The 72,089-nt window shown below is 38.1% G+C and overlaps 3 long non-coding RNA genes across 3 annotated transcripts; 2 read left to right on the forward strand and 1 right to left on the reverse strand.

Annotated features, from left to right (window-relative positions):
• Nucleotides 1-17,974: 17,974 nt before the first annotated feature.
• Nucleotides 17,975-19,374, forward strand: LOC131228637 (uncharacterized). Its single transcript, XR_009163035.1, has 2 exons — nucleotides 17,975-18,930; nucleotides 19,041-19,374. It is a non-coding gene; the product is annotated as an uncharacterized LOC131228637 (long non-coding RNA).
• A 28,444-nt stretch (nucleotides 19,375-47,818) lies between these two features.
• Nucleotides 47,819-51,710, forward strand: LOC131228640 (uncharacterized). Its single transcript, XR_009163038.1, has 5 exons — nucleotides 47,819-47,932; nucleotides 48,044-48,253; nucleotides 48,789-48,917; nucleotides 51,236-51,513; nucleotides 51,567-51,710. It is a non-coding gene; the product is annotated as an uncharacterized LOC131228640 (long non-coding RNA).
• Nucleotides 51,711-68,658: 16,948 nt separating this feature from the next.
• Nucleotides 68,659-71,016, reverse strand: LOC131228642 (uncharacterized). Its single transcript, XR_009163042.1, has 3 exons — nucleotides 70,663-71,016; nucleotides 70,339-70,414; nucleotides 68,659-68,912 (listed from the first exon to the last, which is right to left on the reverse strand). It is a non-coding gene; the product is annotated as an uncharacterized LOC131228642 (long non-coding RNA).
• Nucleotides 71,017-72,089: the final 1,073 nt, after the last annotated feature.

Below are 72,089 nucleotides of genomic sequence, written 5' to 3' on the forward strand. Positions count from 1 at the left end.
CTGATATCTGGCTCTCTTTGACTCTTCATTTGTATAGTTGATCTGTATTACATGTTTTGATATTGTTTGACTCATGGACTTGTCAGTATTTTCGCTTACTCTGATAACGTATGAATCATGACCTTACGCTTATTTCGATACTGTATGATTATGTCATTGCATTGTATACTTGGCACTTACCTTGTGCACATACTTTCACCACCCTCTAAGCTTTCTATAAGCTTATGCACGATAGATGCGTGCAGGTGTTATTAGGTTGCAGCAGCATTGAGCTTGGAGCGTGCAGTTGTCTTCTGGAGCTTTGATTTCGATATATGTATTTCCCTGTCAGCATTGTACTCAAATGATTATATTAGTGGATATGTGATGATGATGTTGCCTTTGTGAATTGGGTAATCTTGTGGTTATGCTTATTACGAGTTAAATGTACACTAAAAAAAGAAATCCTCCTTGTAGGATCCCAGGATCAGAATCTGGCGTATGGACGCTAGGAGCCGAGAATGGGGTACTACGGAGGCTGTCGGCACCGGATTCGGTGATCGGGATTCCTGCGAATCCGATTTCTGGGTTTGGGGCGTGACACCCCCTAGTCCCTTGCAGCCGTTGAGCGTTCTAGTGTGAAAGTGGGCCGGGAGCATGTGTTGACGGATTTCATCTAAGGATTGCAGAGGACTTAGTGCGATCACGATACCATCTGGGTTATCATTGATCATCTGATGAAGTCGGCTCATTTCATTCTGGTACGTGCTTCCTGGTCTATGGACCGGCTTACAAAGGTATTTATTGAGGAGATAGTGAGACTGCACGACATCCCAATTTCGATCGTTTTAGATCGAGACTCTAGATTCATGTCTCAGTTTTAGAGGAGTTTCCAACAAGTGATGGGGGTCACCTTGTGTCTCAGCTCCGTTTATCATCCGTATACAAATGGGCAGAATGAAAAGGTCAACCAGATCCTTGAGGACATGCGTAGAGCTTATGTGACTGACTTTGCGGGTAGTTGGGATGAGCATTTGCGCAGTGCTGAATTTGCGTACAACAATAGCTTTCAAGTGACTATCGGCATGACTCCTTTTGAGGCACTTTATGGTAGACCGTGTAGATCTCCTAACTGTTGGACCGAGGTTGGAGAGCATCGTCTCATAGGTCCCGAGCTTGTGTAGTAGACGTCGGAGGCTATTGATGTTGTTAGGCAGAAGATGCGAACAACTCAAAGCCGGCAGAAGAGTTTTGTTGATCATCGGCGTTGACCCCTCGAGTTTGCAGTTGAGGACATGGTATATCTCAAGGTCTTGCATATGAAAGGCGTGGTGCGATTTGGAGTGAAGGGCAAGCTTGCCCCGAGATTCATTGGGTCTTTTAAGATTATTAAGTGCGTGGGCGTTGTGGCCTATAGGCTTGCCTTACCTCCTGAGTTGTCCGTGATCCACGACGTGTTCCATGTTTTTATATTGCGGAAGTGTGGGTCGGACACTATCCCTGTGATTGATTGGCAGCCACCTAAGGTCCATGAGGATGCTTCCTACATCAAGCAGCCGATTCGTATTCTTGATCGGAAGTAGCAGGTCCTCAGGACCAAGGTCATTCCCTTAGTGAAGGTGCAATGAGGTCATCATTCGGAGGTCGAGGCATCTTGGGAGAACAAGGCCGAGATTAAAGAGCGTTATTCCCATTTTTTTGATGATTGATTGATATATGATTATTTGTATTGCCTTCCTTATAAGATGATTGTGATATGATGGTAGTGTTTTGCCTTTTATTTTGTCCTAGATTGGTCAATTTTGAGGATGAAATTTTTTATTGGTGGGGAGAATTGTAAGACCCGACCTGAGTTCCTGCATGTGTTTGTGTGTGAGTAGGTATTTCATTTCTTGTGGCCTCGCAGTCCTACCAGTCGAATCCCGGCCACCCGCGACCCTTAGATAGCATTTGTGGTCTTCCTCGAGTTCGATCACTTTGACCCAACTTAGATTGGCTCGAGACCCATACCATCTTGTCCGTATCGACGCCGCGGTTCCAACGCCGTGTCCCGTGCGTTAATCCGATATGTACATCTCAAGTTATGAGCATCAATCGATGTGGGCCATTGATTGCATGATTGGTGGACCCCACCATGGTTTACACATTTTTCTATGCACATGATGTCACCCTAAGCTAAAATTTCTAAAAGGCTACTACCCTACAATCTTGTTTGTATCTCCCTACTACAATCATCACTTTCTCTACCCTAGGTATGAGAGGTAATGATTACTTCCTTTGAAAGTCTTTTTTCCTCTTTTTCCCTCTCATCTCTCTCTCTCTCTCCCTCTCTTCTCTTCTTCCCTAGAAACTTCTCTCCATTGTTCTATCCCACTTTTACTCATAAATTCCTCCATCTAACCCTTGAAGAAAGATCTCAACCTTAGATCTATGCACCTTGGAGCCTAAGGAGTCTAGTGGTAGAAGATTCTTGGTGTTCTTGTGAGGTGGGTGCTCTTCTTGGCTTCATCTCTCCTTCTTCTTCTCCCCTTCTTCATTTCCCTTTTTCTACATGCATGGAAGCATGTAGGTCCCACCAATCCATGGTGGAGGCCCTATATTGTTCCTAAGATGAAGGCTAAGGGACTAGATCCCTCACAATCCATTCCATGGAGGGCCATTTTCCATGGACCCACTATGATGATCTCCTCTTATTTCTTGCATCTCATGGGCCACCTAGGCCTTTTCATGTGTGTAGGGAAGGGATCCTTACCATCCAGCAACTTATTTTTGTGTATCTTGACTTACATGTAAGAGTATGATATAGTGATGGTGTGGATTTATGCATGGGTGGTCCATTAGTGGCGGGACCTCCCACCTATGGCCGATCTTACTCCTTCTCCCGTACCTTTCTGTTATCTTCTTATGTACATTCTCTGATGATGTGTGGCCCACCAAAGTATGTCAGCAACATCCAAGGCCCTTAGCAAGATGGGACGTTCAAGCCCACCTTGATTGGACGTCCAGGCCCAATCATGCATGCATGGTTTGGATAGCCTCTAAAATGGCTTTTTATGGAGGCTTGAGAGTTCTGATGGGTCTGAAATTTTGTGAACCTATCAAGGTGGACCCCACATGAGGAATCAAGGTTATAGACCCATTGATTTATTTGCATGGGCTGAAATATGGACAACCTATGTTGTTGTCCAGATTTCAGGCCCAGTTGAAGCATGTGTTTTGAGCTACTGTTTAGACCTATTTGTAGGCCTTTTATCCCAAATTTATTTAGGCGTTTTATAGTGTGTGGACCCTACTTTGATGTGGTATGGGGCCTACACCCTACCTCCCATGATTGAGGCCCATGGGTTGGACATTCAACAATGTAGTATAACAGAAATCATCTTGTTCACCTAAATTTTTGGAGAAATGGGTCCCTCCAATGGACCCCATTTGCTTACTAGATATAGGAGCCCCTTTTCCCCATATTTCCAAGGGTTTGGGCGGGTCTAGGCCCACTCCATGTGGTCCCAAACATAGGGACAGTTATAATTCCAACAACATTTCACCCTGCATATATTATAATTCCAAATTTAATTAAAATACTTGTGAGTATCTAAAAATCATGAAAATTTATACAAAGGTGGAATACCCATTGTAAGACTCACCTACCAATTTTTGGGGCCAACAGACTCCTATACACACCGTGGCAAGGGCTAGAGCGGCCCACCACGTTGGGACGTCCAGGTCAGACAGATTTTCTAGAGAGACTAATTTCTTTAAATTAATTAAAACACTTCTCATTATCCAAAAATCATAAAATTTTGTGGAGATGTGGCCCACCCATGGAAGTACCACCCTGTTAATGTTTAGTGCTAACAGGCCCCTGTACTGACCGTGGTACGGCCTGGAGTGGCCCACCACGTTAGGACGCCTAGGCTGGGGCATCCAGCCTTGGCTAGCCGTCCTGGCCACTTTGTGGGCCCATCTTAGTGTATTTTATATCCCACCATTCATCCATGTGGGGTCCATAGGGAACTTGATCATCTTCCCCTTCAGTAGCATCCAATTGGGGCCCATTTGGGTGAGTTTTTGGGCTAGAGCAGCCTACACATGGGATGCCTAGCCCATTGGGCTGCTGTTGGACGTCTAGTCCAGCAGCATGACCCATCTGATTTATGTGTTTAATCTACTCCCTTCATTTGGTGGATCCCCCTGTGACATGTATGGTCACCAGGAACTAAAATAAATATATAAATTAATTAATTTCTGAATTTCCAGCAATGTCAGATTGTGGGTGGGCTGAAATTTCAGCAATAGGCTCATGGTTGTTGCCCATAAATGAATGTTTTGGGGCAGCATGGTCAACCAAATTTGGGGATACTATTACTCATATCTTGTCATATTTTGAATCAGATTTTGGGCTTAATTAGTGCATATTTGAGTCCCATTCCAATTGGATTTTTATTAGACTAGTCTTCTTAGTTAATTGTTGGGCTTTTCCCAGGCCCATTGTCATGGAACTTTTGATAGGCCCATTGGACCTTTGGGGCCTATATTATCATGCCATTGTAATGGATTTTATGGGCCAAATACTCAAGTAGTTGGGCCCTTGCTTGCCCATTGAAATAAACCCATACTTGGGCCGAGATGTGAGGCCCAACTTACTTGTTTTAAATATAAGAATCACCCATATGTTGAAATATTGGGCTGCCCATTAGGCCCACCAAAATGAGTAGACTCATGATCTTTATGGTTGGGCCCAAACCTTTTTTAAAGGCCCACCATGATACTAAAGTATTGGGCCTAACACATGGCCCACCAGGTCATGGATTGCTTAGGCCTTGGACTTTACTTTATATGTATAGCGGGTTACCTTTTGGGGCCTTGTTGAGGTTAGATGTCCTCCTTGGTGGCCCTAAGGTAGGCCCATAAGGTCCTCATAGGTGGTTGAAGGCCCACCTTGAACCTTGTTAGGACCGTTTCCTCCTTAAGACTTTATGACTCTCTTAGCTTGTGGGTCATCCCAAAGTATTGGGCCACCATTAGTGGACTTCACTTCTCTTTAAAGTATCTGTCTATGTCTCTAGACATTGTCCCTCCTTGGGAAGGAGGAATATATTCTACCGGTAGCGCACTTACATCATTGTGACCCATATACATCATCTGTGTGAATTGATTGCATTGTGTGGCGGTCATAGAGGGATGGAGTTTCTCCCCTTGTGCACATTGAGTGTCTGAAGCTTGTGCATGATCTGTAAGTATGACTCATGCATTGACATCGCATTTTATGATGATATTGCCCTTGCTTCACCAGGGCCTTGCCTCTATAGGGACGTTCGTGGATGGCCGTATGTGTGGACACTGAAAATATTACTTGAGCATATCGGGTGCATATGATGCTCATGGGTGAAATTTCTAAAACTTTTATGGTACCAAGGATCTGCCCCAACACCGTGACCGAGTAAAAACTATGAGCGCACGTGGGCCTTATACTATTAGGCCGCGGCTCCCACTGTCATGTAGTCGGTTGGATAAGGTTGTGGCCTTACTCGCCTGGTGTAAGAAGGCATTAGTAGGCTGAGTCTGACCAGCTTGTAAATGGGCCCGCTACCTTCAGGCCTTGCTGGTGATTGGATGTCTGCAGGAAGGGTAGTGAGGTCTCTTATGCTCGTTTGACTATGCGAGTCTATAGAGCGGCAGTCATCCACCAATGTACTGGACCCCGGTGATTTTCTTATGACTGAAAATGTACTTGATATGCGGATTGGATATGAGCACTAGCATCACTTCGCATTGCATTCGCATCGGCTATATAACACCCCCCCCCCCTTATGCATCGCCTTGGTAAGGCGCCCAATACTCATTGCATTATATTTATAAGCTTTGGTAAGGTTAGTGATATTATCATTGAGCATGTTTCCCTTCCTGTACCTCCTAGTATCCTTCTGCACACTATTGTCACACACTTTCACCACCCTTTAAGCTTCTATAAGCTGGTGCACGATTGATGCGTGCAGGTGATCCTAGGTCAGCATTGTAGTGGCGGAGCTTGGAGTAGAGTTGAGCCGAGGACCCCCCCTCCCAATGTTACAGATCTTCTTCCTCCTTCCCTTGCTATCAGATGTATTTCCATTCTACTATGTATTTGTAAAAGTTCAAATTTATAGTGGATTTTGTGATGTGTGCCCTTGTTATTCTAGATATACTTACTGTGATCTTGGGTATGCTCGTATTGGAAATGGTTATACTATTATGAAATCCTCCTTGTAGGATCCCAGGATTGAAACCTGTCTCAGGAGCTGAAAATTGGGTACTACGAAGGTTGTTGCGGCCAGAACTGGCTATCAGGTTCCATGTGAGTCCGGTTACCGAGTCTGGGGCGTGACACGAACCCTCCCCCCTCTCTCTCTTTAATCGATCTACCTCTCCCTCTCCCTCTCTCTCCCTCTTTTATTTCTTCTTTTCTTTGGTCCAGCAGATTAAGGATTATTATGCAATATCAGGTCTCTCTCTCTCTCTCTCTCTCTCCCCTTATCTATTCATATCAATTTGGGCAATTTTTTTGGCATTTTTTAATCCTTAAAGTAACATTGTGTAATGATTTGTGTTTTAGGAATTTTTGAGTTTCGAATCCCTAATTAGGGATTTTGTAGCGTTGATTCCCTAATTGTGGATTATAGATTTTTAAAAAAAAAATGAAAATCCCTAATTAGTGGAATTTTCTTTAGAACTATGAAACGCTTTGTTTCTCTCGAGGGTAGCTAGATTGGGAAAATGCTGAAACCATTAGCTTCTATGCGATCTGCAAAAGTTGGGATTAAAGATCGAGCATCATGAGGACAACCTGAAAGTTCTGAAGACTCAAACAAACAACCTATGATGAATCCATTTTTGATAATGTAAGGTTAGCTTAATGATTTTCTTTAGTGTGGTGTCCTTGTTTCATCTTGTCTATGATCCATCTTGAATTATGTAAGGCGTTGAAACTAGCTAAAAGCAGAATCAGAAATGGAGTCCATAGGCTATCTGTTATTCTTTTCTGTTTTCAAAGACTATGTGGCTTTCGATCTAATGCACTAGGAAAGTTGGGTCATTTAGATGCTACCCTAGGATTGCATCTCTGTAAGTGCAACACGATATAACTAGTTACTACTTCATTTCCTTTCTTTTTCTTCTTTTAGTATCTATTTCCTATTTCATTGTTAAGGGTGTGAACGGTCAGGCCCACTCGGGCTTGGGTCCAGACTCCAAACTCCTCGGTTTGTTGTTCTGGATCTAATGGACATTTACGCCTAATTACTAATTGAGCCAGAAATTGGTTGAGGATCTTCTGCCTGTCAAGTTGGGTTGGATCCAGTTAGGTCTGGAATATATCTTGATCATATATTTTCTTTATGATTAACATATATATAACTAAAAATACATATCATGTTGGGTAGTTGCGTGCTTAATTTCTATTTGGTTTGCTGGGTCATCCCAAATTGAGCTCAGGCCAAGATCTTGTTCTATTGGCTTGGGCTTGGGTGACCCTGACCCAGTTATGGATGCTGCTACTTTCACACCACAGTGGGATTTCACCACAGTGGGCACCCGAACCCATGACCTTATGTTGAAACTCTTGTGAGTCTACCACTGAGGAATGAGTAAAGACCCAGCTACTTGCTACTTGTTTTCTCTCCATATATGTTTAGAAAACTGCTGTCATTGATATATGACCTGCATGTAAGGCCCGTATCCTAGTCCATATTATTCCGTAGACTCCGGCGATCCTCCCGGTCGAATTCCGGCAACCCGCGATCTGTAATCGACATTTACGCGCGACCCTAAGTCGTATCCAGTAAATTTGAGTCGGCTTAATCTAAGATTTGTACTATTACGACCACACCGTCGCCGCAATTCCAACGCCGTGTCTTGCATACCGATCTAATACCCTGGCAGGGAGATGTGGACCCGCGTTTATTTCGAGAAAACACCATGTGTTTACAATCCTTAGAGAATCTCTACAACATGTTTCATCAATCAAGTAATCAATCAATCACCTCATGTCAAGTACAAGAGCAACCCCAAAGTCAACTCTCTCCCTCTCTCTCTCTCTTACACACCCATACATGTCAAGTATACCTATCACCTCACATCCATCACCTCTCTTACAACCACCCTCTCTCTCTCTCTCTCTCTCTCTCTCTCTCTTTCTCTTCACATTTTCCAAGCAACAAAGGAGACAAAAATGGTAGACGTCCAAGCATTTCCAAAGAATGAAAAGTGAGATGTTGTGTGAGGCCCACTTTTCACCCCAAGATCTATCATCCTGGCCCTTCATTTCTCATCACCCTCCATCAAATTGAGACACAAGGAAATCGGCATTCCATCAGACCAAGAAGATCAAACGGTGGGTGTTTCTATAGGCCTAGATTTCATGTTTTTATGATGGGCCAAGTGGGGCCTACCGATTGATGGTATGGATCTCACTTTGGACCCTAGATGTGGCCGATGCTTCACCTTGATTCTTATGATCATTCCATAATGGGGCCATTCTCCATGGACCCCATCATGATGTTTATTTTCCTTACATGGATAGGGTCATTTAGACCTTGCATTTCAATGGAGAAAGGATCTCCACCGTTGATTTTGATCGGTGAGCCCATATGTAATGGGACCCACTTGATGTATGTTGTAAATCATGGAGGGGAGGGCCCATAGTGCCGGGGTCCCTCCATCATCATGTCTCTCTCTCTCTCTCTCTCTCTCTCTCTCTCCTTCCTTTATTTTGTGGCCCACTTAATGAGTGTATGTGATGTCCAAACCGTCCATCAAATGGACCCCATGGTCGTCTAAGCCATGTGGGCCCTACCCTCTGGATGATGGGAAAACATAAATATTAGATTGATACAAATCAAGTGGGCCATGTCCACGTGGGACCCACCTTGATAAATACGTCCACGCCTAGCATCCCTAGACGCTGGACGTTGTGAAGAGTGAACAGACAGTGAGGTGTACTCACTGCAAATAAGGCAGTTTGATTTTAAGGCTTTTGGGTGGGCCACTCATATAGGCCCCACCTTGATGTATGAACCCTATCCACGCCATCCATTCCATTCCTCAGCTCAATTTAGACGTTGAGCCGAAAAATGGAGCCAATCTGATTATCTGGCGAGCCATAGCATAGAAAACAATGATCTTTACTGTTAAAATTCACCTTAATGTTTTTACATGCCAAAACATGCCGAATATTGGGCTTGTTCGATCCATCTTGAGTCCTAGAATCTAATGGGTGGAGTGGATCCACCTGATGCGGGCCCTACCATGGAAAAACCTTGTAAAAACTGAAAAAAATAAAAATAAAAATAAAAATACAAGCAGCAGGTGCTGCTGCTGACATCCAGAGGACGCGCAACAGCGTCCTGCTGCGCTTGACGTGAAGAGGCAGGGACTGTTAAGTCCCAGCTGTGGGCCCCACCATGATGTGTGCTGCACATCAACATCGTGCATTTGATGGGTCCCCTTTATATATGAAGTGCCCCCAAATATCAGCCGTATACATAACTCAGGTGGCCCACGTCACAGGAACAGTGGGATTGAGCGTCTGCCATTGAAACCCTTTTGGGTTGTCACAGAAGTTTTGGATCCGTATGAAATTTGTTTTTCCTCCTCATCCAGGTCTGTGTGACCTTATTAACAGATTGGATGGTAGATAAACATTATGGTGGGACCCACATGGGACCCACTGATGTATGCATTGTATTCACACCTTTCCACCCTGCGCCCCTGGACGGAAAGGCCAGGGACCCGCGGTCCTTGCACGATGTATGCGCTTTATCTATGCCGTCCATCCCTATGGGACCTACCATAATGCATGTGTTGTATCTATGCCGTCCAGCCATTTTGCTGGGTTGATGGATGGCCAGTGGACCCACTCTTGATGTATGTGTTACGTCCAAACCGTCCATCCAATTGGCAAGCTGCCTTAAGGCTTGAGACAAAATGAGGCAGATCTGCCTATTAGGTGGACTACACTGCAAAGATCAGTGGATAGTGACATCCACCGTTCAAATTTCTTAGGGGCCACAGAAGTTGCTGATCAAGCTTATATTTTTATTTTCACTTCATCATCTCTATGTTAACTTATGAATAGGTTGGATCTCAAATACATCATGGTGGGCCACACCTTGATGTGTCTAGCCCTTTGATTAGGTGGACCACACCGCAAAGAAATAGTGGGATTTAAACATCTACCATTGAAACCCTTTGGGGTCATGGAAGTTTTGGATCAATATGGGGTTTGTTTTCCCTCTTAATCTAGGTCTTTAAAACCTTATGATTGGATTGGGAGGAAAATAAACTTTATGGTGGGTCCTGTGATTTATTTAACAGTGAAAATTATTATCTCCACTGCTATTGTGGTATGGTCCAAATGATCCTTCAATATGACTCATTTTTTAGAATTTATGAGGCCCATCTTGATGTATTTGTGGCCCATCCGTTAAGGCTCACCTTGTATATATGAGGCCCATATGATACGACCCATTTGATATATTGGAGGCCCATGGGTTGAGGCCCAATGGGATGTATATAAGGTCCATTGTAATGTGCGATTCCACCATGGTTTATGTAATGATGTTTATGACAGGCTGTGCCTTGGGAGCAATGATGGTTTGACGTCCACATTGCAAGAATAATGTTGGTTAAATGTCCGCATTATAACTCTCCCTAGGGCCCATTGATAGGCCCATATTTGTTGTGTGTAGGCTATCTAGGCCCATCTTCATTATGAGGATAGTTCATCACCTTATAACATGCTTAGTGTAACTCTATGATTCATGCCCATATGCATCATATGTATGCTTGATATGGTAGTGACTAATCATAGCATATGTCATTAGGTAGACTATTCATGGGACTCACTAATAGGAGTTACCCACATGAGCGTGTGGTACGTGCAAGATTGTTGCATGACTGGACAGTGTGACTTATGCATCTTGTATTGTGTGACTGTAATTACTGTACACCCTAGCGACATCAAGGCTGTGACCTTCACAGGCATGTCGTGGATGGCCAGATGGGACACCAAAAATGTTTGGTTCGAGCATTTGGGTACTTTGGATGTCTGTGGGTGAAATTTCCTAAACCTCCGAAGCCAGGTGACGCCCTAACGTCTAGACCGAGTGGATACATGAGCGCCCGAATGCCGAATACCAGTAAGCCACGTCTCCCACTGTGTCGTGGTCAGTTAGGAGGGGGTGTAGCCTTATCCGCCGGAGTGAGGGGGCTGTAACCTAGGGTGAGTTTGACCAGCTCGCAAATGAGTCCACTATCGACGAGCCAAGTAGATATTGGCAGACTACTAGTCATGCGGATAATGTGGTCTCTTCCACTTGTTGGGCTGTGCGGCTAGGGAGGCGGCATTCAGTGTGGAGTGTAATAGACCCCAGTGATTCCCCGGAGAGGAACCGTACTGATATGTGGACTTGATATGAGGACTGACATGATATTATAACACCCCATCACTGTTGCACATGTGGGCGGGCGCACGTGGGCGGACGCTGATGTGGGCGGGTGTGATGTGGGCGTGGCTGAGGCCTGGGTGAGCTACCACACTGGGCGAGTTACCAATGGTTGGCAGGCTACTAAGTAGGAGTTGCATACTCATTCATTCATCTATTCACTATCCACTCGGGATGGTGGTGCGCAACTATTACCTTTGCAATGGCTAGGATTTCGGTTGGGCCACGCGACTAATCTGAGATCAGGAGTTTACCACATTGTGTTTGACTATCCAAATTTAAGTATGAGACTGGTTTGGATAGAATTCCCTTGTGATGGACCCCATAGCCTGCGATACTACGTACTATCATCCCGACTTCACTCCAGCTTGGTCATTTCATTCGCATCACATATTGTATTTCACCCACGGCATATGACATTTTAGATTGCTACGTTTCTGCACTTATATGGATTAGACGGACTTGGCAGAATCTGCATATTGCATTGACATCCGCAATATATGATATTTCGCTCATTATGATCTCCATTGCGTACTCTGATATTATATGACTCATGGACTTACCTGTATATTTCCGCTTACTTTGATATCGTATGATTTATTATCTTGTTAGCATTTCCGCTTATTCCGATGATGTATGATTTATGAGCTTTATTGTATACTTGACACTTACCTTACACACACTTTCACTGCCCTCTACACTTTTTTATAAGCTTATGCATGACAAATGCATGCAGGTGGCGTTAGGTTGCAGCAGCATTGAGTATGGAGTGTGCAGCGGTCTTTTGGAGCTTTGATTTTGATATATGTATTTCCCTTTTAGCAGTGTATTCAAGTGTTTATATTAGTGGATATGTGATGATGATATTGCCTTTGTGATTTGGGTAAACTTGTAGTTATGCTTATTACGAGACAAATGTATGTTGGAAAATCCTCATTGTAGGATCCTAGGATCGGAATCTGGTGTATGCACACTGGGAGCTGAGAATAGGGTATTATGAAGGTTGTCGGCACCGGATTCAGCAATCGGAAATTTTGTGAGCCCGATTTCTGGGTTTGGGGCGTGACACTGCATGCATCATGTCTTTTATTTACTACTAACACAACTTGTTCACTCAGTTAGTCTTGGAAAGTACCACTCGTCTACTGTAGTTGACACTGGAAGTCAGAATCTTAACCATCTACTGTACCACTCATGTCTTTGATATAATAACAAATTTTTGATGAATGAATGGGGTTTGGGTCTGTTTGGATGCTTGGAATTTGTTGTTCATCTCATCAATGTTAATTTGAATGGGGGCTAATAATCACGCAGAGAGGATTTGCATGACCATTGATTTGTTCAGTTGAAACGTGAGCCACTAAGGACTTTTTGGGGCTGAGGGGCATTTTCCGTGCGGGTGTTGGAACCTGAGGTTTGTTGACTTCCCACCAAGCATTTGATGAAAATCCATAATGGTCTCTTACCATGTTGATAAATAATGGGATGCTGCAATTGGATATGTTGCATAATGCATTACTTGACCTCTGTATTCTTGAAAATGTGACTGATTTATAGGTTGTTTAGAGCTTCTAGAATTTTTTTATCCATTACAGCTCTAGTCCTCCTGATTGAGAACTTGATTTTCATGCAGGAAAAGGCCAATGACAACTGTTGTTTTTTCATCTGATTCCCTTTTTGCCTTCCATATACTGGGAATTGATGCACTTGTGGGCAATCAAAGTTCCATCTATAATCTGTCTGCTATATAGAAAAGCTCCCTGCACCTTGGAGAGATATTTCCTAGCACCTTTTGTAAGTGGATGGTAGTATTTTAGCATGGATTTTGTAGGGACTTTTAATCAATCTGATTGGCCTGAAATCCCTCAAGGACCCACTCCTTTTTTCTTTGGAATGAGAGTAATAAGTGATGTTCCCAACTCCAATGAAAATACAACTACTTTCAGAAGCTAACATTTCAACCTTTGTAGTATGTAGTATGTAGTACGGATGCAAGATAAAGGATCAAACTTTCACTCTTTTATGGTGTGCAGCTGACAGAGAGCACAGCCTGCAACCTTTCATGTAAAGCTGCACCTTCCAACTTGTACATGCACTTGGACTCTCTCATCTGTTCTTTGAATATTTGGTATTGCTCGTCTTCTCAATTGGGTCTTATTTTGAAATTCTACATGCACTTGGATACTCTCATATCTGGCTTTTTGGAAATTAGGTATTGCTGGTATTCTCAACTGGGTCTTGCATTTTGAATGTCTACACGCACTTGAACTCTCCCATATATGGTTTTTCGGGTATTGCTGGTTTTTTCAACCGGTTTTTCGAGTGTTTTTCTTGTTCATTCTGGTTTTGATGAAGTCATGGTTTGTTTAATTATAGTTAAAGTGGTTTGTTCATTCTGGAGTTGTAGATTAGGACAATTCCTTATTTCTTAAATTATATTTGTTAAAATCTTTTACAAATCTCACACCTAGTATATATGTTCTCTTCATCCTCAATGGAATAGATATAAGAAAGTTTCCAGCGTGTAGTCTCTGAATTATAGTATATTTGAGCATGAGAGTGTGTGTGTGTGTGTGTGTGTGTGTGTGTAGTGTCTCTTTTCTGATTTTATTTAATTTTATGAGTTATCTAGATTTGAGAATTGAATATTCTAACACAATGGATCACCTATTTGATGTAACGAGCCATGGCTGGTCTATTAAGCATTACAGGAACTCAGAAAAGGCTCTCCCTTTGAGGCTGCTGAAGCTGCTTTTTTCTTCTTCTTTTTTTCCTTCTGCTTCTTACCACATGATGATGTAGACCCTTCATCTTCAAGGTCCCACCATACATGGGCCACATGAAAAATGTCCTCATTGATTTTAGATCCTTAAACATCCATACCAAATCTAGGAATTACTTTTTTGAGCCATTATTTGCAACTTCCTCTGTATGAGTGGTAATAGGCCTGACCGGTGAGATTCTCGGCCTGTTTTGTCTAGGATGCAGTGGCGCACTCGGAATAAATGCAACCCCAGTACATGCTGTTTGTACTAAGTAAGAAAGGTTGCATTTGATATTGATTAAAATGTGTGCTCCAATGCTACCAGACCATAGTTTATGATGGTACCAGGCAGTTGTGGCGCCCTTCTTCCAGGCCAAATGGAGGGTCTGAACGTCCTAGATTCATGTACTTTTCACAGGGAAACAGCATGACAAAAGTTTTCATCTTCCAATGAAGATGAGTGGGAGCACACATTGGCCATTCCATCAGAAAATTCATTGTCTATGTGCTATGTGAGGCCATTGTGATGCTAGTGCAACATCCACTCCGTCCATCATTTGAGAAAAATCATGTTAGGATTTAAGCCAAATGGTATATTTGCTATGGATTTTTCAGATGAGGAACCTGTTATTTACATTTATAAAAATTTATATTACATTTATATACCATTAGACTTAACCCAAAAACCCCAAAAACATCCTGATGCTTTTCCCATATACACGCCTAATGGAACATGCTATGCATAGCTAATATTTCTTCTTTAGAAGTTCACATTTGCTAGAACATTTCCCAAATTACTTTATCAATAGATCTAATTAAAAGCTTGTTAAACTAATTAGAATGCCAATCAATCTCATCTCTTTACAGGGTTCTCATCATTGATAGATACTTTGCTACTGCACATGTTACCTTTGTAAATATTGATTGATCTCTAACTGGTTTTGGGCCTTCTTTCCAACATGCAGATATTGGACCTTGTTGATGTTCAGTGTCATTCTGGAAGTCTACTTGTTAATTCATGTTGTCTCACATAAAAGCTAGTTTTAAGTGACAGTTTTTCTATTGACAGGCTGAGAACCCAACTTCAGTACCTCAATGCTTCACCATGGCGCCTGAGCATCCTCCTGTGTGGACTGGTCTCTATCCTGGTTTCTTTCCCAACTTTGAGGTAATCTCCTGCCTATTTTATTTCTTCTTATTGTAATTTCTTTGCTGATGTGGATTTCCTCGAGCATTGGGTGAACCAAGATGGATATTACTGCTGCTAGAAAATCGACTGAACCTCACCTTGAGTTGTTCCAGTTGTTATCATTAGCACACCACATAGATTACACTTCTAAGGGATATATCCATCATCATTGGCATTTGTGTCTTGTCTTTACTTTCAAAATCTAGTTTTAAGTGACAGTTTTTCTATTGACAGGCTGAGAACCCAACTTCAGTACCTCAATGCTTCACCATGGCGCCTGAGCATCCTCCTGTGTGGACTGGTCTCTATCCTGGTTTCTTTCCCAACTTTGAGGTAATCTCCTGCCTATTTTATTTCTTCTTATTGTAATTTCTTTGCTGATGTGGATTTCCTCGAGCATTGGGTGAACCAAGATGGACATTACTGCTGCTAGAAAATCGACTGAACCTCACCTTGAGTTATTCCAGTTGTTATCATTAGCACACCACATAGATTACACTTCTAAGGGATATATCCATCATCATTGGCATTTGTGTCTTGTCTTTACTTTCAAAATCTCGGACGCCTTTCCCAGTACTCTACTCCTTTTTTTTTTTTGGGGGTTAGCTTGTTTGTACACACCCATGCATGTCAGTACACACACTCCATGTTAGCCCAGTCTGCCAGTGTTGAAACGAGGTATCTCCACCCAGTCTGCCAGTTGAGCTATGGATCTGGGTGTAGTACAGTACTCTACTCCTTGTGACTACTGGTGGTTTACCAAAGAAATTGCAGTTTTGGAAAACCTTATTCATGTGATTTAGCTTATTAAGAAATCTTATACCATCCACATATGCACTGCTACAAGCAGATATGTGCTAACCTTGCACGTGCAGGACATCTGAGCCATGTGTCAGGGATGTTTGCTGGCTCCACATGCACTTCCGCAAGCGGATACGTGCTAACCTGGAAAATGTGCAGGACATCTGAGCCATGTATCAGGTGTGCTCTACCATGTACATAACTGTGAGGATGGTTAAATAATCAGTTAGGCCACATAGATGAAAACGGTGGATGGTTTAAACAAGCTTGGCAATTTTTTCTAGTCTGTCCATGGTTTTAGCACATGCATTTGTTTACATGCTGATTTGTCCAGCTCTGATGTCAGGGCTGAGCCATCTACATGATGGGGCCTACCTAATACTTGGATGGGATGTCTACAAAATTTGAGCCCACATGCTGACTTATCATAGGCCTGTGGTTCCAGTCCCGACCTGAACGGCTTAGGCTTGGGCCTATGATAATGACCCAATAACGGGCTTAGCCCTGATTTAATTAAAATTTCTACTCTGAGCTTGGACCATCATTTATCTCTCTAAATTGTATCTCGTTTTGAATAGCCACTAACAACCTGCTCTCTTTTTTATTTTTCAGTGTTTTTTCCTTTTCATATTTGATAGAGTGGATTGTTTTTCAAAGATGTGACCAACATCTTTCTAATGGGGTAGCAGTCCCTGGAAATGCCTACAGCAATGGTAAATGTCCCAACCAGTATCATTTCCAACTCCCATTTGACAACCAAGGATCATGTTTAAATTAGGTACACAGTTTAGATATGGCCAATCATTTTTCCTTTGTCATGATAAAATTAATCGGGCTTCTTTCTTAACCCTTTTTTATCAGGCTTGCCATGCAAGTTGTGTAGATTGTCATCACATAGAAACCATTGCATGAGGGCCCTAGAAATACAAAATAAAATTTAAAAAAAAAGAAAAAAAATCAGGGTAAAGTGGACTAAGAGCTTTCATACCTAGGAATTATACCATACTTTAGTTGGGATTTGAGAATCCCATTTGCACTGGAACGTCATTCCAGAACATTTGAATCAAAGGCCCATCATGGATACATGAAATTTGCAGATTGGTCCTAAAGATCCTATTTTTCCCAGTGAAATTTGGACCTAGCTGCTCACAGAAACAGGTTGGGGTCCTGTGGGGATTGTTAGACATTGAATTTTAGGTATTTCGGATATTATACAGATAGGTTTATTGTAGTTTAAACATTTCCTTGTTTGGCTCATTGTTTATATTTGTCTAGACTCTAGTCACATTAACTCATTATCAGCCAAGTTGATGTTCTTTTCACAGTGATGCAGAGAAGCTGTATAAATAACTTGCGCATTTAAAATCAAGACCTAGGCAAAAATTTCAACGTAATGGTTTCCTGGGACTTTTCGGACAGAAGGTTGATGTTGTAGATCACACTGAGAAGAGGTTACAAGATTTGGAATAGAATGCTAGAATGCAACAATCAGATGTTTCATTGATAGGTGTAATGTTCTGCTTTCCTTTACTTATGAGCCCAATTTCATGTGTATAGTGGTTCTATGTTGGATATATTGCTCAGGTTGCAGTTGGTATCCTCATTGCATGATCCATCCCTTCTTTATCCTTCTAACCTTGATTCAAGACTGATGCTTGTCCGGAATTGAATATTCTTGTTTTATAGTTTTGTAAGTCCCTAAAACCCATTTCACCCTCTTTCCCTTGCCAAACAGGTCTTAATACGAACGATGTTTGCTGATGAACATATTTATTCCAATTATATGGACTCAAAGCAGTGGTTACAAGATATGGATGTGCTTGAGATGATTCTGAATAAGTTCAGCTCCTCAGTAAGTGTATCATGACTTATGAGCAACAATCTTTGATCTGATTAAAGTTTAACCTCCTGGAATTGAATATATATATTTTTTAAAGTCTGCTACTTCTGCAAAAGTCTAGGGCGTACATCATACGAGTCCTATGATGTCATAATCTGACGTGTGAGATTTGAGCTTCCTATAATGTGACTGTTTAGATCTTATTAAATAAAACATCATGCTATTCAACATCTCATGAAGAAAATCATTAACGGCCAATCTATACTTTATACGCTATACCCACATGAAGAGAGAAATCATCTTATCTTTTAGGCAAAATATCCATTTCTAACCTTATAGAAAGCTCAGATTTCACACATGTTTTGTATGCTCGTGTGTGGATATTTAGGGCCCTTAAGCATGTGGAGTTAGCAAACCTCCAATATAAAAATATAAAATTACAATATATGAAATGACATGGGTCATGGCCACTGTCTCCCATACACAAAAACTTGTAGAAACTGCAACAGTGATGGGCTATAAAAATCACAAAGCGAAATTGGATTTCCCACACTAATCTTGCTTTTCCTAATCTCAGATCAGTTTGAGAAAAGCCAAAGAAATCAAGGGATTTTCTTATCTCTCTTTTTTTTTCATCATTTTCATTGATTTCTCTAGCCATAGTTGTAATGGGGAGGTCTCCTTGTTGTGAAGAACATGGTGTGAAGAAGGATCCATGGACCTCAGAAGAAGATCAAAGGCTTGTGGACTACATTGAGAAGCATGATCATGGAAGTTGGAGAGCTCTCCCGAAGCTCACGGACCTGAAGAGGTGTGGAAAATTCTCCAGTGAAGAAGAGCGGATCATTGTCAACCTTCATTCGGTTCTTGGAAATAAGTAAGTTTTCGATTGCTTTAATATGTATTTTGATGCAATATTGAGTTGAATTCCAATATTGCTTTTAACTCTGATACCAATTAATTTCTTGTCGCTATTTTGTTTTGCAGTTTTTAGGCATGGATGAATGGGAGCTATAGATTAATGGATTTTATTTATTTATTTATTTATTTTTTGAAACTAAATTCGATTTATTATTGTAAATATTATTCGCAGCAGCTCGATGCATGTGAAAGGGCCACATAGGCATGTATTTTATTTTACTTTTTATAGGAAAACAATCACTAGGCACTATCGACTTCCTGAGAGGAATGTGAAATCAAGTGGGCCTTGACCAAAAGTCATCAGGTGGGCCTTGACCAAAAGGGTCAATGATAAGGTCCATCAATTTATGAGTTGGAGAGGCAGAACTCAAAAAATGGGACTCACTATGAGTCGGGCATCTATTTTGTGCCATTTCCTCTTTTATATATATATATATATATATATATATATATATATATATATCATAAACTAAATGTTTGCAATCTAATGAGCCTGTACATCCGAAACTGCAGGCAACATGAAGGTGCCATAGGCAATGGAAAAGAGACCTTAACCAGTAAGGCATAGGGGAAAAAATAAAAACCAAATCACAAATATAGATGCATTTACAAATGCATACGCATTATGGAATTAGGAACCTAAATGCTAATTGAAGTGTTAGTAAAGTTAAATCAGTCCCACATGGATAAGAGCCAAAAATTCAAATACCACAACCTATCGTACAAACTGTTGGTAAATCCCACATGAAGCGGCGGCCAGGACAATCGTAAATAAATCCCACATGCAGCGGTAGCCAGCACAACCGCCAATAAAGGGAACATGACTGCCGGTAAAGCCTTTACCGGCTATTAGCAAACTGCAGGCAAAGGCTTTGCTGGCGGTTTTCTAGGCCTTTACCGGTGGTTTTGACCGCCGGTAAAGGCCAGTTTTCTTGTAGTGAGCCCCTATTAAGGAATTCCTAATTAATTTGAGCTCAGGGAGTTATTATAAGATGCTTCACTGCATTAGATGGTGAAACGGCCTATAGGTTCAATTGTGGAGGTCTTGTTGTCTCCTAAAAACAATGAAAACTATGGAAACATGAAACATATTGGGAGCTCACAATTTTAGTCGACTCACTCAAGGTATGGTTTTCTTTAGGTCATTCGAACCACTCGTCGGTCGTTTGATTGCACTTTGTTCTCCCGGATGAGCCCTATAATGTTGTCCCAACCAAGTAGCTATTGCGAGCTTGGTGGACTCTCTTAGTTGGGGTGTTTAGGCGGTTATTCAGGGTTTAGGGCCTGTGCTGCATGAGGAATGACCATTGGATAAGGTGTGTTCATGAACCCCAAGTGCATGGTTGTGAAGTAGTAATTACTCGGTGAGACCAAGGTCAAATCCACAGGGAATGGGAAACATTGTCTAGAACTAATCTAAGTCTAATGTGTTGGTTTGAGTTTTTAATCCAACAATTTAAGAAAGAGTTTTAAAACAATTAAATAAAAGTCTAAGGATCCAAGAATCCACTCATAGCAATCTCAAATTTGATTTACTGATTCAATAGATAACTCAATTGGAATCGAAGTCATATCTTATCCAATCAGAATATGATTTAGTTAAACCATTCATAAACGTTAATAAGAACATTATTTCAATAGATTGATTCTCTCATAAAGTATTCGGATATCAATCACAAGGAGCCAAAAGTATCTAAAAGCACTCATAAGCAATAATAGATCAATCAATTATAGAGATTGATTCCTTCTCTAATTTAACCTAAACAATTGTTAAATCAAAGTATTTATTATACCTAGAGTGCACAACAAATCTAGACATAAACAACTCAAATACTTCAAAGTAAAATAAAATAAAATCAATCTAATATCATTGATTAAAATAATGTAATTGAATCTAATAAAGTAAATACTGAAATTAATTACAGGCTTCATCCCTTAACCTTAACTAAGAGATTAACTACTTATAGCTAACTCAAAAATAAAAGAAAAACTAAAACATCAACTAAAACCTATAAAGAAATCAAAGCGGAAGAACGTTGTCGGCACTCCACCCAAGCATTCTCTTCATTTGTAAACCCTATAAGATGATTTGGAATATCCTAGGCACCCCTTTACATAGTTTTAAAATGCAATCTTTCACACTGCTTTAAAAAAGTTTGCAAACTGAATTTGAATTATATAGTCGCACGCACCTTCAATGGCACCTTCAATTACATCAAAGCTCCCTAAATGACATCGAAAAAAGTGTCCACTAACTAATTTGAAAAATTCATGATTTTCTTAATGGGATTAAAGTTACCTTCGACGGCATCAAACATGTCCTCGATGGCACTGAAGGGTTGTTTCTGCAATTCTTTAGGATTTTGTCTTTTTGGCCCTGAAATTTCATAATACAAATTTTCTAGCCCTAAATTTTCAGGATTCCTTTTCCTTAGTGCCTTCACTTTAAATCTTCGATTTTCTTCTTTCTTTACTTGATTTCCTTGTATCTTTGGTACTTCAATTCTTCAATATTGTCCTCCATAGATCTAATTCTTTATTATCTTCTTTTGATATATGAATCCATCATTTTAAGCACATATTCATCATATGCTTCTGAATCACATCGCATGACGAAAATGTATACAATTAAATCAAATTAACACTTAAATGCTAGGAGAACTAATGTAATTGAAGGGTAAAATATGCAATATTTAAGTCTCAACACATCCCCCAACCACCATTTTGCTAGTCCCGAGGAAAACATGTGAAAGATATTTTTTTTTAAATGAATAATTTTCATAAGCTCAAGTGGTTCTAAAAACAATCTAGATTATAGAAATATAATATACATTAATGTTGAGTACTACTTTCTCCTAAACTTTAACACCTTCTAAATGTCCTAATCAAGTTCAAAGCATCAATCCTATAATTAGAAAAATTCTAAATATTAAGTTTCATGAGTGCATAGTGAATTCTAGACTTATCCCAATGAAAGGTTCAGTTATCTACTTTTATCATAACATTGATGACCCAAAGAACATTTAGGATAACCAAAACCTAAACAAAAACTTGTCTCATGGCTCAACCTATACTATACAGCTTTTGATTTTTCTATCGATGACTTTCACACTATTTCGACAAGAAACGAATGTATTTTGATAGAAAAATTATCATTCAATAATAACAAAGAAAAATAGAAGAAGATTCATCATCATAGAATTTATTAATTCTGAGTTTCAATTAGATCCTCGTGTTTCCCTTGATTCTAAAAGAAGGTACATTAAAAGAAAAGAAAAACAAGTTAATAGCAAGTTTGGCAGCATTTCGGCTTAAAAAACGTCTGTCATAGTGACAATAGGGTTGTGCAGACTTGAAATCTCTTGTTTCTACATCAATATGTATATAATGTATACACATAAAGAGAAGTCACGAACAAGTCCTGCTAAGCCATGCAATAACACTACTAAAAAAAATTCATTATTGTAATTGTGGAAGGCCACCAACATAGAGGGGAACCCATTACACGGGCAGACTAGTTACATGGTAGGTTTGGTTGTGCGGATGGTTTGGTTGCGCGAGTGACTTGGTTCCCTGCTTCTCCACTTCGGAAGCTCCTAAACTTCTGATGCTTTTCTAATGAGGAGAGGGGATTATTTATAGACCTTACGCACGTGTGACACCCACTTCCGTGCAATAGGGGAATTCCATGCAACAGGTCTTCCAAGATAGAGAGTTGGGCACGTAACAGCTAAGGCAGGCTGGGAAAGTAAGGCAACGCAATAAGGAGGCCACTAGATCCATGCAACAAGGAGGACACTGGATCCGCGCAATGAGAGATCAAGAGAAAGAGGGGGCAGGGTGCTCAATGAGAGATCCAGAGAGAGAGAGAGAGAGCGCCACGCAATGAGAGATCCAGAGAGAGGGGGGGCATACGCAATGAGAGATCTAGAGAGAGGGGGCCGCGCAATGGGACTTCCAGGAGAGAGATTTAGAGTATTTTTTGTATCCTAACAGATGACCCTTTGATCCTTCTTTGATTGGTTTATGAAAATCAAATGAAGGATCAATCTTCTTCTGCATAGAATTCCTTTCACGATAGATAATACTTCATGAAGGTAGATCTGATCGCATACCGAAGAAGTGCCGCTTGAATAGAGAACTTAAGAGTCGAGCTCGAATGGAAGACTGAGGAATCACGCTTAGACGAAGGATCGTACTCGAATGGACTGTTGTCAAATAAATCATGGTCGAAGGACTCGAGCTTGAATGAATCACGGTTGAAGGATTACTGGATGGTCACCTCCAAATAGAGAATCATGCTAGAAGGAATTATACTTGAATGATGACTAGATGATCGTGCTTAAATGGAAAATTGCATGCCCCAGTTAAAAGCACTGAGTGAATGCTTCGATAGGGAGGATAACGGCGGCAATGAAAGAATTTTATCTTCATAACAATTAATCAGGTAGAACGCTTTTCTATGAATAGGGGCGCAATTGCATCCTCCACAGTTTTGATTCCCTTATTCGTGCAATTCCCTTTTCATCGAAACTTGCCTCTGTAACAACTGTGGTGACTCGATCTTTGAGCAACTTGATTAGAAAACTGTCTTTTAATGCTACTCTTGCTGCAACAATCTCCTCGATCAGCTCTAACAACTCCTTCTTTGAGCTCTTTGGTTAGGGAATTGTTCTTTAATGATATTCCAGCTACAACAATCTCTGAGAATGTCTCATTTATTCATGGTCTGTATAATATAGGATTTCGGGTGATAATCTTTCCTACTAAATTAATTAGAATTAATATCTCAAGATATCACAACTTTCCAATCCAATTTCATGAAGTATTGATAAATTCAAAATATATTAATAGTTCAGAATAATTGTTGACAATTCTGAAATAATCATTGTATTGATGACTTTAAAGTAATTATAATGTATAATGATTTGAACTGCACGTTCCCTTTCTTTGCGATATGTAATATGACAATGATTTAGTCATTTCATTTTCCATGCTTATTAGTGTACTTTGCATTACATTTGTTGTATTCATTGTTTTAGAATTTAGTTATGTCAACTTTGTGCCATAGTTTAAGCTCTTAAGGTTTTATAGCGAATATAACTTTGACTGGACATACTTTGACTAGACCTGACTTTGACTGAACTTGACTTTGACTGGACTTGACTTTGACTAGGCTCAAGGAGCAATTATAGTTTACCACCAATTAAGGGTTGGGCTCAAGGAGAAATTATAGTTTAGGCTCTTAAGTTGTTAGAGCATTCACAGTTTAAGCTTTCAAGTTGTTAGAGCATTCATAGTTTAAGCTCTTAAGTTGTTAGAGAATTTATAGTTTAAGCCCTTAAGTTGTTGGAGCATTATATACAGGTCTCATGCGTGGTTGGCCGTTTGGGTGCACACCATTACCATAAATGATAATGAGGAGTTTAATAATACACTACAAGAAAGAGGGTTTTTAGTGACGAAATAAATTTTTGTCGCCAAAAGTTTAAACTTTTAGCTACGAATATTTTCGTAGCTAAAAATCATGGATGAGACTTTTAGCGACGAAAATTTTCGTCGCTAAAGGGTAAAAACAATTTTTTCCAAAATTCAAATAGATTACTTTTAGCTACGAATATTTCCGTAGCTAAAAACCCTGGAAGAGACTTTTAGCGATGAAAATTTTCATCGCCAAAGGCAACAAACAAATTTTTAAAAAATTGGAATGGATTACTTTTAGCTCCGAAAATTCTCGTAGTTAAAAATCAGGGATGAGACTTTTGGCGACGAAAATTTTCATCGCCAAAGGCAACTTTTAACGACGTATATTTTTGTCACCAAAGGCTGCAAACAAAATTTCAAAATATTGGTATGGATTACTTTTAGCTACGAAAAATCATGGATGAGACTTTTAGCGATGAGTATTTTCGTCGCTAAAGGCTGCAAATAAATTTTCAAAAAATTGGAATGGATTGCTTTTAGCTACGAAAATTTTCGTAGCTAAAAGTCCTGGATGAGACTTTTAGCAACGAATATTTTCGTCGCTAATGGCTTTAGAAATCTAATGGATTACTTTTAGCTACGAAAATGTTCGTAGCTAAAAACCTGGATAGGACTTTTAGCGACGAAAATATGCGTCGCTAAAAAACACTTTTACCTACGAAATATTTTGCAGGTAAGTCTCTTTTTTTAAAAAAAATTATTCCATCTCAAATTTCCTGATATACACCTGTTAGAATATAATTCATCATATTCTTCCTAATATACACCTATTATATAATATATTTCATCACATTCACATTCACATCCATCTAAACCCAAACTACGTAAATTCATCCAGACATAAACTACATTCATCCAAACATATTCTGCATCCATCCAAACACAAACAATCTTATGGAAAAAAACAAATGAAAAGAGAAAGAACATATGAGAGGTGATCTAGACAAATGAAAAGAAAAACAACCTTAACCTAAACCTAAACCTATAACCTACACTTATAGGTTTAGGTTATAGGTTTAGGTTTAGGTTTTGGGTTTAGATTAAGGTTAGGTTTTATATTATAAGTTTAGGTTATAGGTTATGGGTTATAAGTTATAGGTTAAGGTTTAGGTTATAGGTTTTGGTTTAAGTTAAGGTTATAGGTTTAGGTTTAGGTTAAGGTTTAGGTTTAGATTTAGGTTTATGTTTAGGTTTAGGTTATAGGTTATAGCTTTAGGGAATTGAGAATAGGTTAAGGTTTAGGTTTAAGAAATCAGGTTTTGGTTCGGGTTCGGTATCGGGTTTAGGTTTCAGTTTTCAAGTTTAGGTTTAGGTTTAGGTTTAGGTTAGGGAGTTGAGGTTAGGATTAGGTGTAGGTTTAGGTTTAGGGATTTGAGATTACATTTAGGTTTTATGTTCAGGTTTAGGGATTTGAGATTACATTTAGGTTTTAGGTTTAGGTTATAAGTTTAGATTTAGGTTTAAGTTAGGTTATAGGTTAAGGTTTATGTTTAGGAAATCGGGTTCGGGTTCGGGTTCAGGTTTAGGTTTGGGATTTCAAGTTTAGGTTTAGGTTAAGGAATTAAGATTAGGATTAGGTGTAGGTGTAGGTTTAGGGATTTGAGAATACATTTAGGTTATAGGTTTAGGTTTAGGTTATAAGTGTCAATTATAGGTTTAGGTTTAAATTAGGTTATAGGTTATAGCTTTGGGGAATTGAGAATAGGTTAAGATCTAGGTTTAGGGATTCGGGTTCGGGTTCAGGATTGGGTTTAGGTTTGGGTTTTCAAGTTTAGGTTTAGGTTAAGGAGTTGAAATTAGGATTAGATGTAGGTTTAGGTTTAGGAATTTGAGAATACATTTAGGTTTTAGGTTATAAGTGTAGGTTATAGGTTTAGGTTTAAGTTAGGTTATAGGTTAAGGTTTAGGGAATTGAGAACAGGTTAAGGTTTAGGTTTAGGGATTTGAGAATACATTTAGGTTTTAGGTTTAAGTTTAGGTTAAGATTATAGGTTATAGGTAATAGCTTTAGGGAATTGAGAATAGGTTAAGGTTTAGGTTTAGGTTAAGGTTATAGGTTTTGGTTTTGGTTTAGGTTTAGGTTATAGGTTATAGGTTTTGGTTTAGGTTAAGGTTATAAGTTTTGTTTTAGGTTTAGGTTTAGGTTAAAGTTATAGGTTTAGGTTATAGGTTTTGGTTTTGGTTTAGGTTTAGGTTTAGGTCTTAGGTTTAGGTTAAGGTCATAGGTTTAAGTTATAGATTTAGGTTAGGTTTAGGTTTAGGTTATAGGTTATAGGTTATAGGTTGTAGCTTTAGGGAATTGAGAATAGGTTAAGGTTTAGGTTTAGGACATCAGGTTGGGGTTCGGGATCGGGTTTAGGTTTGGGTTTTCAAGTTTAGGTTTAGGTTTAAGTTAGGGAGCTGAGATTAGGATTAGGTGTAGGTTTACGTTTAGGGATTTTAGAATACATTTAGGTTTTAAGTTTTGGTTCAGGTTTTAGTTTATAGGTTTAGGTTATAGGTTTAGGTTAAGGTTAGGTTATAGGTTATAAGTTTAGGTTACAGGTTATAGGTTTTAGGTTAAGGTTTAGGTTATAGGTTTTGGTTTAGCTTAAGGTTATAGGTTTTGCTTTAGGTTTAGGTTTAGGTTTTAGGTTTAGGTTAAGGTTATATGTTTAGGTTAGGTTTAGGTTTAGGTTTAGGTTATAGGTTATAGCTTTAGGGAATTGAAAATTGGTCAAGGTTTAGGTTTAGGAAATCGGGTTCGGGTCCGGGATCGGGTTTAGGTTTGGGTTTTCAAGTTTAGGTTTAGGGTAGGGAGTTGAGATTAGGATTAGGTGTAGATTTAAGTTTAGGGATTTAAGAATACATTTAGGTTTTAGGTTTTAGTTTATAGGTTTAGGTTATAGGTTTAAGTTTAGGTTTTAAGTTTTAGGTTTAGGTTTTAGGTTTAGGTTTAGGTTTTAGGTTATAGGTTTAGGTTTAGGTTAAGGTTATAGGTTATAGGTTAAGGTTTAGGTTATAGGTAAATGTTTAGGTGATAGGTTTTGGTTAAGGTTTATGTTTAGGTTTAGGTTATAGGTTATAGGTTATAGCTTTAGGGAATTGAGAATAGGTTAAGGTTTAGGTTTAGGAAATTGGGTTCGGGTTCAGGATCGGGTTTAGGTTAGGGTTTTCAAGTTTAGGTTTAGGTTTAGGTTAGGGAGTTGAGATTAGGATTAGGTGTAGGTTTAGGTTTAGGGATTTGAGAATACGTTTAGGTTTTATGTTTAGGTTTAGGTTTATGTTTAGGTTTTAGTTTATAGGTTTAGGTTATAGGTTTAGGTTTTGGTTTTAGGTTTAGGTTATGGGTTATAGGTTATGGGTTTAGGTTTAGGTTATAGGTTTTGGTTTAGGTTAAGGTTATAGGTTTTGGTTTAGGTTTAGGTTTAGGTTTTAGGTTTAGGTTAAGGTTATAGATTTAGGTTATAGGATTTCGTTAGGTTTAGGTTTAGGTTTAGGTTATAGGTTATAGTTATTGGCTATAGCTTTAAGGAATTGAGAACAGGTTAAAGTTTAGGTTAGGAAATTGGGTTCGGGTTCGGGATCGGGTTTAGGTTTGGGTTTTCAAGTTTAAGTGTAGGTTAAGTAGTTGAGATTAGGATTAGGTGTAGGTTTAGGTTTAGGGATTTGAGAATAGATTTAGGTTTTAGGTTATAAGTGTAGGTTATAGGTTTAGGTTTTAAGTTAGGTTATAGGTTAAGGTTTAGGGAATTGAGAATAGGTTAAGGTTTAGGTTTAGGATTGGGTTCGGGTTCGGGTTTAGGTTTGGGTTTTCAAATTTATGTTTAAACTAAGGAGTTGATATTAGGATTAGGTGTAGGTTTAGGTTTAAGGATTTAAGAATACATTTAGGTTTTAGGTTTAGGTTTAGGTTTTAGTTTATATGTTTAGTTTATAAGTTTAGGTTTAGGTTAAGGTTAGGTTATAGGTTATAAGTTAAGGTTTAGGTTATAGGTTTAGGTTATAGGTTTAGGTCATGTTTAGGTTATACGTTATAGGTTATAGCTTTAGGGAATTGAGAATAGGTCAAGGTTTAGGTTTATGAAATCGGGTTCGGGTTCGGGATTGGGTTTAGGTTTGGGTTTTCAAGTTTAGGTTTAGGTTTAGGTTAGGGAGTTGAGATTAGGATTAGGTGTAGGTTTAAGTTTAGGGATTTGACCATACATTTAGGTTTTAGGTTTAGGTTTAGGTTTTAGGTTATAGGTTTAGGTTTAGGTTAAGGTTAAGTTATAGGTTATAGGTAAAGGTTTAGGTTATAGGTTAACGTTTAGGTTATAGGTTTTGGTTAAGGTTTATGTTTAGGTTTAGGTTAAGTTATAGGTTATAGGTAAAGGTTTAGGTTATAGGTTAACGTTTAGGTTATAGGTTTTGGTTAAGGTTTATGTTTAGGTTTAGGTTATAAGTTATAGGTTATAGCTTTAGGGAATTGAGAATAGGTTAAGGTTTAGGTTTAGGAAATTGGGTTTGGGTTTAGGATCGGGTTTAGGTTATAGGAATCCTGATTGCCGAATCTGGTGCCGACAGCCTCCGTAGTACCCCATCCTCGGATCCTAGCGTTCATACGCTAGATTCCGATCCTGGGATCCTACAAGGAGGATTTTTTTTTTTTTTTGGCAATGTACATTTATCTCGTAATAAGCATAACCACAAGTATACCCAAATCATAAAGGCAACATCATCATCACATATCCACTAATATAATCATTTGAATACAATGCTGAAAGGAAATACATATATCGAAATCAAAGCTCCAGAATACAACTGCACGCTCCAAGCTCAACGCTGCTGCAACCTAACACTACCTGCACGCATTTGTCGTGCATAAGCTTATAGAAAGCTTAGAGGGCGGTGTAAGTGTGTGCACAAGGTAAGTACCAAGTATTCAATACAATGCCATTATCATACAAACTGAAAGTACTAGTAATCCATAAATCGTACAATATCGGAATAAGCAAAGATACTAGCAAGATCATGAATTATTTGAGTAAACAGAAATACTCACAAGATCATAGATCATACGATAACAGAGTAAGCGGAAATACGAACAAGTCCATGAGCCAATCAATATATACGCAATATATAACAGCTACGCAAATGAGGAGTCATAAAGAGCCAAATATCAAATGTAGAGGATGCAATACAATATACATTTCTGATGAGTAACACAAATAGCATCAGTCGTACCTAAACCACATAACCATATAAATGCAATTGGGTATATAATTCCTTATGTGTTCACAAATACGTCAGCCATATCTAGACCATATAAATGCAGAAACACAGAATCCCAAGATGTCGTATGCCGCGGATGAAATGCAATATGCGGTGCGGATGGAATGACCATGCTGGAGCGTGAAGTCGGGATGGTAGTACGTAGTATCGTAGGCTATGGGGTCCATCACAAGAGACTTCTATCCAAACCAGTCCCATACCTAAATTTGGATAGTCAGACTCAATGTGGTAGACTCCTGATCTCAGGTTAGTCGCGCGCCCCAACCGAAATCCTGACCATTGCGAAGGCACACGTATCAACTAGTTGCTTACCACCAACCCGAGTAGATAGTGAATGAATGAATGCATGAATGAGTATGCAACTCCTGCTCACTAAATCCACATATCAAGACGGTTCATCTATGGGATCATCAGGGGTTTAATACACTCCAAATGGCACTGCTCCTCTCCCGCCGCACAACCCAAGTGAGCGTAAGAAACCTCACTATCCGCCTTACCAATAGTCTGTCAATACCTATCTGGTATGTCGATAGCGGACCCATTCACGAGCTGGTCAAACTCAGCCTAGTATTGCCCCCTACCCTCTGGCGGGTAAGGCCACACCCCCTCCCAACCGACCACGACACAGTGGGAGACGCGGCCTCCTGGTATTCGGCACTCGGCGCTCATGCATCCACTCGGTCTCGACGTTGGGGCGTCTCCGGCCACGGAGGTTTAGGGATTTTCACCCGGGACATCTATGGCGCCCGTATGCTAGAACCAAACATTTCCTGTCCCATTTGGCCATCCACGATATACCCGTGGAGGCTATCGGCCCGATGTCGCTAGGGCATACAGAATCATAATGCGAGATGCATGAGTCATACATACCAATCATGCATCCTGCGCATGCCGCATGCTCATGTGTGATAACCTCCGCCAATCAGGGAGTCTCATAACGACCGGCACTATGGCATATGAAATGGTCAATCATGTCTCATAACAAACATGCAGATGATGCGTATGGGAAGATATCATAATGCTATGCTGTCAACTACTCATACTCGGTAATAATACCTGGCATCAACAATCAGCCTTCACAATTTGGACATCTAACCAACATTGCCCTAAGGAATGGCCCACATTGAGCTAAATACATAACGGGGCCACGGCATCACTCAAAGGCCTAATATACAATACAGTGGGTCTTGCCCAAGGACCACGTATGCTATGGCCCGCCAGATAGTCGTATTGACTTCATTTTTCGGCTCAACGCCTAAAATGATATGGGTAATATAATGGACGGCGTGGATTGGATTGATACATCAATTTGGGGCCTACAGGAGTGGTCCATCCAAGTCCATCCAAAGTTGAAAAAAATCAACTGACACCTTTTATTTTCTTGTCAGTACACAACACTGTCAGTTCACGCTTCACCTCGTGGACGCTGGACGGTGGATCACACGTATATTTAAGGTGGGCCCCACCACATGTATGATATCAGGGTGGACCACCAATGGTTGGATGGTGTGGTTAATACACACATGACTGGTGGGTCCCACGTCCAGCACCAAAAGAGAAAGAGAGGGAGAAATAGAGAAAAGAAAAAAAGGATTGGTGGAAATAGGAGGGACCCCACTACTATGGGCCCCTCCATACAACACATATATCAAGATGGGTCCCACATATGTGGCCCTCAAAACACAAACCAAGTAATAAAATCACCCACCTCGAGATTTCTTCTTCCTTCTTCCATCAACGCGTTCTAAAGCTCCAAAGAACGTTATTCATCGGTTGAGATGAGGCTTTGATGGTAGAGATGAGAGGTAGAAAGGTGGGCCACACATGACATCCTCTCATGGGAGCCATGGACGTGGGTTGCTCCATGGAGGGATTGCTTGGAATGGAGAGAAGTGAAAGAGAGAATGATGTAAGGGAGTGATGGGAGAGAGGGATGGTGAGGTAATGGGAGTTAATGGGTTTGACTTATGGGGAAAAGGGAAGGTAAGGTGATATGGTAGGGTGATGTCACCCCTAGGGTGACATCATAGTAATTAATGTTTCTAGGAAAGTACAACAATAGGGATAGGTGGGTCCCACAATCAATGGATCAACGGCCTAGATAATGCACGGGCCGGATCTTATAATCTGAGCGTCGTATTGACGCACAAGACGCATCGTCGGAACCGCGGCGACGGCGCGGTCAAAATGACTAGGTCTCATTTTGAGTCGGCTCGGGTTTACAGGATGTGACTCAAGAGCATGCGCCAATGCTATCTACTCGTCCCGGGTCGCCGAAATTCGACTAGAGGGAACCGTGGAAGTTATGGAATGGTATGGGCTAGGATACGGGTCTTACTTGGGTTTAGGATCGGGTTTAGGTTAGGGTTTTCAAGTTTTTAGGTTTAGGTTAAAGAGTTGAGATTAGGATTAGGTGTAAGTTTAGGTTTAGGGATTTGAGAATACATTTAGGTTTTAGGTTTAGGTTTTAGTTTATTGGTTTAGTTTATAGGTTTAGGTTATAGGTTTAGGTTTTGGTTTAGGTTTTAAGTTTAGGTTATAGGTTTTGGTTTAGGTTATAGGTTATAAGTTATAGGTTATAGGCTTAGGTTTTAGGTTTAGGTTATAGGTTTTGGTTTAGGTTAAGGTTATATGTTTTTGTTTAGGTTTAGGTTATAAGTTTTAGGTTTAGGTTAAGGATATAGGTTTAAGTTATAGGTTTAGGTTATAGGTTATAGGTTATAGCTTTAGGGAATTGAGAATAGGTTAAGGTTTAGGTTTAGGTTATAGGTTATAGGTTTAGGGATTTGAGAATACATTTAGGTTATAGGTTTATGTTGAGGTTATAGGTTTAGGTTAAGGTTAGGTTATAGGTTATAAGTTTGGGTTATAGGTTATAAGTTAAGGTTTAGGTTATAGGTTTTGGTTTAGGCTAAGGTTATAAGTTTAGGTTTAGGTTTAGGTTTAGGTTATAGGTTATAGTTTATAGCTTTAGGGAATTGAGAATAGGTTTAGGTTATAGGTTTAGGGTGTGGTTTAGGTTAAAGGTGTGGTCCCTGCAAATACAGATTTAAACGCGACCTGCTCTAATTGGCCAGGCCCCTCCAATGCTGTCCATAGGAAATGGACAGCTTCATCATAGTCATAACAATGGTTCCCACCTTTCAGGGACCCCCGCTCATCCAGATAGCTTTGACGCACATCCGGGTCTGCTCCATTAATTTCAAGAAAATACATAAACACGGTCTGTCCAAATGGCCAGGCCCCTCCAATGTTGTCTATAGGAAATGGACAGCTTCATCATGGTCATAACAGTGGTTCCCACCTTCCAGGGACCCCCGCTTATCTGGATAGCTTCGATGCACATCTAGGTCTGCTCCATTAATTTCAAACAAATACATAAACACGGCCTATCCAAATGGTCAGGCCCCTCCAATGCTGTCCATAAGAAATGGACAGCTTCATCATGGTCATAACAGCGGTTCCCACCTTCCAGGGACCCCTGCTCATCCGAATAGCTCCGACGCACATCCGGGTCTGCTCCATTAATTTCAAGCAAATACATAAACATGGTCTGTCCAGATGGCCAGGCCCCTCCAATGTTGTCCATAGGAAATTGACAGTTTCATCATGGTCGTATTTATTTCCAAGTGGATAAAATAAAAAATTTGATGTCCTGGTTTGTGTCCTTTATATATGCGGACATACTAGTGCATCTTTCCCACATGGTAGTGAAGCAACCATTTATGGAAAAATTGAAATCCCTCATAATTTGAAAAAAAAAAAAAAAAATTTAGACCAAAAAAGATTGAAAATTAAATAATTCTGACATTCTTGTGTCGTTTGTACTATTTAGGTACCAATTCTCTTGGAGGCTTATATTAGGGTTTTTGCCCAAATGTATCTTTGGTTCACATTTTACTACAAGTCATCCAATTTTTTATTTTTTATTTTTGAATAAGAATTTTAGGCTGAAGGTCAGTTTGATAGATATCTACATGAGTATTTTAATTGCTTGAGATATAATTAGGAGATTTGCCTTCCATCTAGGTGGGCCACAACTCTATAAGTCACATTGGAGAATCTCCTTCTGATCAACTGGAGGAAGATAGATAATTCCATCCAATACAACGAACTTCCCATCATTTGTATTGGATGATAGGTTGCAGATGCTGGTAATGATAGACAGGGTGTTGCTGATCATGCAAATAATCTAGCTTAAAAAATTCGTAGTAACTTTACCAATTCAATGGTCTGCCACGGAATGTATCATTGGCAAAATGAAGGTGGGAAATCTAAAAATCTGCATGCTCCACCATCAAATTTCGACTGTTGTTTCGACTTTTTCATTTTTGTCTATTTTCAGACCATCAGTTAAGAAAACAGTTAAGAAAAAGATGCAAGAACAGTCCATGGTTTGGTGAGCTAGGCTGTTGATCCAAGCCTGCTATGGATGTGCTGCAAACAAATCATTAAGAAAATGTTGCAACAATATTCCATGTATGCAACAATAAGACTTTCTACAAACTAGTAGAAGTCTAATGCCAAAGAAATCTGTGTAAGTGTCATTTGGTTCTGTAATTGCCATTTCTTTATTTCACCTAATGTTCTGTCTTAAAATCACAATGTTTCTAGGAAAAAACTCCTTTGTTAGCTACATTGTACTTAGTGCTCTTTGCCTCCCGATATAAAGCAATCGTTGTAATTTCTCCATTTCTCTGTGTGCCGTCTTCACCGTGACTTTACTGCACTGGTCCTTTGCAATGCTATTGTTTGGTTTTTGGCTTTTTGCTAATCCTTTTCTTTTTGAGATGACTCAACATTGGGGAGATAAATAGACCCTCCTTGAAACCATAATGATAATTTTGTTTAAAAATCTTAACCATTTATTTTTATAAGCTGGTTTATTGTCATTTGGTCATGTTTCTATTCTTAATAACTTCTCTGAACTCTGATCAAGTACACGAATCCTTGACTTCAGGTCCTTCTTATGCTATTGACATAACAAGGGAGGTACACATTTTCCTTGAAAGTATGATACATGAGCCTAGTTCATTTTTGTCAAATTCCATGTATGATAGTGATGTTAATTTTTTGTTTTTGTGTTACCATTTTACATTTGAACCATGACCATATGCAATCTGAGGTGTGGGGAGGCTCATGAGGTTCCTTGGAGATCTTTCTCAGTTGTCTCTAGCATCCCTAGATTAAGCTGAGAAAATGACCTTGTATGCAAGGTTGGTCATCTTGTGCATAATGTATGAGGACGGAGATGACATTTGTATACAAGGTTGGTCATCTTGTGCACAATGTGTATTAATCATTTACTTTGTGCTTCCACAAAAATTGGACACATGCCATGATGGTTTGTGATCTGAATTTTTGGTGAGGAAAATTGTTTGACAGTCATGTTGAAGGTGATACTTTTGTCCTTCTGTATCATATGTATGCAACTGATGCTTGATGTAGAAATCTGGCCCTTTTGAACCTTCTCAAATTGCATAAGTGGCTGAACCAGCTCTGTATGTTACATATAATTTGTCATCCACTAGTTTCTGTAAATGAAGATAAGAGGATTGATCTTAACAGTATGGTCGTCATGCACATAGACAGAAAATGCTTGCAATGAATTTTTATGAGTACTAGGTAGCCTATTAATGAAAAGAATGTCTCCGTCCATAATACGTCTGTTTATGATTTGACCAACTTTCAAATATGTATGTCCTTTTGAACCTTCCCTAATTGCATAAGTGGCTGAACCATCTCTGTATGTTACACATAATTTGTCATCCACTAGTTTCTGTAAATGAAAATAAGAGGATTGATCTCAACAGTATGGTTGTCGTGCACATAGACAGAAAATGCTTGCAATGAATGTTTATGAGTACTTCGTAATTTTGGAGTCCTTGGTTATGGTTTGGGCTGAAAGTACGAGTGCCGGAGCCGACGCTTTTGGAGTCCGAACTCATTCTTTTGAAAAATAGAAAAAATGAGAATATTAGTAAATATGGATTTTCTTGTTAAGAAGAAAATGGAAGATGGATTGAAAAAACATAAAAGAGATTTTTACCGCGGTAAGTTGTTCCAGGCTCTCACTGCACACTTACCCACCGATGCCCCACCACTTCCGCCTTCATCTTTGTTATTTTTTGTATTTTTGATTATGATGTTAAACTTATATGTATTTATGCATGAATGAGTATGATGTGGATAAGATTGTTTGTGTTTGGATGAATGTACTTTTATGTTTGGATGGATTTACTAGTTTGGGTTTCTATGGATGCGAATGTGAATGTGAATATGATGAAATATATTATATAACAGGTGTATATCAAGAAGAATATGATGAAATATATTATAACAGGTGTATATATTGTAACAGGTGTATATCAGGAAAAATATTCCAGCAATTTTCTGTTGGAATAAAATTTTTAAAAAAGAGACTTTTAGCTACGAAAATTTTCGTAGGTAAAAGTTTTGTAAATATTTTCCCCAATTAAAAATTTTGTTGCTAAACGTCTAACAACTTATTTTTAGTGACAAACATTTTTGTTGCTAAAGTTTTGTAATTATTTTTAGCGACGAATATTTTCGTTGCTAAAAGTTGAACGGATATTTTTTAGCAGCTAATATTTTCGCTGCTAAAAGTCTTGTAAAGGTTTTTTAGTGACGAAAATTTCCGTCGCTAATAGTGGAATGAATATTTTTAGCAGCGAAAAGTCTTGTAAAGTTTTTTTTAGCGACGGAAATTTTCGTCGCTAAAAGTGGAACTTATATTTTTGGCAGCGAAAATTTTCGCTGCTAAAAAGTCTTGTAAAGTTTATTTAGCAATGAAAATTTTCGTCGCTAAAAGTAGAACATATATTTTTGGCAGCGAAAATTTTCGCTACTAAAAGTCTTGTAAATTTTTTTAGCGACGAAAAGTTTCGTCATTAAAAGTGGAACGTATATTTTGAGCAGCGAAAATCTTCGCTGCTAAAAGTCTTAGGATGTTTTTTTAGCGACGAAAATTTTCGTCGCTAAAAGGATTGCCTTTGGCGACGATTTGAATTTTTCGCTGATAAAACCTTTTTTCATCGGTCTTTTAGCGACGAATTTAGCGACGAAAATTTTTGTCGCTAAAACTCTTTAGCTACCAAATTTTGGCTTTTAGTGACGAAAATTTTCGTCGCTAAAAGTGGGATTTCTTGTAGTGATAGGTTTAAAACAACGATTACTTTGCTCAACAATAGTATCAAGATGGCTTTGCTCTCGTGGTATCAAGGTGACTTTGCCTGGCAGTGGTATCAAGGCGGCTTTGCCTTCGTGGATTTGCCTGGCAATGGTATCAAGGTGGCTTTGCCAAGCGATGGTCTCAAGGTGGCTTTGCCTGGCGATGGTATCAAGGTGGCTTTGCCTCATCATCGTCATTATCAAATATCTTTTTGATCATTGTTGGGCTTTCGTGTTAGAGCTTTAGATGGAGCTTTATGCTAGGGCTTAAGATGAATTAATAAACAAATCGATCACAATATTAATATATTGATAATGAGTAATAATATCCATTCAGCAGCACTTGACACTAATAATAGCTCAATAATGATTCCTCCAAGAGAGTAAGATACACACCTTTGATCTGTATGGGAATTCTAATGGGTAGTCTTCGCTTTTAAAGATGTCCAAAAATCGTGGTTTGACTTCCAATTTCTTGTTGATGGATAAGACCACTCTAACAACAAGACCTTCGGCACCTTGTACCTGACAATCAAATGAAAGTGAACTTATATACTATCATCAAGTTGTAGTAGTTGTTGAGGCAAGAAACAGGACTCATGAAATGAGGGACACATAAAGATTGTGTGTGAGTGAAAGCCGAATGTGAGGAAGTGTGGCATCCAAATAGGTAAATAAGAAATATAGAAATCGAATATGCAAAAGCATCTCACTATTGACATAGAGGGCCTATGACTTGGACATTTGTGATATGAAGAAGTTACCCATGAAAAGTGAGACATTAATACACCACTAGACCAAGATAACATGAATCCCCTTAGATTGGGAAATGAAAAGGCTACTCTGAAGAGTGGGATGTTAAATCCTAGGGGAGTGCATAAGGTGGGAGCCAATGGATGTTCCGTGGACTAAAAATCAGGACACTACACTATTTAGGTTCATAGAGTGGAAATAGTCAAATTGGAAAAATAGATCAGTAGTAGGATTCAACATCCGACTCCCTTGAGGAACCTTGTGAGTTTTTTTTTTTTTTAATTATAATATTAAAAATTAGTGAATTTGTAGACTTATATCCTCAAACAACCAATGATGGTGATTTGATATGACTGCAGTCTGCAAGCCCCATTGAGAGAGTAGCTTATTCTATTATGAGCTCATCATTCATCTGTAAAATGTGAACAGCAAAACCAAATGATGCATTTTACGGGTGTTTACTGCAACATAAAATATTTTTCCACTAGTGTCAGGACTTAGGGTGTGATGCATTAGGCTTGTGTGGAGTAAGCCCAAGACGTTATCCTTTCTTTTGTGATTATCCATGACTCTAGATCTGACACATAAAACTTCAGGTTCCAGCGATTACCTTCTTTCAACTCTAGTTGCATCGGCCTACTTGGCTCAACTCCCATTCAGTTCTTATTATTCAAGAACAAAGTTGAATGGTGATTTCAAACTGGTTTGGCGGATAGAAAAAAATACATCAGGCGAACTGTTCATTGCGCATTGTCTTTTTCAAATAGTTGCAACCCTCAACCTCAATTAGGCATGGTGGAAACAGCGCCGAACATCAATTTTGGAGCTTTCCAAACACAAACTAATTATTGCAACTCAATTCAGTAGTGCATCCAAAAGCAGCCTGAAACTTTTATGTTCAAATAGAGATTTATCAATGAGAATATAACTCAGCTCTAGGTGCCTCCTTCACTACAAGTTTCCCCTTGTGCCGGTCTATCTCTTCCGTGCAAGCTTTAATTGCATCATTTAGAACTGATATGCCTTGTTCCTACCAAAATGGAAAAAACAAATTTAAAAATGGCAAATTTTGAAGAACAATAGACATCGGGAAACAATAAAATTGATCCACAACCAAAATATAGCATTTTTCTTTTATTGGCAGCATACAAAAAAGGAGTCCCCATCCATCAGCTAAAACATTGGTGATTGTGTTGGCCATTAGTATGAATACTAATAGGTTGCTTCTCTAGAATATGTGAGATATCTAGAGAATAATGAAGAATTACAATAGATGACAACAGAGGAATCCAATAATATGATAAACACTACAGATAAGCAGTGCAACTCCGCCTACTAGTGACACTCCAGCTGGTCCCAAGCCCAAGCAAAGGAGAGTTGATGTTAGGTGGACAGCCAGTGGTAAAACCTTTGCCAAACAAATCATGAGAAACTGACCTCGAATAGTTGGGACAAGGTTATGATAAGGATGATGACGATGATGGCACCATAGATAAGTAAATGGTTAGAAGGTTTTATGTTCGAAGGAATATATTTCTAAATGGAAAACAGATGCAGGAAAGGAAACACAATCCATTAAGATCATGAATAAATGAATCCGGTAATCAAAAGAGGTCTAAGTTCCATCCCTTAGCTAACACATAAATGAGTATGTTGCCCTCTTATAGAGAACATCTGAGGGGTTAGTTCTCCAAAGCATACAAGATTCTAGAGATCATAGAAGAATTACAAAATAAAATATTAGAGGAATCCAAATGGTATGATAGACATTAGTTAAGCATTGTAATTCCACATGGTAGCAACAGGCCAACCATTCCCAAGACAGGGTAAAGTGGGGTTGATGCTAGATTGGCAGCAAATAATCAAACTCGGTCAAACAAATCAAGGTAATGCAACAAACCTTGATTTTATGGAGAAGTTGTAGAGATTCTCATATTTTTCTATCACAGTCCTCTCTATATTGCTAACATAATTAGGAAGAAGAAATTCAGACTCTCTATTTGTAATTAGAGAACTGGGTATACCCGATTAGGACTACAACTTGGGTTTGAGACAACCTGAGTTTGGGTCATTTTCGCTGAGGCTGTCAAGGTCCTTGAGTTGGTTCGGTTTAGAAAACAACAATCCAATTTGAATTCAGGTTGTGTTTGGGTTGAGCAAATGCAGGTTGAGTAAGGTCAGGTTCGGAATAATCCATGGAACTCAGGGCATTCAAACACTGGAAATCTCAAGTTCCATGGAATTCAATAGAGGATTCAACACATCCCAACAACAAGTGAGTGAAGAAAAAATAGCCAAATTCCCCATTGATGGTCCTTGACTGGATACAGAAGATGGCCAAACAGCAACACCAACATTTTTGCATAAAACACATGCATGGAAAATCTTTGAGTGAATCCAAACTGCACAACTTGAGACCAAAGTTGCTCTTTCAAATCTGGAAGGTGAAATCCCTAATTCTAAAAATTCTCAAATTCCCAAAATCCTAAAACCCCCAAATCCTCTCATGCTGAGCTCTACTTACTACGTCCACCACCATTGAAAGTTGTTTCCTTCACTAGCTCATATTAATGTTGATTTGTCATGTAACCTGTTCACGAGGTCACACAAACATTGATAATGGGAAAAGACAAGATCCCAAACTTTTGAGGCTCCAAGAAGTTTCTAACAGCAGGTGTTTAATTCCCAATTTTTCCTATAGTGTGGTCCACTTGAGCTTTGATCTGCCTCAATTTTTGGGGGAACTGTGAGGTAATTACTTAAGTAAATAATTATTACCCTTATAAATGTATTTACTGGTGATATGGAAAATCAAGAGGCCCCAAGGAGGTGGCTACTGGACAATGCTCAGTAGGCCTCACCAAGATATATGTGTTTTATCCACGCCGTCCATCTATTTTTTCATATCATTTTAGGGCATGAACCAAAAATGAGACAGATCCAAATCTCAAGTGGACCACACCAACAGAAAACAGTGGTGATTGAATGCTCACCATTGAAAACTTCCTAGGATCCACTATCATACACACACCATAGAAACAATGCATAGCCACCCACACAAACACCATCTATAAAAAGTTGCATAGCAACCCTTACCCTATAAATATTGTAGGGAAACAGGTAACCAAAATGAAAAAAATCACAAAATAACTAATAAATCTTCATTCTAAATGAAAATGAACTCATCAGGGAGCAAGAACATACCTCTTGCAAGCTCAAGAAGAGAGATTCAATCGATAAAAAATCTAAAAATTGTAATTTCATAGCCGTATGGATGCGGAAAGGGGGAAATCTGATTTTCTCCTTCATTTCAACTACAATGCTCTTGAAAAAAACAACAAATGGACCCTCTTGCAAGCTCTAATGATCGGCTGAAATCTTCCCTTCAATGTCCTTGTGGATTGAGAGAATCAAAGAAGTGGAGGAGAGCTTGCATCGCACGCTAGGGTTCAAAAAAGGGGTTTTCGAAAACCCCTTTTCAAGACTCTTTTCTTTTAACATAAGTTTTTTAGTTTGTTTATGGTGTGAGTTCAACACCAACTTTAACAAAGAAACACCACCATTTTAAGTTAAAATCAATAAAGAAATATTCAGTATCAATTTTACATTTTAAGGTTTTTTAAAATATGAGTTTTAAACTATTTAACATAAAGCTTTTTTCTGGCATTTACTATTACCATTGGATTTTCTGTTTTAGATTCATTTTCTTCATGAAATATATGCGACAACAATTTATCTCCCTGCCATTCTCAAGGTTCCATTTTGGATCTGTTTCCATCTTGTAATTTAAACATTAGTAACATCTGTCACCATCATTACCATAACCTTAGTAACATGAATCTTCTAAGGTGCTCAGTCTATTTGGTATTCTGCTTCTATAGCTTGGGATCTGTCTCCCACACTGCATATCATGCGTCTGCTTCAAATCCACCTTTGTTTTCGTAAAGTGCAGTTATTGTTGGATGTTAAGTGTTTTATTAATCAAATTCCTAAAGATATATCAAATTAGAATTTATTTATTTAAAAAAAAAAAGAAGAAGAAGAAGAAGAAAGAAAGATAAGAAAATCAGTTCCATCTTAAAAGGCTTCCCTTTCCATCTCAACCAAAACAGTAGATATAAGGGTTGACCTCTACCATACCGGTGGCTCAGTAAGAACTGTCTTTATGCTGCTTTTCAGATATTGGATATTTTATCAGTCCAATTCCTAGAGATCTATCTAATTGGCATCTACACAAGAAAAGAAAATTAAAAGAATTCAAATTACAGGGCTCCCATTTTGATAGGAATAATGGGCATACTTGGCCCAATCAAGATGGTTGATATTGGGTTCTCTCTTCCATACATGTAGCTCATGTGTATGTCTGACAACATCATTGTGTTGGTTCCACAATGATTAGTTCTTAATTCTTAGCCAAACATTACACTGATTTATGATCCAAACTGTCTGAACAAGGGGCTCTAAATGGATGATTAAAAAGTATGGGCAATAGTACACATTCAATATGTGTAAGTCCATCAATCAGTATACTAGGATCATTTGATCATATCATTTTTCAGGTTATGACCCATCCAAGGTGGGATCCAACTCTTGGACTGTCCGGGTTCATGTACACATGTATGAATGTAGGGGAGATGGCATGGGTATCAACCGTCATACTCATGCTAAGCTTGTTGTATTTCCTATAAATATTGTTGTATGAACTTAAAAATGAATAAATCTAATTCTTAGGTGGACCACACAAATGAGATTGACTGCCTACTGTTGAATACTTCTTAAGCCCACAACAGTTTAGATCAAGCTGATATTTGTTGTTTTTTTTTTCCCTCCATCCGAGTCTATATGGCTTTATAAACAGGTTGGACGACAAATAAACATTATGGTGGGTCCTAAGAAAGTTTCAACAGTATAGTGTGGTCTACTTGAGTGTTGGATCTACCTCATTTTATTTTATTTTTTATAATCTAAAATTATATGACAAAATGTTGATGGGTTGCTTCCTACCACTATGATTTTCGTACTTACTCCATCTAAAGTCCTATAAGACTATCTCCTATAGTGCCTGCCTGGTAACTTGCTCCATCTAAAGTCCTATAAGACTATCTCCTATTGCTCCTCAATTGTTGTGGGACGATGATTTGGATGGTGTGAACTTATATACATGCATGGCATGTGTAATGGATGGTTGCCACACCATATGAAAACCTTAACCTTGGATATCCATCATTAATAATTCATAGATACTTTCAAAATCGTATTCATTTAATGGCCCACAGTCTTATCAAAGACGAGCGGATTTCGGTAGGTATCTGTGAGTTCTGACTGTGATTGTGGGGCCCACCTTGATGTATGTACATGTTGTCTATACGTTTTGCCAGCTTATTTTAAGTGTATGAGCTTAAAAATAAAGCAAATTCAAATCTTAAGTAGACCATACCATATGAAACTCTGTAAGGCCCACAAAGCATGTGCTATCCACTCCGATCATCAGGTCCTCATGTTTACCACCCCTGAAAACTAGTATGATCCAAAATTCAGGTCCCGATGAGGGGCACCTGATGAACAGCTTAGATGTGGTGTTCTTGATGGACACTGGTGCAGCACAAAAACATGGTGGATCATGGAGCTTTGATGTACGATGGAAATTGTTAAGGATTCAAAAACTGGTTATGTTGGTTATGTGTGGTAACTACGAATGATTCCATTTTCATTCAAGGATTCATTTTCAGTTATACCTCATTGTTGAGTCTCTCTCCTGCAAGGGTTGGGTACAAGTACAACTAACAATTTGATGTGTCAGGAACTTCTACAGGGAGTTACAAAACAGATTGGCGAGACGATGCATGAACTAGCTGCAAAAGTTGACGAGTATGCTCGTGGAATGATCAGTGGGTCTGGTTCAACCCTGTTTGAGGAGCTCATGGGAACTCCTCGTGAGGTTGAGCTATGTTGGCCCCACCATGATGTGTGTCAAACATCAACACCGTGCATTTGATGGGTCCCCTTTAAATTATGGGATATCCCAAAAATCAACCGTGCACTTAGTGGGGCCCCAACTGAAATTTGGATGCGTCTGAAACTTGGTATGACCCCTCATCCAAGGGGCACACACATAATGGATGCACTAAATTTGTGAACCTAAACCAATATGTGCCCAAAAAATAATCATGAATGTTTTAATGGAGGGTAATCCCTCTCAACTTTTGTATGTGGTGTGGCGCGCCATGGGATGGTGCATCCGATTGATGGGGTAGATATTTTACACGCATCATGGTGGGGCCCACAGAGCCATACCAAACCCCGACCGAAATTTAGGGCATGAGCCAAAAAACGAGCCAGATTTAAAGTTCAAGTGGACCACACCACAGGAAAAAGGGAAACGAACACCCACTGTTAAAAACTTCTTGGGCCACTGTTTACTTTGGTGTGGGCCACTTTAACGTTCGATCTGCCTCATTTTTTGGCTCATGCCTCAAAATTTCATGGTAAAGTAGATGGACGACACAGATATGTCATGTACATCATGGTGGGCCCACAAATAATTATAAATGTTTTAATGGAGGGTAACCCCTCTCAACTTTTGTATGTGGTGTGGCCCACACAAGTGATAGATTGATTTGATTTTTAATCCCTGGCCCACCATGGGATGGTGCATCTGACTGATGGGGTAGATGTTTGACACGCATCATGGTGAGGCCCACAAAGCCATATCAGACCCACACAAAAAATCGGGTGCGCCCGCTTAAAAGTGGGCGCCCAAAAAAATCCCCAAATTGGGCGCGCGCTTTCTCACCCATACCCCTCTCCTATCTCTCTGTCGCCCTAATCCCCTCTCTCTCTCTCTCTCTCTCTCACACACACACACACACACACACACACACACACACACGGCTGCCTTCGGCTCTCTCCAGCCGCAGCAACGAGATAACCCATCAGGTATCTCGATCTCTACGCTTTGGAAGTTATTATTATTATTTTTTTACTGGTTATGGTGGGGATTTACTAGATTTAGAACTAGGGTTTTGGATTTCAAAAGATTGAAGTGAGAAGATGCTTTTTCTTTTTCCATTTTTCTTTGCATTCATAGTTGTTTCCCTGGAATGTATTTGTTTCCCTGATCAATAAATGCCCCCCACAAAATTTTGGGTTACAATCTCACAAAATTTTGATTTTTTTGTATTTGGTTGTGTAGATTTGGTGTTGAATTTATGATGGTTCATTGGGTTTGATTCTGTTTTCTGTTTGTTTTGATTTGATTGCTGCAAGATATGGGTTTTGGGCTGTGAATGTGGGGCTGCTTGGGCTTCCTTTTGGGTTATTTATTTATGGGAATTTTAGTGATTTGGGGAAATTTTGTGAATTAGGTTTTTTGTTTTTTGGGTGGTTATGGTTGATTTTTATTTTTTTTGTTGGGTTGCATTGGATTTTTTGGGGATTGGTTTCTTTGTTTTGTTTGCAACAAGATATGGATCTTGGTTTTGAATATGGGGGCTTGCACGGGCTTCTTTTTTGCTATGGTTTTGTTGTAATTTGGGGAGGGGGTTTGTGAATTCTGTTTTTTGTTTTTGGTGGGTGTGGTGGATTTTTGTATGGGATTTAAGTTTTTTTAGCACTTATGTTGGATTTTTAAGTTTTTTTGGTTGGGTTGTTTTGGATTTTCAGTTGGGTGTTTGGTAGCTATGGAGATTTTGGGAATTGGGTTTTTGTTTTCTTAGTGAGCTTAGTTGAAACTGGATTTTCGCTTAGTTGGGATTGTGGTTGCTTTGAATTGGAATTGGGATTGGAGTTTCATGCCCCTCACAATGTAATTAACGGCCTATGCCAGACCACTGCTTGGAATGTATTTGTTTCCCTGGTCAATAAATGCCCCTCAACAGGGCATATTAGGGTTAATTTAATGGAGTCAATAAACCTTATAAAAAATTAGACATTCTTGTAAGCAAAATGTTTATTGTTCATTCAGTTCTGTTTATTAGGTGACCAGTAAGAAGGCAGCTCTCATAGACTCCTTCAGTCAGTTGAAGGATAAGGTTGGACATCAGTGCATCCATTTCTCGAGGTAATTACCTCTCGAGATTGTAGTCCTTTTAAGATTTTTTTTTTTTATATTTGTGTGGACCAGTTGATCAACAAATAGATTAGGACTACTTCCTGTAGAGGCGCACCGTGCATGTGCCTTATCCTAAAAAATGAGGCCGGCCCAATCATCTTTGAACGTAGACTCGCCGTTGTTTCGTTTCATGTTGTCCATTTGTTGGATCATGTTTCTAGCCACTTGATAAATGCACTATCTGGAATTTTTGCCTGAGCCAACCTGTGACCATTTCATATCTGTACATTGCTGATTTTTGGCACTTCAAGACACTGATTTCAAAAGGATATGCAATTCTATTAGCCTAATATGGGAACCTTCCCTAGACTTAAAAACTCCCTAACAAAGAGCTGCAATGAGTGGACCATCTAATGAGTTGAATGCACTGACCAGTTCATTTATACAATGGGGCTGACCTGATGCACGGCTTGGATGTCACACAAACCACATTTTAAAATTTTTTAGGTGTACTTGGGCAGCATCTGGGTTGTGGTGACTGTTGATGGTGGATGCAAGAATGCATTGTTTCTACATTTGAATGTGTCTAGAAGCCCAATAGAAATGTCATTTATGTATAGACTGTTGAGGTTGCTTATGTTATTTCTAATCCAGATGTGTTTGAGTGGTTTTGCTTCTTTGCAGCTGCAGTCATTAGGATGGAAGACGGAACGTCTTCTATCGTCTTCGATTGTTTGGAGGGAACATTGGATTCATGGTACTTCGAATGAAAAGATCAACTAGGTAAGCCTCTGCTCTGTTATATACCCTTGTGCGTTTGATCCTTGTTCATTCCCCCAATGCAGAATAGAGGAATTATACCCTGCACAGCAGTACACGACTGTTTCTTGCTGCATGGCCCACGTTTCAGCAATCCACGATGAAAAGAACAATAACTATTTTCTTGAATCAGAGTACCTATGCTATGCTTGGATGTACACAAGGATGGTTTTGTGCTTCTCTTTTTCATCCTTCTTCAAGGTAACTCAATAAACAAAATTGTTAGTCTTATTTTGTATTTCTTAAAGACATGTTTGGGTATGTGAATCCAAAGGAAAAAATAATAGTCGTTCTATGATGTTTTCCCTAAGAACTAGTGAAACATGGTTGTTGTAATGTCCACCTATTGAAGGCTTAGGATTTCTAACCATCTGGGACATTTTAGTGCATGGTCGTCCACATTGACCAGCAATATTAATGGTGTGGATCACTGAACCATGGGCTTCACATATACAAACTCTCAGCCTGAGCACAGTACGATACCTGCTATTGAGAAATGTGATGTGGTTTTGGGTTTGAGTTCTGAACCTAGTAATATGACTGTGATTGAGATGAATTTGTGTAAGCTATCACTCCTGATATCTCTTTCCCTTTGTTCCATTTAACATGATTCTCTGATTCATATGAAGTTTTTCTCATAGATGACATTGCTGATAATGGGAAGAGGTTAAAACCTCTTAAAATCCCTCACTGAGTTGATTTTATCTAGTTTTCTTAATCCTAAGAAGCATATGATTGATTAATATCTTTGGTTTCATAGCATGGTCTCGAGAGCTGATGTGTTTTACCTATTTGATCTATTATGTTGCAGCCTCAGTCTGTCTAGTTAAGGATCTTGGCTTGACTCAGTCAACTAGCAAGTACTAGAGGCTTGGAGATTTTAAATAAGTCACAACCGGTGAGCTTCTCAGGCCATTAAGATGATAAAAACCCAGGCCTAGCCCAAATAATCATTGGCTTCAAAGAAGAATTCTCACCCCTGTTTGAATGTTTTTAGCTTTTAAGTTCTGTTTAGGATGCCACCATCATCTAAGCCTTGTTCCAGCTATTCAGGATAGGCTTATGTATCCTATTTTTCCAGTGAATTGGAAATTTTCATGATGATGGTGATAGTTTGGATTACTTCATTTTTCTCTATTTCATGATGGATTTTATTTTACTTAGATGCTGACAATGGTGTTTTTTTTAAAGTTCAACCTCTGGTATCTGCACTTCTTGCCTTATCTGTTACATTGGGAAAAGGGAGAAGCTTTTCTGGAGGACCCTTTTTACCCTTTTCAAACTTTCCATTTGTAGGTTTTGAAAACCCCTATATCAATGGATATGCTTGGATGCATTTTCAATGGATCAGGAAGACCGATAGACAATGGTCCTCCTATATTGCCTGAGGCTTACGTGGATATTTCAGGTGAGTCATTTCAAGGGAGCTGATGGATTTGAAATCATCAATTAGCATTCTTTAAGACCTGAAATGCATATTCTTTATGAACAAGTAGTAAGCTCAGCTGTTCTGTTGCAGGAAGTTCAATCAACCCTAGCGAGAGAACCTATCTTGAAGAGATAATTCAGACAGGGATATCTACGATTGATGTCATGAACTCCATCGCCCAAGGACAGAAGATTCCTCTCTTCTCTGCTACTGGGCTTCCTCATAATGAAATAGCCGCCCAGATTTTGTCATCAGGCTGGTCTAATGAAGCGGTTAGAGAAGTCTGTAAATCTCATGGAGGTAAACCCAATGCATCCAAATCCTTAGTATGGACAACTGAAAAATTGAACATTGGCAATTTCTATAGTTTTGTAATTGGTTTTAGTCTCATAATCCAATCTGAACAAGTAGCAAAAGGAGTGTACTTTTTCTTAATAATTCACTGGAATAGAAAATTTTAACCAAAGCAAATGAAAATGAAAAAACAAATAAAAATCAGTCATAAGTTCACTTGCAAATTTCCTCTCTAAGTGTGCTGGTTAGCTGATGGAAATATGGGTCGAGTCCAAATCATTGCCAAATATTTAAATTTTGTTGCAATGACCCGTGATATTTTCTAACTTGCAAAACTTAAATGCTCCAGTGAAATGTTGATTAATTTACAATTGCATTTTCTTTTTAATTTTCAATGATGTGACAATTGGAAACAACATGGCAATTTCTTTTCTTGGCCTTCAAGTTTTTTTTAATATAATTTTTTAAAAAAAAGAATTATGTGAGGGTTCAAACTTTTCGAGTGATATGGATTTTCTTAATCATTTTTATTAGTTGACAGGATGGAGTGGAGGACAATTTTGCCATTGTTTTTGCAGCTATGGGAGTCAACATGGAGATAGCTCAGTTCTTCAAACGTGATTTTGAAGAAAATGGTTCAATGAAGAGAGTGACCCTTTTTCTAAACTTGGTATCTTGATTAGCTTTAATATAACCCATTATCATGGTGTTTATATTATTATTTGTATTAGCCATTGACCATCTTATGTTTACTTCAATTGGTGCTGATTAATGAAAAGATGTTAATTAGTTGTTCGGTTGAAACTTGCTTTTCTTGATGTCTGCTTGCATTGTTGCTTGCATAATGCCTCCCTTCAGTAATAGGATTGTTTAAAGTGGCTAGGCCTCGAACACTTACAAGTACATTTTAGATACTCATAAGTAGGTTCATATAATTTACTTACATTAAGTTCATGCAACAAACAAAATAAGCTTATATATTTCCCACTTCTTACTCAGTTCATATCAATGAAGAAAAATAATCATTTAATATGAAATTTGACAAAGAGGAAACTAGATGAGTATATAGATAAGCATATTTTGGCGCAGGGGATTGAAGTGATTTGTTAGACAAGATCTACATTAGCTGACCAAGGTCAATCTAGAGCAGGTCATTATGGTTTCAATGTTTACGTCACTACTTGATGGGTTTCTACAAGAATTGACCTTCAAAATTTATTAATATCTGATAGTTATCGGCTTCTGATACTTTCATGACTTGATTTCACAGTCACATTTTACTGTCTTATAATTATATGCTTTTCTCTCTCTCTCTCTCTCTCTCTCTCTCTCTCTCTCTCTCTCTCTCAGCAATTGATCTATTTCCATTGCTACAATACTAATTTCTTTTTGGATTTTTATAATTTGTTTGATCTTCCCATGAGTCTTTAACTTTTGCAGTTGTTTTTTTTTTTTTTTTCTGGCTTAAATCCAAATTGTAGTCACATGTATTTTGAAATATAAAATATCTTAGAAAATGATCTTTTTGGACGTTTTTAAATGGCTTGAATTATTCAGGATGTTTTCTGAATCAAGAATAGTCCGTAATTTAAAAATTGATGAATCTGGCAAATGCAGACTGTTTCTCTTGTAATGTTTTCCTTTTGCCTGTCAATAGATGTTATCATGTATTTATTTCCAAGTGGATAAAATAAAAAATTTGATGTCCTGGTTTGTGTCCTTTATATATGCGGACATACTATGCATCTTTCCCACATGGTAGTGAAGCAACCATTTATGGAAAAATTGAAATCCCTCATAATTTGAAAAAAAATAAATAAATTTAGACCAAAAAAGATTGAAAATTAAATAATTTTGACATTCTTGTGTCGTTTGTACTATTTAGGTACCAATTCTCTTGGAGGCTTATATTAGGGTTTTTGCCCAAATGTATCTTTGGTTCACATTTTACTACAAGTCATCCAATTTTTTATTTTTTATTTTTGAATAAGAATTTTAGGCTGAAGGTCAGTTTGATAGATATCTACATGAGTATTTTAATTGCTTGAGATATAATTAGGAGATTTGCCTTCCATCTAGGTGGGCCACAACTCTATAAGTCACATTGGAGAATCTCCTTCTGATCAACTGGAGGAAGATAGATAATTCCATCCAATACAACGAACTTCCCATCATTTGTATTGGATGATTGGTTGCAGATGCTGGTAATGATAGACAGGGTGTTGCTGATCATGCAAATAATCTAGCTTAAAAAATTCGTAGTAACTTTACCAATTCAATGGTCTGCCACGGAATGTATCATTGGCAAAATGAAGGTGGGAAATCTAAAAATCTGCATGCTCCACCATCAAATTTCGACTGTTGTTTCGAATTTTTCATTTTTGTCTATTTGCAAACCATCAGTTAAGAAAACAGTTAAGAAAAAGATGCAAGAACAGTCCATGGTTTGGTGAGCTAGGCTGTTGATCCAAGCCTGCTATGGATGTGCTGCAAACAAATCATTAAGAAAATGTTGCAACAATATTCCATGTATGCAACAATAAGACTTTCTACAAACTGGTAGAAGTCTAATGCCAAAGAAATCTGTGTAAGTGTCATTTGGTTCTGTAATTGCCATTTCTTTATTTCACCTAATGTTCTGTCTTAAAATCACAATGTTTCTAGGAAAAAACTCCTTTGTTAGCTACATTGTACTTAGTGCTCTTTGCCTCCCGATATAAAGCAATCGTTGTAATTTCTCCATTTCTCTGTGTGCCGTCTTCACCGTAACTTTACTGCACTGGTCCTTTGCAATGCTATTGTTTGGTTTTTGGCTTTTTGCTAATCCTTTGCTTTTTGAGATGACTCAACATTGGGGAGATAAATAGACCCTCCTTGAAACCATAATGATAATTTTGTTTAAAAATCTTAACCATTTATTTTTATAAGCTGGCTTATTGTCATTTGGTCATGTTTCTATTCTTAATAACTTCTCTGAACTCTGATCAGGTACACGAATCCTTGACTTCAGGTCCTTCTTATGCTATTGACATAACAAGGGAGGTACACATTTTCCTTGAAAGTATGATACATGAGCCTAGTTCATTTTTGTCAAATTCCATGTATGATAGTGATGTTAATTTTTTGTTTTTGTGTTACCATTTTACATTTGAACCATGACCATATGCAATCTGAGGTGTGGGGAGGCTCATGAGGTTCCTTGGAGATCTTTCTCAGTTGTCTCTAGCATCCCTAGATTAAGCTGAGAAAATGACCTTGTATGCAAGGTTGGTCATCTTGTGCATAATGTATGAGGACGGAGATGACATTTGTATACAAGGTTGGTCATCTTGTGCACAATGTGTATTAATCATTTACTTTGTGCTTCCACAAAAATTGGACACATGCCATGATGGTTTGTGATCTGAATTTTTGGTGAGGAAAATTGTTTGACAGTCATGTTGAAGGTGATACTTTTGTCCTTCTGTATCATTTGTATGCAACTGATGCTTGATGTAGAAATCTGGCCCTTTTGAACCTTCTCAAATTGCATAAGTGGCTGAACCAGCTCTGTATGTTACATATAATTTGTCATCCACTAGTTTCTGTAAATGAAGATAAGAGGATTGATCTTAACAGTATGGTCGTCATGCACATAGACAGAAAATGCTTGCAATGAATTTTTATGAGTACTAGGTAGCCTATTAATGAAAAGAATGTCTCCGTCCATAATACGTCTGTTTATGATTTGACCAACTTTCAAATATGTATGTCCTTTTGAACCTTCCCTAATTGCACAAGTAGCTGAACCATCTCTGTATGTTACACATAATTTGTCATCCACTAGTTTCTGTAAATGAAAATAAGAGGATTGATCTCAACAGTATGGTTGTCATGCACATAGACAGAAAATGCTTGCAATGAATGTTTATGAGTACTTCGTAATTTTGGAGTCCTTGGTTATGGTTTGGGCTGAAAGTACGAGTGCCGGAGCTAACGCTTTTGGAGTCCGAACTCATTCTTTTGAAAAATAGAAAAAATGAGAATATTAGTAAATATGAATTTTCTTGTTAAGTAGAAAATGGAAGATGGATTGAAAAAACATAAAAGAGATTTTTACCGCGGTAAGTTGTTCCAGGCTCTCGCTGCACACTTACCCACCGATGCCCCACCACTTCCACCTTCATCTTTGTTATTTTTTGTATTTTTGATTATGATGTTAAACTTATATGTATTTATGCATGAATGAGTGTGATGTGGATAAGATTGTTTGTGTTTGGATGAATGTACTTTTATGTTTGGATGGATTTACTAGTTTGGGTTTCTATGGATGCGAATGTGAATGTGAATATGATGAAATATATTATATAACAGGTGTATATCAAGAAGAATATGATGAAATATATTATAACAGGTGTATATATTGTAACAGGTGTATATCAAGAAAAATATTCCAGCAATTTTCTGTTGGAATAATAATTTTAAAAAAGAGACTTTTAGCTACGAAAATTTTCATAGGTAAAAGTTTTGTAAATATTTTCCCCAATTAAAACTTTTGTTGCTAAACGTCTAACAACTTGTTTTTAGTGACAAACATTTTTGTTGCTAAAGTTTTGTAATTATTTTTAGCGACGAATATTTTCGTTGCTAAAAGTTGAACGGATATTTTTTAGCAGCTAATATTTTCGCTGCTAAAAGTCTTGTAAAGGTTTTTTAGTGACGAAAATTTCCGTCGCTAATAGTGGAATGAATATTTTTAGCAGCGAAAAGTCTTGTAAAGTTTTTTTTAGCGACGGAAATTTTCGTCGCTAAAAGTGGAACTTATATTTTTGGCAGTGAAAATTTTCGCTGCTAAAAAGTCTTGTAAAGTTTTTTTAGCAATGAAAATTTTCGTCGCTAAAAGTAGAACATATATTTTTGGCAGCGAAAATTTTCGCTACTAAAAGTCTTGTAAATTTTTTTAGCGACGAAAAGTTTTGTCATTAAAAGTGGAACGTATATTTTTAGCAGCGAAAATCTTCACTGCTAAAAGTCTTAGGATGTTTTTTTAGCGACGAAAATTTTCATCGCTAAAAGGATTGCCTTTGGCGACGATTTGAATTTTTCGCTGATAAAACCTTTTTTCATCGGTCTTTTAGCGACGAATTTAGCGACAAAAATTTTTGTCGCTAAAACTCTTTAGCTACGAAATTTTGGCTTTTAGTGACGAAAATTTTCATTGCTAAAAGTGGGATTTCTTGTAGTGATAGGTTTAAAACAACGATTACTTTGCTCAACAATAGTATCAAGATGGCTTTGCTCTCGTGGTATCAAGGTGACTTTGCCTGGCGGTGGTATCAAGGCGGCTTTGCCTTCGTGGATTTGCCTGGCAATGGTATCAAGGTGGCTTTGCCAAGCGATGGTCTCAAGGTGGCTTTGCCTGGTGATGGTATCAAGGTGGCTTTGCCTCATCATTGTCATTATCAAATATCTTTTTGATCATTGTTGGGCTTTCGTGTTGGAGCTTTAGATGGAGCTTTATGCTAGGGCTTAAGATGAATTAATAAACAAATCGATCACAATATTAATATATTGATAATGAGTAATAATATCCATTCAGCAGCACTTGACACTAATAATAGCTCAATAATGACTGATAATGGTAATATCAGTAATGATCTGTAATAATATTCTATAATAGATGATGTCTTAATGATGACCAATGATATCTTAATAATCAGCAATGTTTCGTAATGTATATAAGGTGATAGTTCTAAAAATTATTTGTTTCTAAATTTTTTTTCTACCGATTGACCAATATAATATTCTATCATAAGAATGATATAAGGTGGTTATCGTCCCAGAAGGATCATTCCCATATATTTGTTCCTTTGTAATTGTCACTTACTGAAAATAATTTGCAACTTGATAAGGCTTCAAGCTATTACAAGGTAGTGTATTTTTTTTTCTACCGGTTGACCGATATAATATTCTATCATAAGAATGATATAAGGTAGTTATCATCCCAAAATGATCATTCCCATATATTTGTTCTTTTATAATCGTCACTTGCTAAAAATAATTTGCGACTTGATGAGGCTTCAGGTTGTTACAAGATAGTGTATAAATGTTACCTGATCTGCCCCCTTTTGATTGGTTGAGATTTTCTTTGATAATCTTTACAATCAAAATTCATTTACCTTTCAAAAATAATAATTTTGATAGAATGAATATCTACAGGCATTCCGATGTCTTATTCATTCTAATCCATATGAGTCTTGTTGATATAATCTTCAGTGATAATATATTGATTGTCTTATTTTGGATTTGAACTTGACCCTGGTCTTGTACGTGACTTTCAATGAATTACAGTATATCACCTTTCTTGAAGAATATATATATTGAATCTCTTCATATCTTGATTCACATTTTAAGCTTGATAATTGGCGATAATCTGGATAAATTGTCGTTTAATGAATCTTTGCAGATAACTAGTTAGGGCTTAGAGGTAATTGGCAGTAATCTTGGAAATATTTAGCCCTTTCAAAATATATATTTTCGAAGGTACTTTTAAATGTCGTAGCAATAATCCAATTGCAATAATAATAATAATCTTGATCTTGAGTGTCGATACATAATAACTCAACCACGGTAATGATTCTGGCCCTAATGTTGACCTGCGAAAAATTAGTATCAACAATTTTCATCTAAAAAAATCAACAATTACATTCTTTAGGATTAGGTGGATTAAGAATTTTGTCTCACTACTTAAAAGTATATGAACAGATTTTTAGAAATTATTTTTCTTTGACTCTTCTATTTGCTAATTATTCTTCGTCTTCGCTTTACTGAGGAATGAAGACTTATGAAAATATATGACTGAAGATCACTTTGTATTAAGATTACTTGTCTTATCATGTTTTCATATAGCTGTTCTACTTTTCTTCTTGTGCATAAGCATGATGAACCCTACCAACACTAGAATTATGTTCCCTTTGTCAAGAGATTATTAATGTCTTGTACTCACCATTCTTCTTTTTCTGTCATATTATTCTATCACAATTTCTTCCTTATTGATAATCTTTTGTAGCTTTTTCCTGAGGGCATTACAACTTTCTATATGATGTCCAAATATACGGTGATAATGACAATAATCCTTTCATCTTATCTTTTCAATTTTTTCGAGGTGTTTTAGCTGAAGTAATTCAATACTTTTCATAGCCAACAATTGATTCAGCATAGGAAGTACGTCTTTTCTCGCGAATGTATACTTCATATGGTCTTTATATCATCTAGACCTTTTATACATCATCGTAATCGCATGACTTTTTCTATCTTCTTCATCAGTATTTCTTTCATCATCCTGATAATTTTCTTTCTTTTCTTCTTTGTTAGTGACGTTGGCTAATGTTTCGTGAGAACTCTGGTATAGTGACTTTATGTAAAAAGCAGACACTTTTTCAACTATCTTTTTAAAAGCATGAGCCTTGTAGCAAGATAACGAAAGGTTCGTATATCTGCACTAATCAAATTACATGCCACTTCTGGTCTTCTGCCTCCAAAATATAGCTTAACATGTTCTGATTCTCCTAGAAGATATTGACATGATGCCCCCAAGTCTTTCCATCAACTGACGAATTCTTCGACCGATTCGTCTTCACGTTGGCAAGCACGGGCTAATTCAGTTAAACTGACTTCTCTGTTGAAAGAGAAAAAGTTTTCCATAAAAGAATCTTGCATCTGTTCCCAAGTATGAATAGACCTTAAATCCAAAGCTAAATACCATCTGAAGGCTTTCCCTGTCAGAGATTACTTGAATAATCGTAAACAATATTGGGAAACTTTAGAGAAATTTTCCATCATTGTTATGAAGTGCATTATATGTTCTTCGGGTGATCCATCCCCATTAAACTTCTTAAAGTCCAGGTGCTTGAAGTCAGCGGGAAATGACATTTCTTATATTTCGGTGGGATATGGTGTCTGATATCGAAACCTCTTATTCTGATTTCGTTCCTTTTTTAGATGAACAATTTCGATGACTATCTGTCGGATTTCTTCCCACATTATGATTTGAGCAATATTAGGTGCAGGCCCCTGAAATCTAACCGCTTGTGGTTGTGGCCTTTCTACTTGTGGTTAAATATTGTTTACGGTAATTTCTGCTGAAAGATTATGGATTTTAGGCAATGTGCTCATCTGGTGAAGGCTGATTAGGTTGATTAATATTTACTGACAAGACTTATGCTTCTTTATTCTTCGATCGTCCTAATATTGAAGGAGGAAACAAGCGCTACATTGCTGGTGCTGTTGAGGACAATAAAATATTGTTTGATTCAAAACCAGCATACTGTGGCTATGAAGGACTAGATGACTCAGATCGTAGTATTCTTGATGCATGAGCTCGCGTTAAATTCTTTGCGAGCGGTGTTGTAAGCGAACATTCACATGTTGCGGTGGATTTTCCTTTATTTTTCTAAATTCATGATGATTCTGCAGAAGATGTCTTTATGGTCGTAGTTGTCGGTACCAAAAGACCTTCTGGAGTGACAGGTTTTTTAGTCCTTCTTGAATGAAATGATTGCGTGACTGAGGCGAGATTGTGTTTCGCGACATTTCGCATAATCGACCCTCTAACCGTACTTGGCGGGATGATACTTTTTGTGGGGGCAGATCAAATCCTTCGTCTTTTGGATGTCACTATCATCTATCCTTCATCATCTTGTTGCATTATTGGTGAAGCAGAGCTCATTTCGGACATCACACGACATTGCCTACTCCTGATCACAACTGATTTTACTCTCCGGCACTTTTTATAGTAGTGATCGTGTATTGTTGATGTAATCCACCGTGAATTCATTGTGTGTGAAGTAGACAACCATGTTAAGTCGAGAGAAATGTCATTGCTATTATTTAAGGACGGAATACCTGCTATTTAAAACAAAATATCAGTTACTTTAATTAAATAAAATTGTACCATGTTTTAGAGATGAAGGGGAGGATGTTCCCATTGAGAGTCGCCATTTTGGCGCCATTACGGCACCGATTGATGATAATCGTTTTCCCAACTTTCTAAGTTAATATTGAATGAGTTATTACCCCTAGTGGAGTTACCATTTTGTTTCGATAAGAAACAAATGTAGTTTGATAGGAGAATTATCATTCAATAATAACGAAGAAAGATAAAAGAACATTCATCATCATAGATTTTATTAATTCTGAATTTCAATTATATCCTCGTGTTTCTCTTGATTCTAAAATAAAGTACATTAAAAGAAAAGAAAAACAGGTTAATAGCAATTTTAGCAGCATTTCAGCTTAGAAAACGTCTATCGTAGTGACAAAAGGGTTGTGCAGACTTGAAATCTCTTGTTTCTACATCAATATGTATATAAGGTATACACATAAAGACAATTCACGAACAACTCCTGCTGAGTCATGTAATAAAACTACTGAAAAGTGCATTAGTGTAATCGTGGAAGACCACCAGCATAGAGGAGAACCCGTTGTGCGGGTAGACTGGTTGCACGGTAGGTTTGGTTGTGCAAGTGACTTGGTTCCCTGCTTCTCCACTTTGGAAGCTCCTAGACTTCTGATCCTTTTCAAATGAGGAGAGGGGATTATTTATAGACCTTACACACGTGTGACACCCACTTCCGCACAATAGGGGAATTCCATGCAACAGGTCTTCCGAGATAAAGAGTTAGGCAAGCAACAGCTAGGGTAGGCTAGGAAAGTGAAGCCATGCAATAGGGAGGGCACTGGTCCTGCACAATGAGAGATCCAAAGAGAGGGGGGGCGCTCAATGAGAGATTTAGAGAGGGAGAGAGGGACATGCAATGAGAGATCCAAAGAAAGAGAGGGGGCCTGCACAATGAGAGATTTGGAGAATTTTTTGTACCCTAACGCACACTATTTCCACTTTTCTTTTCTTCTTCTTCTTCTTTACAGTCCTTTCATGTAACTTTAATAGGTAGCCATTTTTTACGACAACTATTTTTTTTTTTTTTTACCTAGGTATCACTTTCTTCATCAATTCAATTTTTTTGTTTTCAATTCTTTCTTGAACATGATGGACAAATTCTCTAGGTTTAGTTCCTATCATTCTCAATAATCATCAAGTTAATAATTTTAGTATCAAACTTAAACTTTAATGCGTAAGCTAGATGTTACATATAAATTACATGAATCCATCAATGTTTAAAACTCCCAGTTCTAAGATTAAAAACTTCAAATTTAATTTTAAAATCTATCAAATAACTAGAATATAGGAGTAAAAAAATCCTTAACATTAAGTATCTTATCATTTTAATCTCTAAATTATTTTCAAAATTACTTAAATTCACAAAAAAAAAAAAAATTCAAAAAGTTTGAAAATTTTTATAACTCAAAAATTTAACAAACTCAACACAAATCCGAAGAATTTTCGAAGGAAACCTACCCCCCAACCTAAATTCTACATTATCCTCGAGGTATAAACATACGTAATAAGAGTAAAATTGAGAGCAATAAAAATAAAGAGGACTATATGAAAAGTACCTGAAAGGCAACAGATAGATAAGCAAGTGCGAACTTCCTATCAAAAGATGTATCAACTACTAAACTAAACTAAGTAAATCAAACTAATCCTAAGAAAGTAATAAATTCCTAATCTTAACTATCAATCATCTAAACACATCGGTTCTTCTTCTGGAAAGTATCTCAAAAGATTTATCAGCAAGATTTTTAGAAAGATTATCTAGAAAACTACTTAAGAGTAAGTTTGGGTGTCCTAGACCGTCATCATCTAGAGAAATCTGTGTACCTCATCAAAGATTTACTTCTTATTGTCCCGAGGTGTCCAAAGAATATATGATTCACCTGTGGTAGAAAATTTTTCAAATTAGCATACCATGGTAAATAAGAGACTACAAACAGTTGAATATCAGAAAAAATTTTAACTAACGTAGTCTCTATAAAATGTGAAATGTCAAACTTTGGTTCAGAATTCAGTTCCTCCACCCTTAATGGTAAACATTCTGCATTGGTGGATGGAGGGTTTTCAACATAATTATCTTCCTGGTTAGTGTCAGGCACCAGAACATAATCCCATAAGGCATTCACTATGTCTCTAATCATAAGATCATTCGAATCTACAAAGTGTGCTAAATATACTTCTAGAGGTTCAAAAGTTTCAATCGAAAGATGTTCATCTTCTTCAAATATATCAATCAAGTTTACCTCATAGATCACATCCTCATCTTATTGTGGTTTGCACGTTCAATTTAAGGTCATATTCCCAAAAGATATTTTTATGATCCTATTCCGACAATTAATTATGGCATTAGCAATAGCCAGGAAATAGTAGGCTTAATATGACAGAGATTTGAGTACTCGCATTTATAACCAGGTGTGTATCCAAGATAATGAAGTCTACTGGGGAGTAGAATCTATCAGCTTGGATGAACACATCTTCTACCATACTTGTTGGTATCATAGTTGAGTGGTCGGCCAATTGTAATGTTGTCTTGGTGGGTTTTAACTCACCAAGGCTTAATTGCTCGTATATCAAGTATAGCATCAGATTGACACTTGCCCCATGTTCTAGAAGTTCTTTATCAACCTGAAAGTTTCCTATTACACATGATATCGTAGGACATCCGAGATCCTTGTATTTTGGGAGAGTGTTTTTTTTTTTTTTTTTTGATGGCACTCACCTGTTCAATCAAGAAGACTTTCTTATGTTCGTTTAGCTTGCTTTACTCAACATATATCCCTTAAGAATTTGGCAAAATATGGGAATTGTCTAATCACATCTGATGATCTTGATTTGCTGGAAAACCTCTAAAATATCCTGATTTTCACTTGGCCATTTTAATGTAGTGATACATTGGGGAAACGGTGCCATAGGCTTGTATTCCTACACTAGCTTTATGTCATGTGAAGCATTGCTAGATTCACCACCATCCTTCGAGTCTTTGGATTCTTTAGGTTTCTTAACCTTCTTAGGAATCCCCTTGTCAATCTAATTTCCACTTCTCAAGGTGGTGATGGATTTAATGTGTTCCAAATGTAGAGTTGAAGAGTTGGGATCGCTTATCTTAAATTGTCTCTTAGGGGTAAGATGAGGTTGGGCTGAAAAGGCCCCTTTCTCCCTAACATCTAGTCATGTCTCAATTCTTGCAACTGAAGTTTTGAGTTCAGTTATACCCTGCAGTCGCCCCTGCATGAATGCATTCAATGTATCCTCAAGAGTTCTCCTAGATGGGGTCCACTAGATGGCCCTTGGGGATTATTGGTTGCATTCATAGTTGGTTCGTTCCTGTAACTAAAGTTTGGATGGGTCTGCCAATTAGGAGTATACGTGTTGGAATTTGGTGTACTGAAGGGGCATTGATATGCATTTGTAGCATTTGCTTGAGCATGAAGAACCTCTTAGAATGCGGGGATTGTAGGACAGTCCTTTGTTAGGTGTACATCACTTTCACAACTACCACATACAATTTCATTGGCCGTTTTGGGTCGGATCGCTTCCTTCATAGATTCAAAGGCCTTAATCTTCCTTGTGAAATCTGCTAATATTACACTAACATCTTTCTCCTCGTAAAGCACATGTACTCCCCTCTCTTTTGGCATTGCTTTAGGATTACTATCTTGGTTATTGTATCCTATGATTGGGATTTTTGGCTAGCATGTCAAAGTAATCCTAGACATATTCTAATTCATTACTCATAAATTTGCCATTGCACATCATCTTTACAAATTGACGCATATTTGGATTCAGTCCATCATAGAAAAAGTTAATCGTCCGCCAAATCTCGTAGCCATGGTGTGGGTTGAGCATCGACTTCCTCAAGGGGATAACTACTCTGAATCCATGGAGCTTCTATGGACTCCTCATAGAGATACCTCGAACCCATGAGGAAAAATAAGAAAATAGAAAAATGAAATTCAAAATGATTTTCGACTGTCTATCTATGGAATCTTGCAAATTTGGCATGGGCAACCCTGAGTAATGGGTTGGGTGGCTAAAGAAGCTTCTCTTACCCCAAAATTATATATGGTACATCAAATAACTCATTTCGGTTTGTGAGATATGCCTATTTTAAGGTTCTGATGGTCCGAATCACTCCCGTCTCCGATTGGGCCTTCTTGAGTCCATCTTGGACATGAAAGTGTCCACAACCCACTCTACATCAATAGGACTTCAATTCCAGTTGTGTGATCTAATTGAATCAAGTAAATTAATATTAAGGAAGCTATAAGTGGATCAATGGCACTCTAGTATCTCTGATAGTTTCTTCCACACAATTACTCTTTAAAAAATTTCTAATAATTAGTTTATATTTTAGTTCTAATTCTAGCGTATTCCAAAAATCTCACAATATCAAGTCAATGCGGTTATGACATCGGTCTCACCAAGTTATTACTACATCACAGCCTTGCACTTAGGGTTGTTATAACAATTTTTTAGCGTCATTGTCGGGGACTTCTGCTGTGTTTTCTTTGTCATGCCCCAAACCTGGGGACGGATAGGTTCCTTGATGCCCCGAATACAACAGTCGACTTTCATACACCAAGTCCCAAGTTCGGTGCACCTCGAGGAAGATTTTGAATGAATTTTTTTTATACATAATAATACCTGAGCATGAAGATCCATGATCAAAATACCAAGCAACACTCTCCATTATAAATCCTAATTGTTATAAGTATAATACTTTATAAAAGGTACATAACATCATCATTGTCAAATCGAAAAATAGATGTCATGCATCAAGAAAGCTAAGTCTTCCAAGCTACTCCAGCCCTAAAAAAATGAGAAATAGAAAGCTCAGGCAAAAAGCCTAGTGTGTACACACGTGTGTGCAGTGTGTCCTATATGCAAACAAGATAAATATGCCATGAAAAAATCATGTATGGTGAAAGGCGTGTAGTACATAAGGTATGATGTCAATGCCAATGCAATGCATATGCATCATAGTAATACTTTGAATCAATAATACTAACATCACCAAGTCATATTTTCATTTCTCTTATACCACAGCCATAACCATATTATACGCATCTGTGATCGCATCATCATCATCATATTATCATGCCATATCATAACTGTATACCTCAGGAAAACACCGTGGTCGACACCCATGCACCAGACACTAGTAATCGACCTCACATACCCGCCCTGCGGTGGACTTCACCAACTGTATATCATGGGAAACAACGTGGTCGACACCTATGCACCAGACACCAATAATCGACCTTACATACCCGCCCTGCGGTGAACTTCCACCCGGCATGCCAGTAGGGGACTTCATTCGCGCTTCTCCTCGCCAGGGAGTCAGACTGGTCCCTTTTTACACATCAGCCCTTAAGCAAGTTGGACCCACCTCTTCTCAACCTGACCTCGTCAGTGGGAGTCAAATCCATGACCCATGTATCTACTTGGCCCGACAGTGAGGCAACCCTAGCTAGCATAGGGGTTTAGGGACTTTCAACCCAAGGGGCACATCATCCCCTACTATTTCCACACTTCTGGTGTCCCGTTCATTTTCAGGGATAACCCAAATCATCATCATAGATGTACATTTCATCGTTAAGATCCAACACATGTTATACGGCATGACTGCGGTATTTCGATCATCATGTATGTCATAATTATACATGAATTCAAGCAACCATGATAAGACATACGTTCAAGTGCATGTGGTATGCATATAATGTCATGAGTTTAGGGTCTTCTTAACCTTTAAGGTAAAAATGACGTATAATCATCATGTGTCACTATTAACTATATCAATCCATAGTCATGTGACTAAACTGAAGAGGACATATCTTACACATGAACAAATGTATTGAAGCACACTTGCACATACCATCATTCCATGGTGCATGAGTATGATCAATAACAATATGGTTAAGTAAATGAATTTAGTATGCTAGGAAATAGAACAACATTAATCAAGATATTAAATTACATACTTTTATTAACCTTAATAACTAACATCACTGATATCATCCATAACTATTATAATCATGAGCATTAATTATATTCAGAGTTACACCATATCCTTCACAAGATAGGTATTCCATTAGTGGCTTTAGCCCGATATGATTTTCTTCTATTAGGACCACATGGTTATACCTTAACTAGGCCTTATGGTTAATGAGTGGTGGTGACACAAAGTACATGCACCAAGTGGTTATGAGATTAAAGGCTTAGACATAACATATAGTAAATGAGCTACAGGATGAATGGTGCTGGTGAAACTCATATAATGTTGTGGGCTTCACCTTCAAGTGGGTTGTTAGTAGGTTGGATTTGCAAATAGTTATCATAGTAATTCTACAATGGTTTGAAAGGAACAGGTAAACCTCATAAGATACAGTGATCCCTAAGTTGAACGACTTGGTATATATATAATATACACATAAGGGTTAGTCACGGTTGGGATGACGCGGGTTTGTCTTATACAGCGTAGTGGGTCCTACTTTCAAGTGGTCCCGCAAGCAGATCGGTCCACACACAAACATTACAGCGGGTCCCAATAAGTAGATAGTATAGTTAATTCACATACATTAATGTAGTACAAGGAATAACAGTTCAGATGCACAAGGCACACGTCAGTGAGCTCCATCATTAAATCGTCTAGTTGGCAAAACAATTGAACAGTGCGGATAAAATACATACATTGAGTAGGTTCACAAGTGTTTGAAAGTTATACGTTCAATTAACACTATTTCATGTCATTTGACTTATTTTGGAATTAGATCTAGGTCATTTTGGAATCATATTCTAGATTTAGCTAGCCTGATGAATAAATGATGAAATATGCAATACTCACATCAAGGTAGGGTCCATAATCAATCTGACATACCTAAGATCACATAAAGAATAGGTTACACCATCAGCATAGTCCACGAGCCTGAGCAATCACACAATTCTCATATGCCCAACTGGTCTTATCGCCACTCTATTATCAGAAGTCCGTATGGTTGAGTGACCACATAAATGTCACTCTACTTGTCATAATAAGAGACTCAAGGTGAGATGGTTACTTATTATTATTATTATTATTATTATTATTTAAATTATACCATAGCTCGCATAATGGGACAACCACTTTACTAAACTTTCACATAGTCAGGTAGCTAGTACCACAATTTCACATAGCTTAACAGTCACCTAAGCACCACATGATCATATGGTTGGGCCACACATTCCCCACATACCCACATGATTTACGGCCATCCATGTCATGCATGATCACAAGATTTATAAGCTATATATTCAACACCATTTCGCCATATCTACCTGCCATTTATCCTGTCAGTGATTGTATGGTTAAGGGCCACAACAATCATAAATCCACTTAGACAAGTAATCATACAATTACCCCAATTTCATACAGTTAGGTGTGCTATAAAAATCACACACTCACATGGTGTGGTGGCCCACACAACTTCCACCAATTTACACGACTAGTTGGGCCACCCAAGATCCCAAATTCCTATAGTATAGTGATCCACATGATTCCTACCAACTGATGGTCTAAATGAGGAATAACTGTTACAATGAGTACCATGAAAACAACTTAGATTGCAGTAAATATATATGCAGCCTCACACTCTAAAATAATCTAATCAAAATAGATGAATGGCTGGTAAAACATGTATATTAGGTGGTCCATGATCGGTTAAAAAGAACAGATGGATAGGTTTCTCATAAACATTACTGCAGCTCTAGGAAATATTTAACAGTGGACAAGTGATCAATATTGCTCCCGTGGCATGAGATTTGGATCTGACTAGTCTATGGGACCATACCCTAAAATGATAAGGATAAACCGATAAATGGCATGGATCTACATCATACTACAAGGTGGAGTCCATGGTCAAGGAAGCATCCCAGCATATAGGGGCACACTAGAGCCTAAGAATTTCCAATGGTTATTACTACTGTTTCTACTTGTAGCGTGGCCCACCTAAAATTGAGTTCTACTTCATCTTGTGTCCACGAGCAGGAGGTGGGCCCACTTCCCAAGTGACTGAAAAATATAGGCAGTGTGGGTATACAACACATGCACCTAGGTGGGCTTCACATGCATCACATTATGCCGGGAAAGTTTCATTGGTAAGCATGCAATTCCCTTTCCTTATTATTATTATTATTATTATTATTATTATTATTATATTTTGTATAATTGTGGGTCCCATTAACATGGTGGGGTTCACCCCATGAACAATTTATACAACAAACAACATCATAGCTGATACCACCCATTAGAAGAATGACATGGATATAAGGTACATACGTCGGGTGGGGCTCGTAACACATGGATGGTCTAAATGATGGACGACTTGGATATAAAATATATGTAACGAGTTGGCTCCATGGTCTAATGGCTGACCCAACTTTAGTGGCAGTTACACATCACGGTAGAACTCAAAGGATTTAATAGTAGGGATTTTTATTCCCACTATTTCTTATAGTGTGGTCCACCTAAGGTGTGGATCTGCCTCATTCTTCTTCTCATGACTTAAAATGGTCTGAAGGAGTGGATGAATGGCTCAAATATACCTTTCATCACCAAGGTAGGCCCTTGAAAAATCTAAGTATTTTGAGTACAATTTCCACTGTCGAAGTGGCATGGTCTGCATGAACTTCTAATTGACCTGATTTTTGGGACCATACAATAAATGGGGCTAGTAAGATGGATGAATGGTGTAGATTTGGCACATACATTATGGTGTGGCCATGATTAACCCCACAAAACTTTACCCCAAAGGTGGGTCCACACTCTCTAGACATTCAGGGAGAACGTCACCTCTTCCACGCCCTTTCTTTTTATTTTATTTTATTATTTTATTATTTTATTTTATATTTCACATCAAGGTAGGTCACTTGAGAGATCTAGTCCATCCATTGTGTGTGTTCCACTTGGTGGAGGGGTCAGTCCAAGTTTCAGATGCATCAAAATTTTAGGTGGGCCCCAGCATGTACTTTTATATGTTTTAGCATGTCTTCACATTATATTTGATGGTGTGGGCTACCTGAGTTCTGTATACGGCTGATTTTTGGGGGATCCCACCATTTAAAGGGGACCCATCAAATGTATGGTGCTGATGTTCGACATACATCATGGTGGGACCAGTGGTGGGACCCACCGTCCCTGCCCATTCCAAGCAGCAGCAGCTGCAGCGTCTTTAGACGCTAGACGTCAACAACAGGGGCTGACGCCCCTTGCATATATATATATATTTTTATTTTTTTGTTTTATTGTGGTTTTTCATAGGTGGGGCGCACATCAAGATAATCAAGTCTGTCTGTTGCATTCTTTGGTTCGTGACACATCTAATAAGTCTAATAAGCAGTATGTTTTGATGCACAGAAACCTCATAGCGGGCCCCAACAGTTTAACACTATTAAAATGGTATGTTTGATGGTGTGGCCTACCAGAGATCTGGATCGACTTCATTTTTTGGCCCAATGCCTAAAATGAGCTGGAAATTAGAATGGACGACATGGATCAAACATATACAACAAGGAGGGAGGGGGGGTGTTGTGGGCCCACAGCCCCTTCCCTCATTTCTTTTAACTAGCAGCAGGGACGCTGCTTGCTGCAGCGTCCTCTGGACGTTGGCAGCACAACGTCCACTCCTCCTTTTAATTAATTAATTATTTTATTTTATTTTTTTTATTTATTTATGTATTTTTATGATGTGGTGTGCACATGTGTGCATGGGTGTGAGTGTGTATTTGGCCAATACAATGGGCCACACTTTGGATGATTTGGATGGCCTACAAAATTCTAGTGAGGCGCACAATCAATGGGTCCCACATAAAGTCTATAAAAAATTATTTTTTATTATTATTCTTTTTATATGTATTCTCCCATAAATCCACACCATTAAACACATCATATCATCACCATTATTGATCATCATTATTACCATTAAACACATCATACTCTCCTATGTATCCACACCATTAATCACATCATTATCATTAAATCGTCACCACTAATAATCATACAAATAATCGAAAAGAAACCAAACCAAGAGTGGAGTGGGTGTACTCACCTTGATGAATTAGATGGATGGAAGGGATGTAATTGATGGTTGAGATGGATGGAAAGGAAGGGATTGATGGAGTTGATGGCCCACCAAGATCACTCCTCTCTCTCTCTCTCTGTGTAGAAAAATGGTGAAATGTTAAGGAATGAAGGGATATATGTAGAGAAATTGTTAAAATGTGGTTAAATTCAATTAATGTGATCTTAGTTAGCTTAGACTAAGATTATGACAATTAATTCATGATTTGTAATTAATGGTGGATTAAAGGAGCATGGGATGGCATGGTGTGATGATGTCATACATAGGGTATGGAATGGAAAGGTGTTGACTTTAGGGAGCACATGAGAGATGACTTTGGGGAGGTATAGGTTTGTGACATCACAAACATGGGTAGAGATTCTCTCATCTATTGGTGGCATATGCATGTGTGTATGACATGTGTTGTGCACATGTGTGGAATGGAATACATGGCGCCTTGCGCACATGATACACTAAACATGATACACTAATGATTCTTCAAGCCGTATCTCGCTAACAGAGTATCGTACAGACCCATGGGTTGTACCTCCATGATCGCGGCGATGGGGCAGTCGATATGAAATAGGTTTCGGGGTCTTAAGGTTCCAGTCAGTTGAGTGTGTACTATGAACGGCCAATCCAAGTCTAACTAAGGGCGTCGATCATTGTGTACATAAGCATAGAAAGTCGTACGGAATAGACAGGGTCTTACATTCTTAAAGAACATTAGTAATAGAATTAGGTTATTATTAGGTTTAATTTTTACTGTAATTTCAAATTAGGTTTTTCTGAATTATCAAATACTAACTTTGTTCTTCTATTTTGTATAACCTAACATAGAATCATTGATTTGGTGATATTCTTCCAACTCTTCCTATTGTAGTATTTTATATTTCTTATTTTCCTATAGTTTTTTTTTATTTTTTTATTTTTAATTTTTATGAAGTAGGTTTTAGTTTAAAATTAGGATTGAGAGTGTTTCATGCCTAAGTGGGTCCGTGATAACACTTTACGTCTCTTAAGTGAATGAGGATTAGTCAAAGGATTGCGTCTCCATCACCAGATTAAACACCACCTTACTACTCCTGAATTGTCATAAAGTGTGGTTGACGATCAATCTCACCATCCTGCTAAAGAGCAACAAGATAAGAATGATGTACATAATGTTCCTTCGCCTATAACTCCATGTGGTTACTTACAACCAGCGAGGGAAAGTACACCTTCCTGCATTGTGTTGAAACACAATGCAGGAAACCTTGTTCTGGATCCGTAGCAATTTGCCAAATTTAATAACAGCTACGGTTGTCTGATTATCAGCTACGGTCAATATCCGTAGCTATTGCCTACATGTAAAAAAATTATAATCATTTGATCAATTACAATCATTCATTCAATTACAATCATTCATTCAATAATGAATCAATTACAATCTTTCATTCAATCAATTACAGTAATGCTGAAAATACAAATCTTGGCGAGTCTATGCGCACTCGCATATGGCCAGGTGCATCATTCATCCACCATAGATAGAAAATAGCTGCGAGTATCAGTAGTCCACCTGCACATCCGACAACTATACCGATAACTTCTCCTGTGCGTCTTCTGTAATTATTCGATGGCGAACCACCACTAGAGGACTCTGCAACATAAAAATAAAGAATCAGTCATGAAAACTAATCAGTCTATTGCTCAGTTATCGTCCTCTAATATTGCCTTTTTTTCACCCCGTTCTGCTAAATTTAAGAATAAAAACTAACAGAAAAGCAGAAACCAAGCAAGAAAAATCAAATTGAAGATGAGTATGATTTCAAGATTGAGTTGTTACTTCCCATCATGCCTCAGATTACCCTCTTCTGCAAATTCAGGTAAACAGTGAATATCACAAGGACTGAAATTTTGGATGCCTGTAAAAGTTTTCAAGTGACTTTCAGCTATAAGTCACTTACAGGGAAGTGACTTCTCACCCCGGCCCCATGAAGTTTTCCAGTTGTTTCACCTATAAGTGACTTACATGTTGAATTTCCTCCACCAAGCACCACTAGTAAGTGACTTACCTATAACTCACTTCCCACTAACAGAACTTACAAGCATCCAAATGACCCTTAACAAGAATCATTTAATTAAAATGTATTCACAATTCAGGAACTGTTTGAATTTCAAAATTGCAAAATTGATATAAGAATGGCATGATTTAAGAAATAGGTACAATAATAATGGCTTACTATCCCGTGAAGAATATAACATGGCATATGCAAAATTGCAGACAAGAATGGCCTGATTTAAGAAATAGGTACAATAATGCTGAATTACACAACGATGCTTTGATTTTTATAAAAACACAATGAAACTACCATTGCGAAAAGAAAAAAGTCCCTAGGCCAATTAGAAATCTGTTCTGCTAATCCAACTTGGCCCTACAAAAGGAAGTGTTAAAGATCTAAATGTTCGAAGTTTGGAACTTGCTTTGGACTACTAATTGGATTCTTAAAATAAGCCGGAAAATAGAAAGATTTCTTTTACCCCTTTTCATAGTTTAGAAATATAAGCTGAAATAGTCATTCTATATCACTAGCAGATACAAAAGTGTTCAAACGCGCCATAAATCTTATATAGACAACACACTACTTATAGAAAGCACTTTACAAAGTCTTGTATACACAACACACTACTTGTAGGAAGGGATTCTGAGTCTGGGCACATCCATGGCCACCAAACGGATGGTCCACATCACAGTATATATGACCATGTGAATGATGGAGACGGAAGTCCACAATTGATAGACAGAAAATAACCTCAGGGAAAAAAATCCGTATGAAGTACAGTTTCAGATCTGTTCTGACCCGACAAAACCCATCATAAGAGATGCTGCAAGATGGAGATGTACTTCAATAGTTACTTTGGCAATATTATAGTCATGTTTATCCATAGCATCTATAGTAACAAACTTGAGTCAAATATGTTAGGACAGCAATCTTGGAAACATATGAGTAAGCCACCTAGTCATTACATGCCACTTATGGTAGAGTAAAGATGATGATTTATTTGTATATTGAAAGAATCCTCACCGTGGGCTATCTTGGTGTTCGTCTAAGAAATCTAACATCAGCCTTTGGCTTACATTTTTCCCACTAAATTCTTTCCCTGCATCATTTAATCCATAATCATGGTCATCCATGTGCCAATAAATATTCAGTAATAAAAATCAAAACAGATAGAGATCAAGGACAGTTGAAAATCACAGGACTGAATCTGACTTCAACTCGGCTTTCTTTCTGAAATACAGCAGGATCCTCTAGCATCTTCACGTAATGATATGCAATTCTATACCCACAGCAGAACACATGGCACAAATGAACATTTACTTGGAAATCCTTCCATCGAGCGCCCACCTACAAAGGGGCTATTTGCTGGTCCCATAATTGTTACTTGCCAGTGGAACATGTCTTCAGCAACAGGACCTATAATCATATAAAATATCCAATTCAGAAAAGCTGAAACAATAATATAGATTTTGAGGAAAAGAAACATCAGAAAAGGAAAAAGGAGAAAAAAATGGCACAAAGCAGCATTGCCAACAAATGAAACAGCTATGAAACATGATAAACCACTTCTAGCTATCAGGCCACCAAATGAATTTCAATCAAATCAAACACTACAAACAAACATAATCCTGTACAAGTCATCCATATCAACTAAAAAATCTATTTTCTTTTATATTGAATGAAGGAAAAATGAGTTAATAGAAATTAGACAACCTTCAAATGGGCAGCAGCCTTGTCCTTGTCAGTAACACCCTAGTTCACTCCACAACATAATGCAGCGCCAGTCTCAGCCCATTGAATCTCTTCAGCGTTCCTTACAGTTGGTCAAATAATAGAGATCTCAACAACCTTGGTTGTCTTCCACATATGCATTTCAAATATTAAAAAAGAGCTTCCAAAATACACGAGATGTATCATACTGGTTTCTCACCAAAGAGAAGGGTCTTGGAGTCCTTCACCCTGAGCTCATGATCTTCCATTGCCCATGGACACTATCATACTTAAACATGTAAGTCTGCATGCACCCCAAGATAGTAACAAATAGCACCTTCACATACACACACGCATGTTTACATTAACCCCACATTTGATTGATGGTTCATATTAAAATATTGCAATAGCTAATCTTGGCGATCCTTCCATGGGGCCCACCTTGTCCCATGTCTCTCAACTTTCAAGATATACTTCCATTGGAGATTCAGGGCCGGACAATACTTGTTAATCATATTTGAAGAGGTATGATCATTGATATGGAATTTTCTATCATGCAGGTCTCATCTTTGATTGCTCGCACATCCTAATATCACTTTCTCCAAACAATCCAAGCCATCTTTTTTTTCTTCAAAAAAACTATATTGAAAATTAAAACTAACAAAACTACCACCATTAATGGTGGCCCCTTGACATTTATGGAATATCCACCGCTGATTTGAATAGACTAAATGAGATGTTCTTTTGTAAAATAAATAAATAAAAAAAATAAATAAATAAATAAATTTAAAAAATTAAAAAAAAAAAAAAAAATTAATTTTTTTTTTTTTTTTTAAAAGAGAGTAAAATTGCAAATCTCAATCTGACTACGGAAACAAGCCCTCAAAGCGACAAACTGCCAAAAGGAAAAATCACAGAAAAATCAAGCATTAAATTGGATGATTCATGATCAGCAATAAAATGGGCCAAGGTTTATGTGGAATCTACTTTCGTACCAATGTAGTGGGAACCAACTACTAGTTATAAAATTCACACAAAAGAAATAGACAAAGGATACACCTTCT

The sequence above is a fragment of the Magnolia sinica genome, chromosome 2 (genome assembly GCF_029962835.1).
Source record: "Magnolia sinica isolate HGM2019 chromosome 2, MsV1, whole genome shotgun sequence".
Taxonomy (NCBI): Eukaryota; Viridiplantae; Streptophyta; class Magnoliopsida; order Magnoliales; family Magnoliaceae; genus Magnolia; species Magnolia sinica.